This window comes from Ipomoea nil, unplaced genomic scaffold, assembly GCF_001879475.1.
Source record: "Ipomoea nil cultivar Tokyo-kokei standard unplaced genomic scaffold, Asagao_1.1 scaffold1043, whole genome shotgun sequence".
NCBI lineage: Eukaryota > Viridiplantae > Streptophyta > Magnoliopsida > Solanales > Convolvulaceae > Ipomoea > Ipomoea nil.
Genome location: NW_017617471.1, coordinates 11,494,894 through 11,566,982, shown reverse-complemented (window position 1 = coordinate 11,566,982; position 72,089 = coordinate 11,494,894). Strand labels below are relative to the sequence as shown.

Sequence of the window (72,089 nt, the reverse complement as noted above, 5' to 3'; positions counted from 1 at the left end):
TATTTATAAAAATTTCTATAACTTCGTGTAACTTTTTATTATTTTTTATATCTAAACTACTAAGCTTATTTTTAAAAATTAACAATTTAGTTATTATATTTAAACATTTCTATTATTTTATGTTTTAGTATAACTAATGAATTTTATTATTTTATTATGTGTAAGTAATTTAAATATTATTTTTTAAAAAAATAATAAGATGATAAGTGGTGGGTATCTGTAGTGGCACCCGCACCCAGTGGAGTGGGGGTGAGTTTTGAAAAAGTCCACCCGATATGGGGGTGGGTGGAGAAAATATAAGGTGAATCAGGTGATGGATGTAGCCCTCTTTGACCCATTGCCATCCATATTCACATTAATCAATTTATGAAGAATCCTTTTCTAAAAAAAAACTAATAACATGGCAATATGGCACATAGGAATTTAGTAAACTTTTCTCGGCTCATCAAGTATTATTTATTTAAAGAGTTGTTTAGATGAAAAAAAAAAGTGTACCAATTTCATAGTGTATTATCAAAAATGGCATTTCAAATAAGTAAATAGAAGAGGGTTTATTGGGTTTTGGGAATTGAAGGGTGGAGGCAGCTAAGATAATGGCAATTTACTAATTGAATATTCATTCTACTACGTTGTTAAAGCCCTCTAGGATTTGTGGTTTGGTTGGTAGCATTTTGTGTAAGAGTGAAGGGAAGGAGTTAAAGTTTAGGTTGTAAACCCAAAAAAATGCGTTCCACAATATCACCATTCACTACTACTTAAAAAGCGTGGAGTTGTGTTGAGTTGAGGAAAACAAAAAAGATGAGAGAGAAGCAAGCAAGCAGAGAAGGGATTATCATCTCTATCATCATCAATACAAGTGTACTTGAAGAAGGTATTCTAAAAAATACAAAAAAGATTTCAGAGATAAAAAGGATATTATATTCAATCTTCTTCATTCAGTTCTGATCTGAACCCCAAATAATTGGCCAGCCGGAAAGCGCAATCTCTGGAGCCAACCAACCATCAAAAGGCAAGGCAACACAGTTTTAGAGGGGACGGTAAGATGGGTAGCCCAGTACGTTTGTCAAATTGGTCACAACTTCATGGCACTTTGTGAGAAGGCTTATCATCTGTTGGGAAATATCAATATTGGTGGTACTAGCCAGTGGAGGAGGAGGAGGAGGAGCAGATGAAGAAGCATGATGGGGATGGGTGTTAAAATTATGCATATTTCTGTGAGGCATCACCACTTCTGGCAAGTGCACATTAGTAGTTGGTGGGTTTTGAAATTGAGCAGTCAACTGAGGAGAGGGCGATGGAGGAGGAATAACCTTTGAGAAATTTTTGATATTAGTAGTAGAATCAGAAGATGATGAAGCAGCACTACCAGTTTTGGTGTTCTTACTATCATTTGACATCGACATCAACAGCTCCCCTCTACTACTATCTTCTCCACCCAAATCAAATTTTACACGAGGAGTAGTACCTCTATTGTTACCATTCCCTGCTGCTGCTTCCTCGCCTCCTCCTGGGGGCCGTTTCAGACATGACTTCAGCTGCACTGGCTGCTGCTGCTGCTGCTGCAACTGCCTACTTGCCGGGGGCAGCCTATCACTCATCAAATCTTTTGACTGTGAACCTCCAAGAGCATAACTGTCTTCCCTCGACGACACCTTGGAAATACTAGTCTCGGCTGCCTCAGCTTCGCGCAGGGAGCACTTCACATCTGTGTTGCCGAACAGATTCGTGCTACTCTCCGCAAATTTAAGTGCAGACTCAGCATGATGCTTGTACCGATACACAAGACGGCAAGTTGAGGACTTCCAGAAAATCCGTGTACCAGAATGGTCAAGAGGCCCGAAGCGGGCAAACTTTGCTTTGAGCTCGGGAATAGATGGAAGAGCCCCATTTGGAGGGAACTTCATGATCAGCATGGTTGGCTCAGGCACCCTTGGTGAATGCTCTATCCTCTTGCTGACATCAGGCTTGGACAGTTTAGTTGGAATTGAAGATGGCATTTTGGTGACCATTTCACTCTTTGGCACTTCAGAAGCTCTCTGGGGACCCTTCTTTTCTGCAGCCAATAGCTTCAAATCATTCATTTTTTTCTTCTTTTTGGCAGAAAGTTCCTCCTGCCTATCTGATGGGCTGCGCTTACGACCACCCCTTGTAGGGTCATCAGGCCTCGCAGAAGGTTTTGGCGGCATCTTCACAGGAGCTGCTTCTCTAATTCGCTCAGCAGGTGCACCGTCGGAAGCAGGTAATTTACTGGAAGGAACTTGATTTGATTCATTTTCAGCTGGTGATGATGCCAAGCTCTTCTGAAATACAAGAGAACGAAAACGCAAAAAGACACTACGTGTACTTGTAGGACAACTTCTTTCCATTCCATGGAAGGGATTAAGAGCAAGAGTTTGCAAATCACATAGTACTTGAGGGAGTTCAAGTTCAACACTTTTAATCCCTATTGCTTGCTGAGGAACTGCCTGCTCATTCGAGGAGATGCTTGCTCCATCACCCTTTTGCTGATTGTCCATCTGAATATCTTCCCTAGTACCTGAAGGTACTGGCACTGAATCTCCTTCAGATTTCTGATTCACAATTCTTTCTACAGCACCACCTACTTGCTTCTCCACCAAATTAGAGCCCTCATTCATGCTTAAAATTTTCTTCTTCTTTTTCTTCTTCTTCTCCAACAATTGATTGGTTTCAGAACCACTTGCAGGACGTTTACGATTCTTTACCTTTTGTGCCCCACCATGAGAACGCACTCTAAATCCTTCACCCTGAGGTTTTGCTTCAGTAGGAGCTGAAATATGCATTTCACCAACACAATCTTGAACTTGTCCACTTCTATGTAATTCCCCTACAGCAGCATCTTGCTTCGGAGGTTGCTTTAGTTCTTCAATAGAAGTGGCCCCAGAAGTGGATTTTGTATTATCATTTACACTAGCAGAAGAACCTTTCCCCAAAAAAACAGAGCTGTCTACATGAATAGGCTGGCTAGAGGAACCTGCTTGCACCTCAGCAACTTTGCGGCTTTTCAGGTTCTCAGGTTCATCTCTGCGCTTAAACAAGTATCTGTCTTTCTCAGTCTGACCTGTAGCCTTGTTATGTCTCACTGAAGTTTTTCCCTTACCCATGGCTTCCATAGAAATTAGTCTGCCACTCAGAGAAGCTGTAAAATACATGAATGAAAAAGAAATAAGTGGACAAAGACAATGGAAATACAAGTTCAAAATATACATCTTTCCCTATAATTGACAGAATAAAAACAACCAATCAATTAATGCCAACACTAAGGTCAAAGACACAAGAGGTTATGAGACAAAGATGAACCATCATTGCCTATAACTAGGGCAGAAACATTAAGCAATTCCACTATACAATGAAAAAATTACTGATAGGAAAAGCTAATTGTTTTAACAGATGGCCTGTATAATATATAAAAAAAAATGAAGAGATATGTGGTAACCAAATAACCTAATAATATAGAGGTCCACATCCTTGATTTTGCATTGAGAAGATGTGTGTGATGAGGTTGGGTGTATTCACTTTTAGTTTTATCATCTATAAAAAGCAAAATTAACCTTATGAGTTATGACTGATGCCCTCATACATTTAGCTCTAGAGCCAACTAACATGACAATCAGTATCCCATGAAAATGACCTTTTAGGCTTAAACAAAGCACGAGATACAAAAGAAGTCAACAAATCTAAAATTTACAACATTTGAATTTGACAGAAAAACAAAGTTGCCACTGGATTTTAGCTCAACAGTTTTATAATTTAAGTTCAAATTGTCTCATTGACATACTGGGGAAATACAAATCATATGAACACTTGTTAAGGTGACAGACAACTATCACAGCATTTGATTCATTCATCCTATTCAAGCAATTAAAACCAATTATTATTATATTTTTTCAAGTTAAAAGAAAAATCACTTATTTTCCTGATTTCCGGCATGGGAAGCAGGTAAAATAGTGAAGTTTTCTAAACTTCGATTAACTTTTTGTTTATAATAATATCATTGGATATTTTCACATCTAACATCTTTGCAAGCCAGAAATGAACTTTCATGTACACTGTAGAACCAAGTTGATTCTTACCCTTAATGGGCACAGACATGTTAAATTCAATCCCCAATCATTGATCAGCAGATAATAACTCCAAGGTTCAATTTTCAAGATCATATGTGACTTCATTGCATTAGCAGGGAATGACTTTTTGAAGTAATTAAAAATAACTTAAGAATTGAATCAGACGAAGTTCACACATTGAGAGATAGCTGAAGAAAAGAGCCTGTGAATAGTAGTAACATTCTATGTCCATAGATCGAAAATTCAGATATAATACCTATATTTTATTTATTTATTTTTTTATTATACTTTAGATTAGAAGTTGAATTTACTTATAAGGTAAAAACTTAAAATATACAAGAACATTTTGCATATACAACTTCTATTAGCTTTAGACTAGAATAAATCATGAAAACATGATAGCTAGAGCACCTTAAAATTCAATGTCAATTGAATAGGTCAAGGGTTACAGTGTTACACCCTTTTGACATTTCATATAGAAGATACATGGGAGCTATTTCATGTAAGAGATATCAATTGCAATTGAATGTATGGAAACATTTGTTGAACAGGAAACAAATATCTGGCCAAATTCTTTGATCAATACATCCAGGAATGACTTTTAGAAAGATAGTTTCAATCTCAAAAGACTGGTCCTCTAGAGCAAACAATATAATTGCTACAAGACTGGAATGAAGTCCCTTTGGAATCATCAATTTAAGATGCATGAGTTTCACAACACTCCATCAAATAAGGCTTCAAAATAATATGCACAATGGTGAGATGATAATTGTTACCTCTTTGTGGCTCCTTTGATGGTTTTGACTGTGATTGTTGCAAGTGTTTAGGTACATGAGCACCAAAAGCTTCTGCATATGTAGGGTCATGAGGTGCAAAGACTGCCTTTCTATAAGCTAAAGCAGTAGCCCTGTTTTTTATAAAGTTGATATTCCCATAGTCACCACTCATAGGTGTGAGAGCTAATTTCTTGGCAAAAGTAAGAGTCTCTCTGGGGTGAAAACTTTCCCTGGCTTTTTTAATCTGGCTGGCAGTATAAACAAAATTGGTATCAGTGTCACTCAAATCGACTTTGAAAAAACCTTCATCATCGGGGAGAGGTCGAAAACTGTCCACCTGCCTGCTGCACCTACAAAGCAAACCCAGAGCACACCTCCTGCTCAATTCTTCAACAGCTTCTTCGACAGCCTTGGCGAAAGACCTCGAATTGGTTTGCTGAGATTTCTCATGAAAATTAGAGTCAAAGGGTACAAGGTCGGCTGGTTCGAACCACCCGTAGCTGCTATCACCAAAGAAAGCAACTAATATATGATCATCCTTCCTACTTCTTTGAACTGAAGTGGTTGCAAATGCCTCATTGAAAATGTGGCCTGGCCACCATGGGTGAGACTTCACCTTTCCCCAAACCATGTCCCCCATTTCAAAACCCAAACCAACAGTCCATCGCCTCCCATTGGCTGCAAAATCGTCAAACTTGGAAAGCATTAGGTCATATTCGGAAACAACAGAGTTCCCCTCGGTTCCGTTACTCCTTTCATCATCGATTATACTATTTCCAAACCCGTGAATCAGTTCTGTTCCACCCTTGTCCTCCAAATTAACTACCTCAGAACCCAATTCCTTCCCCTCCTCCGCATTTAATTTTCTATCTTCATTTCTAATTGCACTATCATCACTAACTAAACTAACACCCCTATCCAAATCCATACCGCCACCATTCTCGACGTCCTCAGAAGCCTTGGCGTCTCCCGAGTGAGTCGAAACCGAGCTCACCTCTCCATTTACAGCAGCGGAGCTGGAGGCAGTGGACGCCCTAAGATCCGGAACAGCGACGGCGTCGTTTCTGCGATCTGAATCGAACCCTTTGTTGCTCATCACTGATAACATCTCCCGAGTATTCAACGAGCTGTAACCAATTGGGAGCAAAAGACCTAATCAAAGGACGAGTTTTCTTATCTACAAACGGAGCGAGAAACGGGAGAAAAGTGGTGAGATTTTCTGGGAAATGAGAGAGAATGCCGGGAATCGATGAGAAAATGCTGGGAACTGAATTGAGCACAACTACTATTGGGAAACCCTAAGAGAGAGAGAGAGAGAGAGAGAGAGAGAGAGAGAATGGAGAAAGAGAGAGGCGCTACACATGAGAGCTTTGTGGGCTTTGAGAGGCTAAAAAGAGAAGGCCCGCCCGGTTCACGTTTTGGAGCAGTTGTCGAAGCAAGATGGTGAAGTGCCACGTCATTCGTGATTAGGGGTACAGTTGTAAATTAAGTGCATCTCATATATTTCTTTTTTTTTTTTTTTTGAAAAATCATGAATATATTTCTATATATGACGGAGTATGTATATAGTAAGTAGGGATATCAATCCGAGCCAGCCAGCTTGATTTCGGATTAATTTTGTCGGATTTATCGGTCAGGAATAATAGAATTGTTTTATTTTTTTATTTTTTATTTTTTATTTTTTATTTTTGGTCGGGTTGGTTCTACATTCTAACTTTAAATTTTGGGGCTGTTGGCGGGTTGGCTAAACTGTTGAACTAAAATTGAAAAGTAAGAGTAAATGTCCACATTTTAGGGGGTATTTGATTGGATGAAAAATATTTTTAATGGAAAAGAATTTTTTAAAAGTAGAGAAAAATATTAATTTATGTTGTTTAATTCATGGAATTCAATTTCTTTTGGAAAGGAAATTCTTAAAAGCGAAGGAAAACAAATTATTTGCACAAGGGTAGTATTTTGTTTTCCACCAGATTTGGAAAGAAAATATAACATGGTTGGACTATTATATCTTCATGAAATTTTCTTAATTACATAGGTATAATTTTTTTTTTTTTTAATGCTACTGACTCTATTACATTATAGTATCTGTTCAAAGGTATAATTTATTATCATTGGCTTTCAAAAAGAAATTTATTATCATTATTATCGTTAGGGGCATATTGGTATTTATATTCATATTCATAATTCCTTACCATTTCAAACTCAACCAAACAATGAAATCTATATTCCTAATAATTTCTTTTCCACCAACCAAACAATGGAACTCATCTTAATAGTAATTTATTTTCCATGAAATTTTAATTCCATTCCCCTCAAATATTTTCTGTAAACCTAACGGGCCGTTTAGAGTCATCAAAATGGGTAGCCTGGTTTTTAGGCAGATTGGATTGTAAGTTTTTTCGACCCAGCCCAGTCCATTTAGCCCGTAAGGGATACCCGGATTATACATAACTCACAGGTCATCCCGTATCACCCGTCACCCTACTCCTACTCCAGTTTATTTAAATATTTTTAAATTTAAATATGATTTGTATTAGAATTTAAAAGTAATTGTTGAACTTTTTATATACCTATATATTTGTTTAAATCATTCACAAAGATTATATAGTTCATTCCTTGGAACAATGTTTCGGAGAATAAAAAGCACTATCAAACAACGAAATAAGCATGTTCTTGGGAATGTCATTTCATTCCATGCATATTTCGTGAACCAAACATTCTATTAGAGTTTATTATTTGACATGCACAAATAATATGCATAATTGTTGAATATCTTTTATTTTAGAGTATAGTTGAATTTATTCACCACACACATCCCCTCTACTTAGATATCTAGAATTGTCATCAATATTAATCGGAGATCTTGCATCAATTGAAAAAAAAAAAAAAAAAAAAAAAAAAACATGAATCGAATTATACAAGTACCAAATCAAGACAACAACAAATTAATCATTACAATACAAATATTTTCATTATTTCAACTCTAAATATTCATTATCTGAATAACAAATTAAAATGTTCATGATGACCAAAATGACTTCCAATATGATCATTATGTAAACATTAGTATGTACACTAAATTACTAGAGCTAAATGAACACAATCTTAAAAATGATGAAATAATTTTTTTTTTTAAAAAAAAGATATATGTTCATTATTTCAATAATAAAAAAGTCATTATCACTTTAGTTCCTAAAATAACAGTGCCAATAATTAATATGGGTGACTTGAGGCCGATTGCCTTATGTAATGTGACATACAAAATTCTTGTTAAGATGGTGGTTAACCAGCTTAAGGTGGTTCTTGGAGATGTGCTTTCAGACTCCCAAAGTGCTTTCATCCCTGGGCGGCAGCGTTCTTATAGCTTCGGAGGTGATGCACTTCTTGAACCGCAAGAGAGATGGAAAAACGGGTTAGAGTGTCTTTAAATTAGACATGACGAAAGTTTATGACAAAATGAAATGGAATTATGTCAGGTGTGTCTAAGTGAATGTTGTTCTCTTAAAAGACATTTTGAATGAGTATCTTTTCAGTTCGTCCGTAGATCAGCGAATAAGCTGGCTCATGCTTTTGACTAGAGTCACTAGTTCTCAGTCTGGTCCAATTATTTAGTTGTCTATTGTCCTTTCTTATATTGGACATTTGATTAATGAAGTTTAGTATTTTCTCTTAAAAAAAAAGTCATTATTATTAAATGACATGAAATAGGATCATTATATGAACACTAAATTTACTGCAGATAAACAACCAGAACCCTAAAGCAATTACCAAACCAAAACATCTAAAATCAAAGAATCTATATAAACCTGTAATAAAATACCTCTCATCAACTTCAATACAAAAATACAAGTTAAAGCATAAAATCGAATTATACAATTATATCAAATCAAAAAATCTATAAAAATCAGTAATACAAGATTTCTCATCAACTTCAATTGGACAACTTTGATAAACAACAATAATATAACTCCTAACTAAAGTATCAATTGTCCGATCTATAATCAAAGCAACTAAAATGAGAGAAGTAATTTCTGCTATGAATCCCTATGATCGCAACAAAGAAGAAGAAGCTACGAAGAAAATTCTCAAAGCAAAGGTAAATATGAAAATTTTGATAGTTAACGAGAATTAAAACTATGTTTAATAAAAATAAACAAAATAACGTCATTTTAATACTTGGTCCATATTAAAATTTACCAAATTGATTTGAGTGGAGAATATATTTTTTCTCTAAAAAAATAATGCAATTATATTAACCATACAAAATTTATTTATTTTTTATTTTTAAATGTAATTCACTTAATTAGACAATCCGAACGGCACCAAATAAAAAAAAAAAAAATCCAACTGTATTATTACATATTATATTTTTCACTGTTTTTAATTTATTAATCAAATTCATAACAATATACTCTTCTTTTTTTTTTTTTTTTTTTTTTCATACATCGCATGGGTATAACACTAATTTTATACTAATATAAGTAATCTTCTCATCTTTTTAGGGTTGGAAAATATTTATTTTACAAAGACCTGTATCCTTTAGTAGTTTTTTTTTCCCTTAATTAATGTTAAATAAAATAATAGAAATATAACAAATTTATTTTCTAGTAGAATGATTAAAATTTTTAGTTCAGTAATAAGTGAAATGAATGAGAAGAAACAATGACGAATGACAATAGTCAATAAATCCCTATATTTCACTCACAAGTCACAAAGTTCTTGAAATTTAGATCTCGTCTCCGGACGGCTAACACAAAATTATGTAGCACTGGGAGTTACTCACAAGTCACAATTACGCAACTACATCCCCACACTTCCATACAAAAATTCACTATGTTTCCTCAGCTGCTTTCCTGTGAAGTTCAAATTATATTTCTTATTCTATTTCTGGAAAGAATCCAGCTTAAACAAACAAACAAAATAATTAGAAACAAAAATTATAATTTTAAAATACAAAAAAAAAAAAAAAAAATCTGGTAATTTCTATGTATCTGAGTTGTCTATCAATCATCGTCGGATTTCTGATCAGGAGGCGTTCCGGCAAGCCAGCCCCAAACACCACCAGAGCTTTGCCTTTGCTTGGCACTTAAGGCAGCTTGCTCCGAAGCAGCCTTTTGTCGCTGGAGGAGTTCAAGTTCTTTTTGTAAGGTTTCCATTGTGTGTAGCTTCTGTCGTAACTCCGCAACATCAACCTGTTATTAACTCAAATGCTCTATCATTCTCATCATGTGCCAATACAAACTAGCAGAGGTCAATAAATCCACAGTGTAATACAATTATACAATTACTGTTGGAATCGAGGGATTGAGAGGCTTGGTGGGTGGCGAATAGCTACCACCCACAAGCTAGGCAGAAGCAAAATATGTGAGAAACCAAAGGAGAGAATAGATGATGAGTGTATTAATAGTAATAGACAACAATAGACTGTATCTTTGCGTTTCTATATATTCAACTATATAGAGATCCTATATTTATAGGAACATTATTCTCCGCTAAAGGAAAGGATACATATAGTTGTGCAGCAAATGGCAATCAAATATTAACAAGGAACAAGTTCTTCTAGTGTATCCTAGGTTCATCTATTTCCATTGGAAGTACAAAAGAGAACTAATGCTTGCAGTAATATATACCAAAGACAAGGTGTAATAAAGTTGTCAAAATTTTTCTCCCCAGGTAAAAATATTAACAATCAAACTTATAATCATAAGAGGGATATACCTCAAGTTTAAAACATCTCGACTGTTCAGCCGCAAGCTGACCCCGTACAGATTGTAGTTCCTGTAAATGCAATTAATGCATTACAAGTCAGAACCATCAACCACAACATTTATTTCCAGTAGCATTAGCTTTATAACAACATGATAGTTCTGACCTTGAACTAACAGGAAAGAGAAAATAATTAAAAAATTCTTGGATAACAAAAAATCTAGCTTCTGCTGATATGGGAGGCAATAAACACCCAATCTGCGCTTTCACAAAATAATAGAACCTGCTGGTTCATTCTGGCAGACTCTAGTCAAGAATGGGAATTGTGGGCAGATAATGCAATGAGGAACCATATTCAGTTCAAATTGTGGCAGGCCAGCAGTAGTTACCTTGTACAGGTCGGTGTTGCGAGTCTCGGCATCTGCTAACTCTTGCTTCAACTCAAGCATTTGCAATTTTTCTTTGTTGAGGGATGACTCTAGTTCTTCCTTCTCTGCCTTGAGGGCTGATAAAAGATGTTCACTTGTTTCCTCAACCTTTTTCACCTGCATAGCACAGTCAGCTCAAATCCTAAGGGGATAAGCAAAGGAAAAAAATAGAGGTTTAAATACATTATGCAGTTGCAAAAAAAAAAAAAAAAAAAAAAAAAAAAGAGTAAAGGAATGAAATAGAGATGAAAAAAAATCAAATGACAGAGACATCAATCAAATGATAGCAACATCAAACAGAAATCAACATACTTCTATATATGGAGAATACTCACAACAAAAGCAGACTACATGTTTAAAGAAATATATGGACATGTGTGAGAATTGGATTGTAATAGAAACTCTACAATGAACATTAATAACAAAAGCCCTATTAGAACTGATATGGATTATACTTTCCTTAAGCAAAGGTGATAGCGGAGATTGTCAAGCAAAAAATTTAATATGAAACTCATTTTCAGCAAAAGACATGATATTAAGTATTTCAACATAAAAAAAATACCAGTGGCTGTGAATCATTGTCCATCACAATTTCCCTAATTTTTCCTTCTTGGCCTGTTTCAAGTTCTGATTCCATATCTCTGGTCGCATTTGTAGCATTATGAACAGCAGAAACACTATCTGGAACTGGAGTCTCAACCATCTTTGATTGCAAGGTTGATTTGTGGCTTGGTTTGAGTACATTGACCTAGAATAGTAAAGAAAGCCAAGTTGAGAAAGGCAAACAGAGAGAAGCTGTGGAGAACAATTTAAAAGTAATTTACCCCACCTCATTACTATACCGGCCATTGTATCCACCAAAAGAAACAAGAACATCTTCACCATTACAGGAGCTCAGAGTCAGACTTGATCCCTGCATGAGATAAAAAGAGAGAGGCTTCATTCTTTAGCATGTGCATCATAACCTGTGATATCTTATCAAAAAAAATATGCAGTATTGGACTATTGGTTATATATTAGATAAAATTTATAAAAATGCACATGCAGTCCATATACATGGTGGCATAGTATACATAAAACACAGCAAAGAAACACGCAAATCTTGACTGGGATATCATTCATTCCAGGAGAACACAACATATTATCAATTACACAAGCAGGCAATTGACACTAGAAATGGTCCAAATCTCATTGAAGAATAAAATAACAAATGAGTACATTTACTAATGGCTAGAACTTTCGGTTGATGTGAAATCTGTAATAGAGGCAAAAGGTCCTGGGTCCAGAGCTTACATTCTACCTGTTATCAAAATGTTTCAAATTTGTTCTTCCCGCATGTGATGTTGTGTGTTGAGGATTATAAAACAATAATAATAATAATAATAATAATAATAATAATAATAATAATAATAATAATAATAATAATAATAATAATAAATTTATCTCATATTTTTAGTTGAGGTGGAACACAAACTTAAACAAGTCTTATTAACTACTCCCTTATCACAGTTAACATGTCTTACTTTCCTTTATAATAATCCATCTGAAAAAGTTGTGATGTTGCTAAATTAAACACTGTAATTCCATAAACACTATTAATTTATTATTTATGAATTCTTTATCACCCAAACACCCACTTTTACCTATAACAATTTGAATTGTTATTATTTTTTTAAACTTTAAACCCTACTTTAGACCTCATTTATCTTTAACCAAAACCATAAATATTAACCTCTATTTTTAATCTCCACATCCAAATGGAGTGAGACAGCCAAAAAAGATGGAGGGAGGTTGACTTCACAATTCAAAAAATAATATTTAAAGGTTACGCTGCTACTTCAGATACTTTAAAATAAAAAGTTTTGTGATAACTTGTAACACCCCTGTAAAAAGCAATACCTCGCTAGCAAGGGGAACACGTCCTTGAACAGTAGTTACAACAGACCAAACCAGTGCAGACATGTTGAGAACAACTGTTTCAGATACCCCTGCAATAAAACACAACATACCTTTATCACATGACTATGTGAGGGCATACTGTCAACAAAAAAACATTTCAGGATAATAAGTATTCATAGAAATCTCAGTAATTTTGCTGCAATCACTTCTTCAATGAGTGCAAGGTGATATAAGTAGACATCTGGATTAGCAAAGCAAATTAAATTGATTATAAATTAGTTGCTTCAAAGTTCCTGATGGCAAACAAATAAGGAGCACGGATAACCAGGCATACAAACTACTAAGATAATCATAGAATGGTACATCCAAACAAATCAATACCACTTTTGTTGTTGCCACCACCGACAATAAACCAATTCTCTCCAACAGTTGCACCAGCATGGCCAGCTCGGGGACTTGGTATTTCACCTTGTTGAGTGGGTCTTGACCACTCCATCTACAAAATTAAAATGGATGGTATTTAAACAAAAATCTAGGGAAACATTTTCCATTTAACTGTTGAAATCAAATTCAATATCTCACCGTTTGCAAATCAAGCACGTGCAGATCATTGAAGCAAGTTGCATGTGAGCCCCCTCCAAAAATAAGAAGGTAACGCTCAGCATGTACTGCAGCAGCATGATCAGATCTTGGAGAAGGAGAGACACCTCTGCTCAAATGAAAACAGTGAAGCAAATAAGTATTTAGTTTCCTTATTTTGTTATGCATATGAGACAAGGATTTCAACCACAGATAAGACACTGCCAGGACCTAAAAATCAAAGGATATTTAAAACACGTTAGATTTCAGCACCAAATAAATACATTCATACATCTATATATGAATATAGATGGGATAAGCACTATACTGCAACTAAACAGTGAAAGTGTTTGTTCATGATTAAAGCATTCAAGCACATAGACACCAAGAGTGACGCTATACTGTGAAATGTGTACTCCTAGCAGCAATAACATAGACACCAAGCACGGTTCTGTACCATAACCTCTTACATCCACAATGCTCTTCGAACATGTCAAATCATGACCACTTACATTCACAATGCTCTTCAAACATGTCAAAGATGAAGAAAAGAATCTGAGAAGGGAAACAATCAAGCTTCTGAGATTTTAAATGCTTACAGGGCACCCATTTCATCCCAGGTCATGGTTTGTAAGTCCAAAATATGCACTATAATGTGAAACATGTACTCCTAAGAGCAATAACATAGACACCAAGCACAGTTCCATACCATGACCTCTTACATTCACAAAGCTCTTCAAGCATGCCAAAGATGAGGAAAAGAAAATCTGAGAAGGGAAACAACCAAACTTCTGAAAATTTTCAAGTGCTTACAGTGTATCTATTTCATCCCAGGTCATGGTTTCTAAGTCCAAAATATGCAGGTCATTCAAAAGAGATCTATTTGCATCTTGTCCTCCAAATATAACTAATGTTGTCCCTGCAAGAGTGACTGAATGACCTCCACGAGATACCTGAAAGATCACGTAAAACATTTATTGACATCCAGACTTCTGTTGGTCTGTCACCTTACCCAATGGTGTGATGATCAAAATTTTCATCTTGAAATAAATGAAGCAGAAAATGACAAGTACTAGGTCAAAATTTCAAGTATTCTAATTTCAGTAATTCAGTTACATAAAAACAAAAATAAACGGCACAACTGTGAGTTATAATTAAATCTCCCACAATAAATCAACTCAGCTTTTCAAATACTTGGAGTACTCTTCAATTTACAAGGCTTTTGGTTTTTAGAAATGAGAGAAATTTTGAAAGAAACATGAGAGAAGAAAAAAAGTTTCATATAATAAATAAGTATATACCGGAGGCTTTCCATATGTCTTCAAGGTCGACCATGTATGTGATTGCAAATCAAACACCTTCACTGGCATTGGGAAAAAAGGCATTAGGTAAAACAAAGTTAAAGTAAAACAAGTAATTTCAGAGCAAGTTTTTCAAAAACTGTGAACAATTACTTCCCCTGAAAATCCATAGCCACAGGGAAACCAGTAGAAGTATTTTAAAAAGGTACATCTAAAGGAATTCTAATGTCAAGCATATCAGCATATGAGTGCATTTAGATCTGTGACCAGTATCTAAAGGATCCAGGATCATTCAGGATTTAGGAAAGGAAGATAAATGAACCCTTATTTTTATTCTTCAGAAAGGCTGTTTACTAGACATTGAGACATGTCATTTACATTAGGTCAATACCTAACTAGTAGAAAAAATCCAACCTTTCTATCTAATCTGCATAATTCTCTGGAGTTGCAAGACTCCAGTTACTTTCCTGAGGCAACCCCTACCAACATAGTCCCTCCACCCAGAATGGTTCCTCAAGATCACCAACCAACTAATAACTATACTTCTTTTCTTAGCTGAGGGGGTAGAAAAGAGGAATTTCAACATCAGAAACCTCAACAAAGGGGAATAGAACTATGAAAGAACAGAAAAGAAGACAAAAAGAACCAAAGGAAATTTTCCACATGAAGCAAAGATGAAAACATGTAGAGAATAGAGAAAATAAAGGTTTGGGTTTTTTTTTGGAGTTGGGATATACACATGTTGGACGAGGACTCAGATGAGGGTGGTCTGTTGCTAGGGATAGAAGCAAAGTATAGGGTGGCAAATGGGTGGATCTAGAAGTTTTTGACCAGTTAAAAAAAGGGTTGAGATTTTAAAAAATGGCAATTTTCAACCTGCTTAGTGGTTAGCGGATTGCAAATAGCGAAGCAATTTTGACCAACGGATTGCATTAGCGGTTTGTAAAGAGATGTTTGGTAAAATTAGTTGTTTACTATTAGTGGTTAACATGTAAAAAGACCTATAAGAAGTTAAGAACATCCATATTATTATTATTATTATTATTATTTGTGTAATAATAAAATAATAATAATAATAATAATAATATAATAATAATAATAATAATAATAATAATAATACAGAACAAAACCATTAAAAAAAAAAAAAAAAGACAAAGGGTTGTAAATGATGTGATCATTTTGATCCCACATCGGAAACTCAGGGAAGAGGACCTCTTGAGCTCCTCTATATAAGACTATAAGAGGAACAACTTCCATTACTTACTGCTCATTTGTCGATGGGCAAGCATTGAGGAGCCAAAAGGCTCCTTTATTTAAGGAGCCATAAAGGTTCCTCATTTACAATGTTTTTTCTTTTTCCTTTTTTAATCATAAAGATTTAGGGTGTTTTTGGGAAAGAAAAACATTTCCCATGCCAAGTGTAAATGCTGCTAAATGCAGCGTTTACATTTTCGGCGGTTTGGGGCAAACCGCAGAGTTACCAAACAAGGCCTATGTCATGTAGATTTAAAAAATGGGTTTAAGTATGGATTTTTGGGTGGGTCAATTCGTTTTTCCTTGCTATAGAATAACTTTTTATTTTCCTATCAAAACTTAGAATATTGCAAAGCAAATATAGGAAAAGGGTCAAATTAGCCTAAGCCAAACAGATAGTGCAAGAGTCCCCTAAGTAAAAAAAAAGCTCCATTCAAATACCCTAAACCGACTAAAATGTTCAATTGAGTCCTAAATTAACCTGTTCAGCGGGTTGGTGCTTCTCACTTTGACACTGTCTTGTTTTTAAATTTTTGTTTTTTAATAGTTTTAAAAAAAAAATTTGTTTTTACATTTTTTTTTTGATTTTTTTTTTTTTTAAATTAATACAACCACCTAGCGAATGGTGAAGATAGCCGATGTCACGAATCCTCATCACCACCATGGACTGCAACTCCTCCGTCAGCACGATTGTGTAAATGAGACTTGAGAGGTTCAACACCGATCTGAATCACGGCAAGTAGCCAAGTACAATGGCTTCGCCGGCGATATATGGAGCCTAGGGATAAACATCCTGGAATTCTACCTGGGATGGTTCCCCTTTAACGGCAGACAAGGCGATTGGGCTATACCCTCATGTACACCATTTGTATGTCGGACCCACCCAAGGCGCCCCCCCGCCCACCGCTTCAAGGGACTTCAGAAACTTCATCACTTGCTACTTGCAAAGGGATCCTGCGCGGCGATGGACGGTGGTGCAACTGCTTCGCCACCCTTTCATCCAGCAGCACTGCTCCGGCAGCTGCAATCTCGCCATCCTCAGCCATCATACCAATTGCTTCCTCCTCCATGCCGCATTTTCTTCTTGATCTCTAGGATTTCAAAATTTTCCACTGTCTTCTCAATATTTCTGGTTTATTTCTGTATTATATAAATTTTATGGAATTGATTATTAATAGTCTGCTCATCCTTGCTTTTCCTAGCAAGAAAAAAGCAATCTTTGAAGAACTGGGGATTCGTAGGTTCATGTTTAGACTGAAACCCCATCCCCCAATCCCCCAATCAACCATTTTACATTGTCATCAAGAAAGAAGGAAAATGGAAAATCTGTCTCAATCTTTCACCACAATCTGCTTAAACTTCTGTTGTTTTGCCACCAAATTTTAGCATGGCTGTCACTGGACAGCCGTGAAGACAGCCACCGGCAGTCATCGATAGCCGGTGGCTGTATTAATTAATATATATATATAAAAAATTCAAAAAAATTAAAATTTAAAAAAAGTATTAAAAAAACTGTTAAAAAATAAAATTTAAAAAAAAAAAAGAAAAAAAAGAGACACGTGTCAACGCGAGAATCACCAACCTGCTAAACAGGTAATTTAGGACTCAATTGAACATTTTAGCAAGTTTAGGGGGTTTGAATGGAGCTTTTTTTTACTTAGGAGACTCAATTGCACTATCCGTTTGACTTAGGGGGCCAATTTGACCCTTTTTCCTAATATATGACATTTTGAATATAAAAAAAAAAAGTTAATATTGACTGTTAAGTTTCATTAATCCATAAGGCAGATAAAATTTAACTAACCTAATTGGCCCATATATTGTAGTATAAAAAGGTCCTGCCCAATAAGTTGAAAGATAAATGCTTTTAATTGTAAACTGCTCAAATTGCCACCTCTAAAGAAAAGGCTTGCTTGGAGAAAGAATATAGAGGAATAGAGGAAATTAGGAAAGGGGAAGGGTCTATCATGGGGTCACACATTGTATCAATGTGCTTTTTCCATTTTAGAAGTTTAAAGAATCAGCATAAGATGCCAACTTCACATGTCTAAAATAGCTAGAGAGTAGGTAAAATGTCTAAGTTTAGGGAACTTGTCAAGTAAAGCCTCTTAAGTGGAGCCAAAAAGTACAATTCATTCAAATTTTATGTTTGACAAGGGTTCACTGTAGGTTAGTTGGTCTCATCAGAATGGTAGTTGATTCTGAAGTGTTCATAGAACATTTGTATATGTGAGCCTTAAGAGCTGGAACTTTGATAAGTAAGATGTCTTAAGTTAGGGCACATAGTCACAAAACCCTCTTAGGTGGGGGCCCAAGAATATAATTAATTCAACTATTGTGTTTCGGAGGGCTTTGCTATAGTTCAGTTGACTTCTTCAGGATGGTAGTTCATTTTGTGGAGTGTTCTAGGCACATTTGTAAATAAAAACCTTAAGATTTGAAACTTTCAACAATTTATCTGTCTGACAAAAAACAAAATACATATTGTATCTTATAGAGGCACATCCGTACCTTGCAGAGTTTCAGAAGGATTTTTGGTATGTCCACCAACCGAAAGAAGCTTATTTCCCTCCCAAGGTATCTACAAATGAAAAAGTGTTGAACAACATGCAAAATGTTGAAGACGTGAAGGAAAAATATCTAGAACATTAATTGATCCTCATGTGAATTACTGCATTTATTGGATCCCACAACCTACTATACAAAACATCTATACTAACCAGGGAGTGGCCAGCACAAGGACCTATTGGAGAAGAAGCCTCACTAGCTTCTTTAACCTCAACCCTTGACCATGTCCAACTTTTCAAATCCAAAGCCTGCACCGAAAGATGAATGTGGTCTTTCTTAAAAACTGTGTCTGTGTGTGGAAAGGGGAATGGGGTTGGTAATCTGCAAACATTTTCTTGATAAGAGAACTAATAAAAGGTATCGTGGGGGTGCTACCCAAAGATACAGCAGCAAAATAAGAGAGGCACCAAAGGCCAAAGTTTGAATCTATAAAAACAATTGAGAAAAGAGTGTGATTAGGGTAATCCCCATGTAACCAAAAGAAAAGCGTATACTATGCACAAAATAAATTTTTGAGTTTATCAAAGGTCAGTTGAACTCCTTCAAAATGATAACTAGAAAGGGGGAAACCGAATGGAAATATCTGAAGCACTGAAAAAACACAGTTGTCCAGGATAAGACAGAGGGAAGAAAAAAGAGGCTTGGCTTTTCACTGTTCATGAGGGAAAAAATTGAAGAATAAAAGAAGATGAAACATAAATCAAGTAGAGACTGACTAAGAAAGCAGAAATGAGAGGAGCGGATCATTGAAGTCTGGGAGAAGCAATAAAGAGAATCACTGCAGTTGTGAGGCTAACAGGTGGTGCAAAAGAAATTCAAAAAGCATGCTTCATATGTGCATTGTGCTTCCCACTTTATGAGTCAAAGTGGGCATATCACTGAAGGTGTTGCACTTTCAGACCATTGTAAGTGTAATTGGTGCACTTAAACAATGTACCGGACAGAGTATTTTGGATGAATATCAAAAAGTCGGATACTGAATATAGTAGATTATGACATATAGACAGTGCCATTTATGAGATTCTACAAATATTTAAGATTACATCCACATGTAACTGTCATACCTGGAGATCACTGAGGTAACGTCCATTATGGTTACCACCAAATATATACATCTTATCATCAATGACAGCTGCTCCATGCTGTGACAATACAGCAAAGCCTTGTTTAGAACATGATGGGGGTGGGAGATATTAACAAAGAGTCAAAGAGATTCATCAATGACATAGTATGAGAAGCAACGTGAATACCTCATATCTAGGTTTTGGACGTGGACCAGATACCAGAGGTGCAACCCATTGATCATACACACTAACTGCACTGGAGCCTTCTGACACAACATCTTTATCCTGAGTCTCTGACATGTTTCCATTTTCAGCAGGAACAGTTTTTGTCTCCGGGAAAGTATTTCCATTTCCATTTCCATTTCCAACAACTGGTTCAAATTTTGGATTGTGCTACAACAAAGGAATAAAATGGGCATGGAAAAGAAGATACATTTAAATACAAGGAATAGATGTTGCCAAGAGAATTTTTAGAACCTTGTGCGAAGGCACATTCTAGGCTCATCTTTAGAGGGTTCAAATAGATCAACCTGATTGAAATAAAGCCAAGCATTTGCATAAAACAATGAAATCTTAATTATGAAATTGCTCATATGTATTGATGTAAATAATAAAAAAGAGAACTCAATAGGAACACGTCAAACACTGTTAAATTACACTGTATAAACATCACGTCAAAAGAGTTCAATTCAGTGTAAGTGTGTAACCAAAAGCTACTTACAGCAGGAGAAACATTAACAAATGAAACAGAATGGAAGAATATGAAGATAGTTCTAACACACTCACATTCATTTCTACATCTTCAACAGGCTCTTTAACAAAATTTGATGCCCTTGAGTACCACCCTGGGTCTTCTTCCTATTCATATAAAGAAACTAAAGCTGTTGAACAATTCCCAAAACACAAAAATAAATAAATAAAACAAAACAAAACAAAAAAATTTAAAAATAATAATAAAATGATAACATCAGGAGAGAGAAACCCACTGCATACTGACCTCCAGTATTTTCACAAACAGACGCATCGCTTCTGCAGAAGCCATATTCCCAAGCCCATTCCAGCTTCAAAAGTATGAAAACCTTTTGGTATAGGAAAGTGGTACTGTACTTCAAATATTTATAACTCATAATGTAATAAGTATTGGAATTGGCCGTACCCTTAGGGGGCATTTCGTTCCGGTAATATAAGATTACCTAGGTAATGTGTGTCTGGTAATGTTATATTACCTTGTTTGGTTTAAGTTATGAGATCACATGGTAATGTTATATTACACCCAAAGCTGATGTTACAGTAATGTTTCAAAATAATGTGATTACCTCCATTTTCTTAGGTAATCTAAGATTACCTTGAAATTTTCCAACTTTGCCCTTTTAACTAATCCTTATATAATAATAATAAATAATAATGATAATAATAATACTCCCTCCGTCCCAAATTGGTTGTCTCGTTTGCTTTTTGCACGCGTTTTAAGGAATTAAAGTAAATGCTACGTATTTTCCAATTATGCCCTTCACTTTTTCACTTTTGAAAATAAAAGCAAAAGTCGTAAGGGTAATTTGGGAAAAAGTAGAATGATGGTGATGTTCAATTTTGGAAAGAGGACAACATTTTGGGACAAACTAAAAAGGAAAGTAAGACATACAAAATGGGACAGAGGGAGTAATAATAATAATAATAACAACATATAAAAAATAAATATATGTTTATGTAATAAAATATACATACATGTGTGTGTGTGTGTAGTCTACTACAGGATGCACATAGTCACATACACTAGATTGTGTACACTCATGTTGGGCAAATTGCACACACTCTAGTCTGTGTGCATTCCCCTGTAGTAGACTATACATTCATGTTGTGTCTCACAGTCTCACGGGAAGATGTTGTCTCATTTGATTATATATATATATATATATATATATATATATATATATATATGCGCATTAATATACATTCATTTATGTATAATTATACACACATTTATAGGTTATATACATATAAATAAATAAATAAATGTACACCACACACACACATGTATATATATTGAGGACATTATAGTAAATTGATCCAAATAATAAAAAATATCACCTTTAACCAAACAAGGTAATATTGTATTCCCACAATCCAAACCAAACATACAAGGTAATCTTACATTCCCAAAATCTAACATTACTTTTCAAGAGGTAATCATATTACCTAAGGTAGTCTCACATTCCGTGAACCAAACAACCCCTTAAGATACTGACTTTAAAAATTACTATAAGAAAACTACATAATAACCTCTAGGAAACAGTTTAAAGTCAAGTTCTGCTTGGCTATACTCCAAAGATGTTATTTCAAGTACTAGGAACCTAAAATTGTGTGATACATTTCTATGTACATATGGTAGGTGAGTAGAATTGCAAAAACGGACCATTTTCTAACATAAAATCTATATGTAAGTCTATTATTCAATGTAATTAAATGGCATGTAAGTTTTCTCTATACTTCCAAAATGATAAATGGAAAACCCCAAGTAAACCACTGGAAACAAATCTCAAGCACAGTATTTAATAAGGACTGCATCAAGAAGAAATACCTAAGACGTTGAACTGCGTAACAAATCATATCCAAAAAATAGTTAGTGACACCAACCTTGTCCATTTGCTTTGTTCCACTGGACTCCAAGCTCTAGGCTTAGGAATCTTACAAGGTCCAATGGTTGCCTGCAAACCAGTGAACATACAAAATTGAAATAAAAAGCATTAGCTCTAATCCAAATATCACTGACTAAATAAACAAAAACAAGAACCCTATAGTAAGCATTTCTCATGTTCTATGCTAAAAGAAACTCCTTCTTTTTAATAGCGCTCAGAAAGTGACTTGTTGGATGCATTATAGGAACATTACTTTGAGATTTCCCATTCTTAGGCCTATTTACAAATTGTGACTAAAGGTTAACCTACTCATTTACTGGATTTAAAGTGGACATCAAGAGATAATCATTGGACAAATATAAAAGCCTGATTTATCAAACAACTTCTAATAATGTAACCTGTTCCATTAGGCTCATTACTTCATTAGCATGGTTGAAGACCGTCAAATTATATATAACAACCCTGAGACTCATCCTATCCCATTTCTGAAAACCGGATCTATGAAGAACAGAGACTTCTATATAATGGAATATTAGTCTCAAACAAAGGTACTCATAGGATACCAGTGGAATACATTTCCTGCTGCATAAAACACATGGGAACTAGAAAAAACACATTCAACCATGTTTGGCAAGCAGTGATCCACAATCTAACCTTTCTAGCTTGGTAAGGGTGTTGCATTTCATTCAAATCCATACTCATTTGTTTTATGTTTACTTTGCATTTTGAACATTGGTATTGTTAATAGTAGAGCATTATGCAAAAATAATGTATTAAGGACCATATTTACGGATTCGCCCACTTTGACCCCAGAAATATTGCTAAAACATTAAATCTTAATTCTTTACCCAACCTACAATAAATCATAAATAGTTTAGTAAATGATTCACCTGAAAGTTCTGCCAAGTGCCAACAAATTCAACAGAATGTTTTGCAAAACTAGAATAATAAACTAGAACTAAACTGCACTAATTCAAGACTAAGTACCTAGAATATGTTTCCATTATATTTAGAAATCATAAACTACTTTAATGCAGTGTGGGGCTACAAGTCATTGTCATTATCTGCATTCTTTCTTTATCACAGACGTATAATATTTTGATGGAAGCACTGGCGGATCCAAAGTGGGGCAGTGGCCCCTTGTGGCCCATCACTCCATACAGCTTTAGCCCTTCAGCAAATTGCAACTGATTGTAGCAATTAATTTGTGAGATTTATTCCTAATACTACAAGATTGATTATGATATTTGCAACAATTAATTTGTGGGCTTCCTTCCTAATTATATAATTGTATTTGTGATTTGTGCCCTTGTGACCCAAAAGCTCACTAACTTGCTGCGCACATACAAGAGGCAGATCCTCCTTCCCTTGTAACCTTGAAATCGCATTGGCAACCACCACAAGTTGCTTGGTAAACTTAGTCTGTATTTTAATTTATAATATTTCGTATTCAATCCGTTTTGTCCCATTAATGTTGTTTCATATTTTTTTAATGAGTATTGTCTTTATAGTGTTTTGAATTGTTTTAAACTTTTGACCCCACTCAATGGTATTTCTGGGTCGATGGCTCCAACAGTGATGGAAGTCCTCGTTTTCAGTTACTATGATAAAGGATTTTTACCCTCTCCCTTTTTCTAGCACAGATGGGAAAAGAAAAGCAACTGTGAAACTAGATCTATGCAAATGACAGTAAAATTGAATGCACCAATCACACATCTCAATACAAATCTCTTAAATCAGTGTCGATTTGGTAAAATAAGCCGTAATTCACACAATGCAATGTTAGATCACGGTGTCAATCAACAAAACGACACTTAAATTCAATAACTCAGAAGCATAAAGAGGGAAAAAATGCATAATAGAAGCAAAAAAAAAAAAAAAAACGTGGAAGTAAGGGAAGCACCTGCTGATAGAGTGCGTAGAGCAAGAGAGCGGCGTCATTTGAGAACTTGGAGGTGACGGCTTTACCGGAATCGGCAGATCCATCGAAACCTACGTAAGCTGCCGCCGCATAGAACCGGTCCGGGTACGCGAGGCCAGAACTTACCCTCGCTATTGCTGCCATTGATCACTATCTTCTCTCTCTCTCTCTGCGCTTCAAGACAGTATAGTATGTCCGTGTTGGTGAGATCAGTGCTCGAAAATCTCAGGTAGAGGTGTTGATTTCTTTGAAGGACTGGAGCTATATATTGGAAACAAAAATGGTGCTGTACCATTTGCATTAGTAGTTATACCTTTCCTAATAACTGTTGAAAATTTTGGTTCTAAGAGTAACGTATTGCTAATTCGATCTTCTCGATCCTAATGTGATTTCCGAATTTACCCTGTAATTCTGGAATTTCCCATCAATTTTCTTTCGCAACTTTTGTTTCAACTTATGACAAATACTAGTAATATTGCACAATGCGTGATTAAAATTTGCTTAATAAAGTTCCTCATACACTTGCTTATGATATTTTTAAAGTGATACATAAATGTTTTATATCATATATATTTATATTGTTATATCTTTCACTTTAGAAGGAAAGTTTCTCACTTGATTTCTGATCATGCATGCTCCTATAATGCTAGTAATTTGCACTTCAAAAGGAAGTTATCTGTCCTGGTTGACAATTGGATCATTGGACCATTAAAAATTCAAAAATTGTGAGTTTATTATAGTTGACAATTTCTCTATTGTCTTGGTTGACAAGCTCCTCCACCTTGTTGTTTCTAACAAGATCTTCTTTTCTCCAGCATTTAATCCGGTATGATTTCTTCCATGCTAGCCTTCAGTACACTCTTTATTGTTCACCTACCTCTGGCTTGTGTTTAACCCGTTTTAATGACACCTTTTCGTGGAGTTCTCTCATTATTGCAAACCCACACTCACCAACAATCTCCCTCTTGCATACCACTGTAACGTGCGTACGTGTTGGTGTCCTCCTGTAATGGTGTCTAGTAGCCGGGGAAAGGAGTCCATTGAGGAAAAGTATGGGGCTCTGAACATCCACGATATGATGTTGATGAAGTTGGGGTTTCCCGAGGAGAAGAAGAGAGAAACGCTATTACGGACAAAGCTGCATTTAGCCTAGTGGGGACTCTCCTAACCGAGAAGAAGATAAAGTTTACCTTTATGAAGGAAACCATGGACACCATCTGGAGACCGGGGAGAGGAATTATGGTGAAGGAGGTAGCGACTAATCTTTACTAGTTCATTTTCTTCCATGAGAAAGATTTGTAGAGAATACTTGACGATGACCCATGGGCCTTTGAACAAAATCTCATGGTTCTTCACCGTCTAGGCCCCAATGAATCTCCTTTTGACGCACCCCTACAGAGGGCAGAGTTCTGGGTACAAGTCCACAAAATCCCACAATGCCTCACTATGAAGATTGTTGAGGCTAGGTTATAGGGAATCATTTAGGTTCTTATGTGAAAGCTGACATCTCAAAATTTGATGGATCATGGAATGCTTTTATCAGAGAGAGATCTTGTATGGAATATGGATGTTACTAAACCTCTACTGATCTCGAACCACTTTGCTACTGGAAATATTGGACGCGTCGAGTTGGGAACTCGACGTGTCGAATCCTCTGTTTCGACATCCTTCCATCCATTTTGACTCCAAACTTGTCCTAGAACTTCCCCTTGCCTTTGCAATTGACCTAGAATAGTTCCAAAACACTAACAAATACCGTAAAACATTCAAAACATGTATAAAACCATATCTTCGTGAGAAAACAAAGGAATATGCACTTAAAGTAACACTTTAATGAACTAAAGCCCCCAAATAGATTCAAACTAACAAGAGAAACATGTACAATTAAACTTACATCATCTATTACGTTGAACAATTAACTTAGTCGATCTTTTAAGTTTTCAAGTACAAAATTATTCTTATTTTTAAAAACCTTTAAAAAGTCTATTCACCTGTTCTAGACTTTTACTAACCTTTAACAAATCATCAAAATCCGGCCTATTTCTATATATATCTTTGTGTTCAGCTAGTTGTTGGTGGAAATAAAGCATACACATTTACATCATCGACCAAATGTTGAACTTGCAATTGTATACATAATCAAATTATTAAAAATATACATGGAAAAAATCCAAAGAAATTAGCCTTGCAACACACATCAAAACCCCCTTGCAGATTAAACTTCTCTAACATCCCACACAGCACTCAAACCTTGCATCCTCTGCTGACTAATAACTGCTTCATTTTCAAGTCCCATTTCTTGGTGTTGGAGCTCATGAAAGTTCCTACCTCCCACCCCCAAAAAGTCTACTGTTAAATTCTCATCCCTTCTCATCATCTCCTTATTCCCTGCCACCTTTTGTAAATCCAGACCTGAACTCAAATTCTGATTTTGATGATAGTAAAACCCACTAATAACGCCGGCTAGCTGAGACTTATCGGTTTGTACTTGAATTCCGTCGTTAATAAGCGATGGCTCCATGGAAGAACCAAAGCCTCTTTGTACCATTGGAGAGCACACAATGTTATTAGTACTTGTGGTCGCACCGATTTGAGCGGCTTTCTGTAACAAGGCTGTGGCAGACATGTTGGGTAGAAAAGAGGACGAAGCTGCTGGCATGATTTTCGGGGGAGAAAAGAGGGTGGTCGGAGAGCTGCCGGAAAACATGCTTGGAGCCATGTTTAAGGGCTTGGGCGGCGGCGGTGCCGGCAAAAAGTCGCGGGATGGGGTTTTCATCATGTCGGATTGGATGATTTCAGGTAAGTTGGTAGGAGATGATGGGTTGAGATCAGAGGCGTCTTGCAAGCCATGTGTGTTCAAGACTTTGGTGTTTTCTTCAGCTAAGGCGTCACAAAATGCTCTATGAGTCACGAAACTATCTCTTCTGCACAAAACACAACAATAAAATTTGTCAATTATCAAGCGCTTATCATTATACCCTGCACCACGGCGCGTGCAGCACTGTGCGTCCTGCGGCTCCCAAACCGACGTTTAGGATGCGCGGAAGGGAGTTGACGTGATTATGTGTATTTGTTTATATCATTATGTGTATTTGTTTATACAATTATGTGTATTTTTTTATACAGTTATATGTGTTTGTTTATACAATTATGTGTATTCTTTTATACAGTTACGTAAAACGACGCCGTTTTGCATCAGAGCGCACAATGCAATGCGCGCCCTGGTGCACGATATAAATTGCCTTATCACTATATCAAAAGCTATAGGGCTAGCAATGAAGGGCTCAATTTTATTTCTTTATACTGGGCTGTCACATTTTCGAGGGACGGTGAGAATTGCTCTCCTGACTTAGCCCTGATACTATGTACTTGTTAGATCAGGCCCTTACCACAATGGACAAATTTAATTTGTCTATGGACCATGAATACAAGATACATTTTTAATACACTAAAAGTATATTATTTGTGTACTGAAGCCTGAAGGTACATGATTTGAAATATACAAAATAATGTATTTTTTTCATGAATACAATGTACATTTTTAATATATTAAAAGTACATTATTTGTGTACTAAATGTACATTATTTGATAATATATAAAATAATATACTTTCAGTACTCAAATAATGTACTTTCTATGAATTCAATGTACATTTTTAATATACTAAAAGTATATTATGTGTACTGAATGTACATTATTTGATAATATACAAAATAATGTACTTTCAATATTCAAATAATATACTTTCAAATAATGTACTTTATGTACATAAATAATGTACTTTTTATTTGTGGTCCACATAGTTATATGAACCATGGTCCATAGAATAATGATCTTACCATTATGCCAAAAGTTATAGCTAATAATAATGATAATAAAAGACAACTTTGTTTCCTTATGCCGCACATTTTCAAGATACATGGTACTAGCTAGATTTGGAGGTCTATGCCCAACAATAATCTCCTATCTACCTGATGCTGGACTTGGCCTTACACCAGCCTCCACCCAACTGAATTGAAGATCCACATGAACGTACAACCAGTAATTAGTTCATGTATAATATAAGGGTATCCTCCCAAATGCTCTGTCGGGTCGGGGTGTGGGCGGTCTTAGGGTTGATTGGGGTTCAGCCTTTTGGACGAATGTATAATATAAGGGTATGTAATTGGTTGGTGTTAAGTGAGATGGGGCATATATAGCATGCACATATATAATTAATTGATTATTACCTGGAGAAGATGGTGCCACAGTCACATGTGTACTCCTTGGTACCACAAACCTTTGCATGCGCTTTCCAGTCAGATTGAACAGCATATTTCTTAGAGCACTTGTCACATTTCCATCTCTTCTCGCCATGTTTTCTGGAGTAGTGTTTCTTGATCCCTGTAAGATCTCCTAGAGCTCGGGCTGGGTTATGGTGGATGCATGAAGCCTCGGGGCAAATGTACACCTTCTTCTTCATCTCTGAGGAGCTCATTCTTTGCTTTAGCTTCCATGGAAGATTGTGGCCTCTTCTGTGGAGTTGGAGGTTTTGGTCTCTCTGGAAACCTTTGTTGCATATTTCACAAACGAATCGGTTCGTCGCCATTAATGTCTTTGGTGACAAGGCAATCACTTCAGCGCTTGGATCTGCATATATGCATTTTCACCAAATAAACAACAAAATCATTCAACAAAATAATGATTGCATTGGTTAAGACTTAAGAAATTATATTGTATAGATTTTGATGCTATTCAATCTTGTAAGATTAGGAATTTAGAGCCCCAAATCTTTGCAGTAATATGATTACTTATAAAGCTCAAAATAGGACTTTGATCATTGTTCAACAAAATCGTTCACTAACAGAAGTTATATGGCAAATATTACCTTATATAGTTCTATCATATGTTGACAAATTTTCTCACCAGACATGATTAGCAAAGCTATCCACGATATGATAAACCATTATCATTCATTAGTACAGTTAAGCTAAGGTCTTCCAGTATATGCGGCTTTATCATCTGATAGCACTTTGAATAAGAACTACCTTAGTAAGGGTACAACAAATCATCTCAAGGCAAAAAATTTCAAAATCTTCTGAGGATATATAGTACGGCTGACAAATAATGTCAGTACGAGGAATAAAAATTTGTGCTTTGTGAAAAAGAGTTGTTAGACACGTTATATTCTTAAGGACTCCTAACATTAAGATACATTCAAATAAGCTGCAGACCTACTTTTATGTACAAATATTTAAAACCAATCATTTCACTTAGAAGGTATTTTGGGAAGTCCAAAGGATAAAATCATGCAATGGAAAAAGAAGAGATGGTGTTGGGTGGTAGTTTGGAAGGCAAAGTCCAACATCTTGTCATCGAAACATGGCATTGATTGCTTTGCATTTATAATGAAATAAAGTTGTAAATTCGCTACTAGCTATAACTTTTGACATAGTGGTAAACGCTTGATCTTGGCAATTGGTATCAGAGTAGTTCACAAGTTTGAATCCCATTGAAAACATGTTGTACAATTGAGGCATTGAAACCATGTTAGTTGAGGCTTACATCTAGTGTTGCATGAGGATTATTGTTACGTGATGCACTACTGGGAATTCTGAAATTTCCGACCACCTGAAAATGATCTTAAATTAAGTTGATACCAAAAAGTCCAAAAAGTGGTCGGAAATAGCAATAAAGGTTTTTCCGGAGATCAAAAGTTGTCGGAACAAGACTTTTAACTTGATTTAAGATCACTTTCAGGTGGTCGGAAATTTCAGAATTTCCAGTAGTGATGCTACTACACAAGTATAAGAAAATAAAGTTACTCTTTTGCTACTAACTATAACTTTTAGCGTGATGATAAGCGCTTGATTCTAATAGATGGCAACGTTTAGTAACTTTTGGCGCCTACCGTCTCTGGGGGCACCAATAACATAATTCAAAGTTGTTTGAACTTTGGCCCCCTAGCCCTATAAATAGAGCTTATCCTGAAGTGATGGAGAAGTTGACTAATATGGAAAGTGTTGAGATATTTTGAGAGCTAACAATTTGAAAGTCATTCTAAGCTCTCCAAAGCTTCAAAGAATCATCTATAATGTGTCTAGTAGTCTTCAAAAGACAAACACAATTCTTCGTTGCAAAGGTCAAGTTAATTAAAGATTTACTCTCAAGGTGATTTGGTGGACGTTCTTTGACGTTGAAGATTATGCAGTGTAGAACACACAGTTTAGTGAAGAAAGTCATTTTAAGAATGATCATAAGGCTAGGGTTTTTTTTTTTATTTTTTATTTTTTTGGTTGCAAGTAACCTAGTTGGCTTAATTAGTTTACAACTACTGTGAAAGGCGAAACTTTCACTTTTATTCATATCATACTAGTGAAATCTCTTTGGGTTAAGGAGAAAAGTGGAGTAGGGAGTTCTCGAACCATTATAAAAAAAATATATTCTCAATTTCTCTATCTCTTACCATACTCTTTATTTTATGCTTGCTTGAGCTCAAACACACACGCTCTACTTTCTAACTCTTGCAAATGCTACAAATTAAATTTAAGCAAGCTTAACCCTTCCACTGCAAAAACTCTTGATAGTATTTTGCGATTTAAAAAGTTTTAGAAAGTCTATATATTAAACCTTCCCCCACCCCATCCCACCCCTCTTCTAGATTTGTTGCTTGCCTATGACCAACACTTCCTAGTGCAATTTACATTCCCTTTGCGATTTACATATTTTTATATAGAGCATTAATGTAACTTTCAAAAAAATATATATAGAACATTGTAAGTTTTTCTCCTCACAAAAAAAAAAAAAAAATACTTTATTTAGAAATGACCAACCGGGGATCATGATCGAATGGCAAGAGAAGAGAGAAGGATTAGAAAAGAGTCAAAGTACAATATATTATTATATATACAAACTTATATTCATTGTACACCTATATACATGATGTGTTAGATGATAGTAATATATGGACTCATATCACAAATGAATTTCTTATTCATTGATATTGTAATTATTTATTTATTCATTATCATTAAAAATTAATGAGATACAATTAGCTCGGAGTATCCCTCCCCTTTGATAAAAAAAAAAAAAAAAAAAAAAAAGAGATACAATTAAACGAATTTATTTAAAGATCCAGGCATGAGATTCCAAGCATGCAATAGGAATAGGAGATGTCTTGTCTTAAATAGTTAAAAATTTAAAGCAAATTAAAAAAAAAAAAAGAAAAAAAGAAAAAAAGAAAAATGATGTGATGAGGGCCTGCACGGCTCGCCTGCAATAGATCTCTCCAATTATTGATTGAACTCCCCCAACCAATAATTGAATGCTTCAACAACCCTCGTATTCTAATCCCTTTGGGTTGACTATTCATCTTTTTTATTTATTTATTTATTATCATTATTCTTAAACCTAATCAACATTAAATATACAACATCAATTAAACATAAGCAATTACATGCTGCATCGACTCTCTCCCATCTTATCATTATTTCCTAATTACTTATATGAATTGAATTTTTTTTACCATCTTCAAAAATAGAATTATTAGGAGCAATCCAAGTCAAATTGATTAAGTTGTTGATCACAAGGTTACAAATTTGATTCTTAGCAGAAGTTTGAACCGATAAGTTATAGACAATTTAGATTGGTCAATCATTTCTATCCCACTGCATCAAGTCCAATAAGATCACAAGAAAGTAATAAATTGAATCACTTTTTGACCATCTTCAAAAATAGAATTACTAGGGGCAATCCAACCCAAGCTGATTAATTAGATTGTTGATTTAATAATCACAATGTTACAAGTTTAATTCTTATCAAAAGCGGCTTGAGCCAATCAGCTATAGACAACTTAGACTGGTCAATCATTTCCATCCCACTGCATCAAGTCCAATGAGAGTACAAAGAAAGTATAAACTAACAACATTTAGACTAGATAGGAATTGAACCCTATACACGTATTTAAGATTTATTATTTCTTCTAAAATTTTCACTAAAAGTTATTGACATTTCAGTCTTTCTTATTATTGGCCTATTATAAACTCATGCAATTGGTAATCTAAAACTTCAAGAAAAGATCACTGAAGAGCTTATCTTCTGAAAAAACCCACATATTATATCATACAAACACTTCACATGTATATATATAAGCAGAAAAAGATTTTAAACAACTTATTACTAACATTAAAAGCATTATTAATCAATTATTATCACTCACTGATTGTAAATTAGAATATAGGTAGTGTAAAAGATAAAGAATTAATTACCAGGATTTCCAGGGAGTTTTCTTCTCTTCTTAGAAATGGAAGGTTCAAGTTGGTGTGGATCAGTGGATCCAAATTGGTCCAAAGTTTGCAAAGCAGCTTCTTCCTCGCCGTTATTCTCAGAAGAGAAGCTGGCAGCGCCGCCGCCATCTCCTTCTGAAATATTATTTGGCATTGAAAACACAAGGGGAAAAGGCTAAAACAACAGACCTCTACTGTTTTTTGGTTTTGAAACCCTTTTAAAGAGAGCCTCCTCTCACTTTTCTTGTTCTTGTGTGTGTATATATTCTTTGGTATTGTCTTTTTCACCACACGTAGAAACAAAACTTGGGATTTGGGATTTGCATAGGAAGGACAAGAACCAGAAAATTCTCCTAAATTTCTGGTGAGAGAGAGAGAGAAAAAGGAGAGATAGTATAAAGAGTTTTGCTTAATATAATTATATTAATTGTTGTCACAAGATGAATACAGGAGAAACCATTCTTATTTGCGGTTTGCTCTATTTTGCATACTTAATTAAAAAGTTAGTTAAAAATTAAAAATCAACTGCATTAAAAAAGTAATTGCAGTTCGAGTGACCACCTCTTTCGTAACCAAAAAATAGAGGAATTAATATCAAAATGATCATCAACTATAGTAATTTTTCTCAATTTTGTCCTAAGCAGTTTTGGTGACATAATATAATTTTCAACTTTTGTGTTTTTGCTCCATTTAATCATTTGTTTGTTATTTCGTCCATTTGGTGTTAAATAGAGAGACAATTTAGTAATTTCAATATTGACATCTCTTTCTTCTAAACCTGCGAAGTGCGAAATCTTTCTTTCTTTTATGAATTACTCCCAAACCTGTGAATATAAAATTTGATTTGCAAGTCGGGAAGTAATTCGTAAAAGAAAGAAGGATTACATACTTCGCAGGTCTAGAAGAAAGAGATGTCAATATTGAAATTATTAAATTGTCCATCTATTTTACACTAAAATGAATGGAAGAGTTTTTTGCACTTTTGATCCCACGACTATAGTGGCACTGGCAAAATTGACTCACGACTTTTGAACCTTGCAATTTTAGTCCACGACTATTGATTTTTTTGCAAAAATGGTCCTTCCGGCCACTTTTCTGTCAAAATTTCACCGGAAAAAAAATCTTTATTTTTAGCCGGGTTAAAATTGACATTTTACTTTTTCGATGTCTTCGGATGATCTGGCAGACGTGCTGGCTCCGCCTCCAATGCCTGGCTCCGCCTCCAATGCTGCTGCCGGATAACCCAACTAGCCCGGGGAACGCCACGGCCGCTCCGCCGCTTACTGACAGCCCTGCTTGCTCCAGGAACTCCGCCGCCTAGGGTAGTAGTATATAGCCCAGTAATATTGTATGTAGTCAAATATCAATTTTTTTCTTTTAATTTTTTGAGATAAGTAAAAATGTCAATTTTAACCCGGCTAAAAATAGAGAATTTTTTTTTTCGGTAAAATTTTGACGGAAAAATGGCCGGAAGGACCATTTTTGCAAAAAAATCAATAGTCGTAGACTAAAATTGCAAGGTTCAAAAGTCGTAGATTAATTCTGCCAGTGCCACTATAGTCGTGGGACCAAAAGTACAAAAAACTGATGAATGGAATAACAAACAGGGGACTAAATTGAGTAAAAACATAAAAGTCTGTGACTACATTATGTCATCAAAATCGTTTAGAACGAAAGTGAGAAAAATCACTATAATCGATGACATTTTAAGTATTAACGCAAAAATAAAGTAATTGGAGTCTGCTAATTAAAAAGGTATTCATTTAAGTAAACTAATGCTAAAACAATTAGACTAATATATTGTTTCAATTGTAAATATTTTACTTTGGGAGCAGTATGAATAGTGATTGGGTCACTCTAGTTTCCCTGCAATTGTATATACAAATAGACTCATCTATCACTCACAAGTGCTCAATTAACCCCTTGGTTTAAAATAATAGCCAATTTGATATATAAACTTTGTAAAATTCTTACATTTATCATTTTTCTAGGTTTCATCTTGTTTTGATGACCTGGCGTTCAGTTAAGCTGATGTCGCGGACAAAATGATTTTTTTTTTTTAATTACATGGTGCCTAACAAAATAATATTTTGCTTCAGTAAATTGAGAGAGTAATTATGAATAAATACTGCATTGTAATAGAGTCGATAGTACTAAAAAAGGACCACATCCATCTACAAAAATCGAAAGAGAGAATTAGATTTATAACTAAAAAACAATTAGGAGAGCAAAAGCATTATTTCTTATATATCATTATAATATTCAAAAGTTATATGCTTGTAATTGACTTATTATGTTCCTTCAGAGTTCAGTTACCAGTTTATATGCAATAAAACATATAATATGTTGCAATATATTATGTGTACGTCTCTAGTTAACATATTATATGCATGTAATTAATATGTTATATGTATTTAATTTATTAACAAGTACATAAACTGTTAACTATAAATATAAAATTTCAAATTAACTCAACTGCAAACACATAATTTAAAAATTATTTTGAACCAATATTCATGCCACCCCCAACTCTTCACCAACCGATGCCATTCATTTCACCGAGAAAAAAAAAAACAAAAACAAAAAACAAAAAAAACAAAGATTTGGGAGAAGAAAAAACAAAGAGATGACTATTCTATAAAAAAAAAAAAAAAAAAAAAAAAAAAAAAAAAAAAAAAAAAAAAGAAGAAGAAGAAGAAGAAGAAGAAGAAGAAGAAGAAGAAGAAAGAAGATGACTTCTCATTTCTCAATAACAATCATCAAACAACTAGAAGAGCTGAAGAGGACGATTCTAAAAAACAATCAACAGAGTGGAAGAGTATAAATTTTTGTCCTTGAATGGATAGCTACTGTTTCTGCATTTCTTCATTGTACTTATCTCTACAAGATAGGCGCATTTAATAACAAGAAAATGACACTACTTTTTATCTATTAGATTAGATTTAACTATGGTGTAAAATTAATTGTTATTCATGTTTTTGATTTAATTTTTATGTTCTACTTTTTTTTTAAAACTTTGTGGTCTCAACTTCGTAGAACTAATCATTCTTCCAAAGGAAGAACCCCAACCCCTCGACAGAGCATTTGGGGGATGTAAATCATGGTAACTCCAAAGGAAGAACCCCAACCCCCCGACAGAGCATTTGGGGGGATGTAAAGCATGGTAACTCAACTGAACATGAACCACAGAGGCTAGACTTGTGCTCACTGCGCACAAGAAACCCCCCTCACTTTGAGAGGTCCCCCCGACAGAGCATTTGGGGGATGTAAATCATGGTAACTCAACTGAACATGAACCACAGAGGCTAGACTTGTGCTTACTGCGCACAAGAAACCCCCCTCACTTTGAGAGGTCCCCCCAACAGAGCATTTGGGGGGATGTAAATCATGGTAACTCAACTGAACATGAACCACAGAGGCTAGATTTGTGCTCACTGCGCACAAGAAACCCCCCTCACTTTGAGAGGTTGCTCCCACACTGATGTAACCCCCAACCTGTGCTCACTGTGCACAAGGAACCCCCCTCACTTTGAGAGGTTGCTCCCACACTGCCGCTGATGAGACTCGATTCTTGGTCATTTTTCCAAAGTTCGTCGAACTAATCATTCTTCCACAAGACCCTGCCCCTAGCTAGAACCACGAAGGTAATTAAAACCTAACATTAATGTTAAAATCCACTATTTAAATAATAAAGCTAAATTGTCATCCCACACCATGAACCATATATATATGATTATTCATGCCACATAATGTGTACACCCCGACCTTTCATAACGTATATTCATGGGTAACCTCATTTATTCCTGTCTCCATAGGAAATTCCGCCACACACAAAGCTATGACCAAGGTGCGCAAATTATATCGTGCACCACGGTGCATAATCGATTATGCACCGCGCATCAAAACGACGTCGTTTTGTTAAATGAAAAGAAACGGCATTTGTTTTCCGCTGTTTCGCACCCTTCCGCAAAAAAGTGACTTTGTTATTCAGTTTCATTTTGTATACACTGCAATTTCAGTTCAACACAATTATAGTTTCATTTTGATATAACTACAATTTCATTCGATATTTATAGACTCAAATATGTTAAAATGTTGTTTAATTTTATTTTATATACACTATAGTTTTATTAAAACACAACTATATGATCATTTTGATATAATTAAAGCTTCATTGCACAATATACACTCAAATATGTGAAATATTATTCAGTTTCATTTTATATACACTGCAGTTTCATTTCATCACAACTACAGTATCATTTTGATATAACTGCAGTTTCATTTGTCGTGAGGTAGTGTCGGTTTAGATATACTGTAGTGTCAGTTGGTGTTTAATACACCAAACATGCGGATTCCGTTACCGATAACGGGGTCCGTTTCTTTACTTAAAGAAACGGCGCCATTTTTTACCGCGGTGCATGTGCACCGCGGTCTACGATATAACGACTGATCAAGGTGCTAGAAGTAAAAAGAAAAAAAAAAAAAAGAGAAAAGAAAAAAAAAATCCATGTCAGCATTTTATTATGTAACTTGTAGGTAATTTATAAAAAAAAATTAGGCGAAGAAAAATTAATGGTTGATGGTTCGAAATATATATACGTTATGAAAGATCATGGTGCGACATGTATAATCAGATATGGTTCATGGTGCGGGATGACACTTTAGCTAAATAATAATTTAAGGATTAAGCAAATGCAATGCATATATATATATATATATATATATATATATATATATATATATATATATATATATATATATATATATATATATATATATATATATATATATATATATATATATATATACACTAATAAGAGTCCAAGAGAGTTAGGCCTATAATGGGTAGAAAAAATGGCGGTCACAGATTTTAATCAAATGAATGGCTCATATTGATTAAAAGATTGATCAGATTTAAATTTTACACTAAAATTTTCTAAAATACCCACACACCGTTACTAATTCCGTTAAAATTTTAAGAATTGCCGTTAGTTCATCGTTAACTTACTCATTGATTTTAATAAAAAAAGTCTTAGGTTCGAACCTCATCCCAATCAAAGTTGGCATAATTAGTACTCTATTTTACTCTTATTAAATTATATATAAATAATAATTTAGTATTTACAACAAAAAATAATACATATGCATTTCTTTAATTTAGAATTATGTGTCCATAATGCCTTTATTCAAAAAAAAAATTATTCATTATCAATAAATTAAATAAGAGAAATAATTTTATTAGTTATATTGTCTTTATTTTTCTTCAATATAAAAATTCTTTATATTCAAATTTATTAATTGATTATATTCGCTACATTGTCCTTACAATGTCTTTATTCAGTGCAAAAAAAATATTAATTATCAATAAATTAATTAAAAGAAATATTTTCATTAGTTATATTGTCTTAATTTTTTTCAAATGTAAAAATTTTTACATTCAAATTCATCAATTGATTATATTCACTACATTATCTATTATCTTTTTTGTGCACTATTTTTCTAATTAAATATCAAAGTTATAATACAAAATAATGCTATATATTTATTTACCAAGTATTTTATTAATATCATGAAAAAATTTAAAAAATATAATTAATAAAGCCAACCATATTAACTACTTTGAGAGATTTTGTGACAATCAAAGAGAGTATTCAAATCACACAACAAATTGAAGTGAGAACTACCTCGCAATGTCCTTGTTTAACAATCAACAGTTAGCGGTTAGCGTTAGCGAATTTGACCAGCGAATTTATTTAATTATTAACATTGGGTATAAAAAATGATCGCCGAATTATTAAATCAAATGAATGGTTCATATTGTTCAGGTTTTAATTTTTTTCTTTTAAGATTTTCTAATTTATCCTTAATTATATGATTATCCATTTAACTTTTCCGTTAATTCACCGTTAGTCTAATTCTAATATTAAAGTCTAATATAGAATTATAACTACACCGTTAATCTAATTCTAATATTAAAGTCTTAATAGAACTTAACCACAAATCCTAATGTCGGAATCTCCTCAAACAATATTAGTATATATTTAATATTTTATGCCCTAATTTTTGTTCTCACTTATGTCCCGTATTTGGTTTCAACTATACCTATACAATTATTTTATTGACAATTATAATCAATCTTGACTATATTATCTTGCATTTGCAAACTTAGAATTACCTATTTAACTCGCACGGGCTTAGCTCAATGGTTTAGTGGGTAGTATTTGGGAGAAGAGACCAAGGTTTGAACCTCGGCGGCGGCAGTGCGGGAATTATGTCCAAAGTGGGCAGATTCCTTGTGCGTATCAGCATTTGGCCCTGTCTGCTGAACCATTGAGTCACCGTGATTTACAACTTCCCACAATGCTCTGTCGGGTCGGAGTGTGGGGGGCCCTTTGAATTGGGGACTCAACCTTTGGAGAAGAATTACCTATTTAAATACGCAAATTCAACCTTCAATTATCTATGCATGAACAATTGCAATATAATCCTGCCTTAATATACTTTAAAGTACTTATTTAACAAAAAAGCATTGGGCATTATCCCAATCGCGCAATGCGCGTAAAAAACTAGTATAGTATAATAAGATACTCCGTATTAGTTTTTTACTAAATTACTAAAACTTTTTTCAATTTGTCATAGTTTTATAAAATATTTTTCAGCTTAATTAAGGTGCATAAGTTCGAAACTTAATGTGCATCAGTTCGGCATGCAGCTTAATTACACTGTACTCATTCATACTAATTCCAAAAATATGAACTTCAAAATGAATAGGTACAAAATGGATGTGGAAACTATTAATGAAACTAGACATATTGCGGCATTACTATTCGGAATACTTGCAAATTCATTGTTGTTACTATCAAGTAAACACGTTACGAAACTAGAACAAAAGGTACTACTCATTAACCTTCTAAAAATATAATAAATATTAATATTTTGTTCAATACTTTCACATGAGAATGTATGACACACATCTCATAACACAAGAAACATGTAGGGGAAAAAACTACCACTGCCAAATATCAATAGACACTTGCAAGATCAAGAGTTCATAGTACAACTAAGATTCCAGTCATATACACAAAGACAACGAGGCAAATCCACAGCTTCCTACACTATAATCTCATTGCATGACGCTGTCCTCTATATTACCACTAGTAACCCAATTGCACATAACACATTACCAATAAATAATAATAATAATAATAATAATAATAATAATAATAATAATAATAATAACAACAAGTATTGAAGAAGAAGACAATGACAATACCACACAAAAGAGAATTAAAAAGACTTAGAAAAATTCAAATAAAAAATAATATTTATTTAGACTATCATTTTTAGACTAAGTATTTAGACTAGCCTTTTTACAAAATTACAAACGTTTATTTTAGTGACAATTAATAATCAATCTCTCATATATTACCGATTTAAATAAACAAATTCAACATTTAATTGCATATGTATGAACATATCCTATATAATTTTGCATTGATATACTTTGAAGTACTTATTTAAAAATAAACATTAAGCATTATCTCATTCGCGCAATGCACGTGAAAAACTAGTATGAGAATAAAAAGTAAAATTATACTACAGATTTTAAATAAAAAGTAATTGTCAACTTAAAATTATACTACACATTTAACCAACTTATATAAAAATCACTAAGTATATTAGTATGTATTTACTCCGTAATAATCATATAACACATTTATAAAAGTTAGGGAAAATGGCACTTTTTCCCCCTAAGTTATATACTTATAGCACTTTTTCCCCCTCAATTATTTATGTAAGCACATTAACCCTCTCAATTATTTTAAAAGTGGTAGTTTTTTCCCCTAATATATTAAATTGACATTTCTACCCTTAAAGTAAACATTTTATTTATTTTACTTCTCCAACAAATTATTGCGTATATGTAGCGATTACCACGGTTCGATTCGAATTGAACAGACACTATAGCAATCGAATTAAAAGTTTTCAGTTATGATTCAGATTTAGAACTCAATATTTGAATTTCAATTTATTAAATTTAAGAATAAAAAAAATTGGATCATGAACCGTGAACCGGCGGTTCCGGATCCAGTTCGCGATTTTGAACCGTCTTTATTTTAAAATTTTATTTTTTATTTTAAAATAGTCTAAATTCAACAATAAATGTATTTTATTTTTTCAGTTCAAAACATGAACCGGACATTCCAGTTCGCGATTTTAATAAACTCTAAATATCGCGTTTTGATTATAAATTGTAATTGGAATATTTTTGTTTGGTTGCTATAGTATCTGTTTGGTTTGAACAAAATTATAGTAATAATTTGTTGGAGAATAAAAATAAATGAAATATTTATTTTAAGGGTAAATATGTCCATTTAACATTTCAGGGGGAAAAAGAGCCACTTAAATAATTCAGGGGGAAAAAGTGCTATAAGTATATAACTTAGGGGAAAAAAGTGTCATTTTCCCTAAAAGTTATTAATCCACCGTGACATTTGATTCGTGGAATACATTGAAAATGAAATGTCATTTCGTAGAATATATCTATTCCTCTATTTGATTCGATTTTTACAGCAAGAAATAGAATTTCATGAAATGAGCTATTGCATTTGCAATGAGAATATCCATTCTCAAGCAAATGTTATATCATGGACTGGAATAATCCACTTTATATTGTGTACTTTTGTCCAAAACAACATTCGGATAATGTATTTACAGTTAACATATTTAGTTAATAAATTAGGTACAAAAATATTTCCTCTAAAAAAAAATTAGCAAATTAAAATAAGTACAATTTCAGCAAAATATAAATTTTATACAATCATACTTATTATTCATATATATGACTATTTAAAAATATCATATAATATCTCTATAATAATCTATATCGTTATTAAACGCTAATTAACTTTTTTTTTAATAGAAAAATTACTATATCATACAACAATATATAAAGTGAATTTAAAAATATTAAACAGCTCGTTTGGTTGGCTGAAAAATATTTGAAGGGAAATAGAATTGAAATTCCATGAAAAATAAATTTCAAGAAAATAGATTTCATTGTTTGGTTGGTGGGAAAGAAATTACTGGGAATATGAATTCCATTGTTTGGTTGAGTTTTGAATGGTAAGGAATAATGAGTATAATGACAAATATAACCTTACACTATAATAATATAATAATAATAATAAGAGTAATTAATAAAAAATGATGAAGGTAAAATTGTTATATTAGTTTTCCATGGAAAACAAAATACCTAGGATGAACTAGGAATTTGTTTTCCTCATTCTCATGGAAAACTTTTTCCAACAAAAAATGTTTTTTATCCAACCAAACAACATAAAACATCATTTCCTTCACTTTTAGGAAAACATTTTCCATGAAAAATGTTTTCCATCCAACCAAACACCCCCTAAAAGAAAAACTCCAAGGTATCACTTGGGCAGAACTCTAGTTTAGGATTAAATTGTACTCTTCCAATTTTTTTCCCTTTTCCGCCAAAGAAAATATTTTACCGAGTATACTCATCTTTTAGTTATTTTAAAGTGTTTCATTTTTAGATTGGTTTGAAAATCCAAAAAAGACTATCCTTAAAAGACAAAAGTGCAAAAAGACAAAAATGTGAGAATGCAAAAATAAAAACACTTTATTAGGATCTTATTGCCCTTAGATCTTCTTATTGTACTAGTTGAAATAACTTAGATCTTATCTTCTCTAACCGACCGACATAACATGTGGGGAGAATGTAAATCACGAATTCACGGTGATTTAAAGATTTCCACTTTGAACATAATTCCACACTGTTGCCGACGAGATTTGAATCTTGGTCTCTTCTCCCAAATATTGCCCACTAACTTAGATCTTATCTTATTGTACTAGTATCTACTAAATTTGAAGATTTTTTGATGTAACTTAATAGTTATTATCTCTTAAAAGTTGTAAAAAGTTTGTAATCTTTCTACGATGTTTTCTATATAAAGAGCCTCTAGGATTAAATTGTACCCCATATAAGATATAGCATATATGGGAACTGGGAAGTGATAAGTTGTGATCTTCTTGGGTGAATGATACATTGATACAATCAGAGAAGCGAAATATCTTTATAATGAGTTACAGAGGGGGCTGTGTGGAAGCTAAATCTGAGTATAACAAACAAGATGAGAGTAAAAGAAAGAATTAATGATCATAAAGATCTAGGAGGTTTCTCCAGCAATGCAGACAAGTAAACTTCATCCTTGGACTTTGGTGCAATTGCCCACTTATGTTTCTTGTACCTAAACTGCAGAAACATGTACATATACTCATCCACTTCCTTCCTGTTACAGAAGAATTTATCAATCCACAGCAATCCCCCGGGTCTGAGCACTCGATCCCAGTCGAAAAGGATGAAATCCAGCAGCTGCAGATCGATCCAACCGTCCAAGAATCCCCCTGTGTGGATCAAATCCATGGTGTTATCAAAGAAAGGAAGCCTTTGGTTGAGTGTCAGATAGAGAGGAACTAAACCCCTTAGAGCTATCATCTCATTAAAGGGTGCTCCCAGGTTGAGAGCAGTGGTCACAATTGTCACATTCTGCTCTCTCATTCTTGCTGCAAAACTCCCTGTCCCAACCCCAAAGTCAATCCCAATTCTTATCTCCCCTGGTTTAGTCCCCAGAACATCTCTGATCAAGAAATCGATACCCGGTGATGATGAAGAATTGGCCACCCACTTGAGCTTCTCCTTCTCCATTTCGAAGCACCCCGTGCACTTTGTGTACCCCCGTCTCGGGTTCTTGCTCGACAGGCACTCGAAGCTCCTGCACTGGTAATTGCTCCACCTCACGTTTCTCCCATCGGGGACCCTCCAGAGGGACTCGTTGATCGGGAATGGCTTCTGAAAGAGCTTGGAGGCTCGAGTGAGACATCTCCGTCGGGGCAATGGGTCACACCCATGGATCATGAGCTTCTGAGCCAGGTTCCAATCATCTTTACAGTAAGAACCAATGTCATAATCCATGTACTCTTCCAGTTCCTTCTTCATTGCCACACACCCGTGGCCTATCGTGTTGTGAACCTTTTCGGCCCCGTAAATGTTCATCTTCCCATGCCTGTTGTCTTTTGGGGTTATGTACTTCCTGATCTCCTCAACCACAAAGCTGTTGATCAAAGGGTACTCCCGAATCCTCGTCCCGTTCTCTTCTATTCCTTCATTTCTTGGCAACCTAATCTGCCTGAGACCAATGTGGGCAGCATAGAGAGGTCTGATCACTTCTTCTTCCAAGAACCTTTTATGTTCAAATCTTGAAATATTGCCATTGTTCAACTCATCTCTGTTCTTCTCCATTTCTTGAACTGTTGATTCCAGCTTGGCCTGAAGGCTTTCCATCTTGTCAAGAACTTCTTCAACCCTGGCTCTCAGTGCCTTTATATCAAACCCCTCCACAACATATTCATCCTTAAACCCATAAAACTGGCGACAAATATCCTCATTATGCAGCAAAAACCCAGCAGAGTAGAACCTAAATAAGCTTGAAATGCTCACAATTATCACAAGCCCTCCCAGCATAACCTGTAACCATCCCATTATTCTTCCTAATCTACACTTGGGAAAGCACAACTTTCTCATCCTTAAATCCTAATTGACAACAGAAACAGAAAGAAAAAAGAAAAAACAATTAAAATCCCACCATAAAACTCCAAGATTCTGAATTTGGATCCTTAATAAGTCAAATTACAAAGGATAGATGATTGAAAACTAACCCCCAATAGCCAATGGGCTTTAATGGTGAGCTCCCAGATTGATATAAAGCTACCTTGAAAATTCAAAGAAACCGATAATGGTAGCTTTAAAATGTTGAAAAAGTGAAGTATAAGGCTGCAGCCTGCAGGGAAATCGTCAACTGTACGGCTGATATATTAAAACTAAAACTGGAAAATCTGAGATCTTGAAGGGAACTTTAAAGGACACGAAAATCAAACGTAAAAAGGAGTATTATTATATATGCATGTCTCTCAAACTGTATACACAAGTGGATTGTTTATGCATTATATTAGTGTATGATACAGCGGGGAGGTACGTAAAATATACGCTACGACGGCGTTGACTACTACGAGTTTTGGGGTGGTGGGTTAGGTTGCCATGACCAGAAGATGGGTCATCAGGTAAGGTGTGAATGGGTGTTGGACCGTTAAAGTTCCATTTCTTCCTATTACCGGTCGCTATCTTGCTATTTAGTTAGGATTTTAGGATGATCTTAAAATTAATATATCTTTTATTTCGTTTAATATCTAGTCAATAACGTCCCATTAAGACACGAACCTTTGAACTTTATATGAGAGAGTCACTTCGTGCTACTAGACCAGAAGGTCATTGACAGATATTAACTCTTTAATTTATTGTAATTCCTTTTTTTTTTTCCTTTTATTCAAATTTTAATTTATTTCAAATGATATGATCAAAAACTTTATATTCATTAATGATAACTAAATGTACACCTTGATTTATGTCCTTTTTTGTATGCTAATAAAGGTGTACATTTTTCATTAAATGTTGTACACTTCAATTATAATGGACAAAATTGTTCATACTACATTCTTGTTAGACAAAAGTACACTTACGTCGTTATAACACCGGTACTATTTAATTCTAACTTTCATAACTATATCATTATTATCATACACATATATCTATGATATCTTTTTCCTATTCTTTAATTATCATTTTATTAAAATCATTATATAATTACTTTAATTGTTGATTATATTTTAATTAAATTTTTATGAATGGTAAATAATATGTGTGTGTGTATATATATATATATATATATATATATATATATATATATAGAGAGAGAGAGAGAGAGAGAGAGGGGCACGCACACGCACCAATATATGTGACCAGGTACTAGATTAGTATTATAGATATTTTATTTATTTATTGTAAAAACAAAATATAAATTATATCAAAATTGTTTACATTATTAATAAACAAAATATAAATTTTGTTCAGCTTTATAGTCTTTATAGTTTTCAAATACGGTGATTAAAATTTACCACTTTAAAAAATTGTCAAATATAATTTAAACTATAACTTGTAATTATTTACATTTATCAATTTTTTAATGTTGGACATAAATTTTCACACATCGCGTACCCACATTCGGTGAAGTCGGTGATTTGGCGAAGAAAATATAATTCAATTACCATTGAATAAGATAGGAAAAAAATTACAATTACATCCAACCAAACACCCTATAAGAGTAGGTTCGAGATATAGTCATGTAGTCATTCTTGACACACTTCAAACCATTACTATCCCTATTGAGGAATACAAATTTATTGTGGACCAGAGTTCACCTTGTATTGTGGGTCTTGGTCCAAAATGATGTCATCTTATTTAAATTAGTGTTTTTTTTTTATTTGGTCGATATTCACCTTTGTAGTATGCATATAATTTGTTAATTGTAAATATATAAAATTATATCTGTAAGTATATAATATGTTAATGTACCATAATATCGTAATTCTAACCTTGTTATATGTTTATAATATGTGAAATGTAGGTAAACAAACTTAATGTTAGATGTTCATAAATTGAGTGTTTATCATGATTATGATATAGTTTTAAGAGATATTAGTTGAAAATTAACAACTTTTTATTATGCACATATGGTATTGATTTTATAAATCTATAGTTAACATATTATTTATTTACAATTAACAAATTATATACATGTAGCACAAATGTTGTTTTTAATTGCGCCAAAAAAAAAAAAAAAAAAAAAAAAAAAAAGAAAAAAAAAACTACTAAAGCCATTGTTTGTGAAAGTAATGAAACATAGTCATTTTTGGGTCAAGACCTATCTTACAAAGTGGATCATAATATATGATATAACTATTGATTGAGGATTCAAGAAGGCAAATTATTGTGTGGACCATGGTCCATACAGTAGTGTATGGACCATAAAAAAAATATATTTTTAATATACTAAATGTACATTATTTTTGTATTGAATGACATTATATAATGTAATATGCACTCAGTACACAAATAATGTACATCCCCTAAATACAATGTACATTACTTTTGTACTGAATGTATATTATTTTTGTACTGAATGTACATTATTTTATAATATACAAAATATGATCCATACAACTTTGTGTGGACCATGATCTATAGAATAATGATTGATTCAGGAATAGGCCATTCAGTTGGAGGTGTTTGTATATGGATCTTTCTTGATATGTACGGAGTATATTTGTAGAGGAATTAGATACAGACTTAAGCCCAATGGGCTCATCAATACAAAGAGAGCTCAGTATAATTAAAAATGAGCTAAGGCCTAGGCCATTGTAGTTCATGAATAATTAGGCCCTCTTTTCTGAAGATTGCATTTGATGCCAATCATTCTTCCAAAAAGCTGAATTCCACCCTAAGGGCACTCCACACTCCGATCCGACAGAGTATTTAGGAGGATGTAAATCATGGTAATTCAATTAAACATGAACCACATAAATTAGACTTTTGCTTATTGCGCACAAGGAGCCCCCCTCACTTTGAGAGGTAGCTCCCACACTGTCGCTGGTGAGACTCGATCCCTGGTCATTCTTCCAACTTTTTACATCTATGACCAGTTGAATTGCCCATGCGGGTCATTTGATGCCAATCATTATTCCATGGATTATGGTCCACACATTTGTGTGAATCATAAATAAAAAGTATATTTTTAATATACTAAAAGTACATTATTTGCATACATAAAGTACATTATTTGAAAGTACATAATTTTTTTATATATATTATCAAATAATGTACTTTTAGTACATTAAAAATGTATATTGCATTCATGGTCTATACAACTATGTGGACCATAGTGCACACAATAATTTGCCATCTGATGCAGACACGGGCTTTACAATATGATATGATTACGGAAGATTTATCAAATTATTAATTGATTTAAAATTGATTAGAATATGCTTAATGCTTAAAATTGAGTAGTAGAAGTTTGACTTGGAGAATTACTTGACACTTTGGTTTTGTTATTGAGTTCTTTGAATTGTTGGTTACTTGTCCCACTTTAAACTTTAGGTGCTTCGTGCGTGATGTACCGTCTCTATCTTTTCATTTTATTTTTATTTCTTGCTTTAATTTCCGTTTTCTTACATTTGGTACTTTTTGTTTTAAATGCTTTCCATTTAAAGTTTGGTTACATTTTGTTTCTTTTTCTCATTTGCATTTGAGTCGGGATAAAGATGTTAAACGCGGAGCTCTTGGGAGGCACCTCAAAGATTTCTAAAAAAAAAAAAAAAATTGTACATATAGGGGTTAATTGATTTTACTTCTTTGCATTTTTTTTCATTTTGTTGAACATATGCTACACTAACTTGATTGATTGTGGATTTTTGAAAGCTTGTTAGCATTGGTTGGGGCAAAGTTGTTGATGCTTGCATTGATTGGGGGGATATGCACACCAAAGGAGTTCATCATCTCTATCCCTCATATTTCACTAGCTCCCATTTTTTATTCTAAAGTGTGGAAATATGAGCTCCTGCACACACACATTCATGTTGCTTTCATTCCTTCATTACATCAATATTCACAAAGGTGAACACCCCAAGTCCCATGCCCACTTCTAAAGTGTGAAAAGGGACATACATATTCATGACCCATCATCCATTTCACCCGTATTCATGATGAACATCGAGGACGATGTTCGTACTAAAGTGTGGAAAGGATGCACTTTGTGCTTAATTGGTAAATCTTGACTTTAGAATTATGTTTGATTGATGTTTTGCATGGGGGGGGGGGGAGGGGCAAATCAAATCCAAAAGTGAGCCAGAAAAGGCTTGACTCGTGTACGCGGGGACAAATGTCGTCCGAAAAAGTGGCTGGCCTTGCGGGCTAAGTTATGCCAATTTTCCGGGCTACTGAAGAGTTATTGTCCGAAGTCTTCTTCCGGAATGAAAGCAACTTCCGCTTCCGAAGTCGTCTTCTCTTCCGAAATGGTAGGCATCTTCATCTTTTGGATAGGTTGCCTGTACCGTTTGGAGGATTAATTCATATGTTAGGGTGGGGTTTTATATCAGTTTTTCATGCCATGTTGAATGCTATTGAATTCTTCAACTTCTATATAAGTTGTTGTTGAGAAGCAGATTTTACACAACACGAAAATTATATTTTCTTTATTGAAACTTTGCTTCTTCTCCTTTCTTATCATCCAGTGTTCATCCCACGCTCTAGTTCGTCGGGTTCCATTGTTTGAGTGCTCAAACTTGGAATCGTATAGTAGTACGTTTTATCCTGGGAAGCTTAAGCCGTAACGCTCCTAGCACCTTTGGGAGACGACAAATAAGGTTTTAATGAAAAAGTGTTTCGCTCGACTCGTACTAACCACTTACCCAGAAATTCCTTTTGTTCTTGTGCTTGTTATTTTTCCTAGAAATATTATTTTCGTAGTCATATTTCATAACACACTTTACTTTACATGTTGGGTCTTTGGGGCCGTTTGTGATTGTTTGGTTGTCTTGTGCACATCGTTCCCACTAGTGGTATCGGCTTGAAGGCCTTTGAAAAATAAGAGGTGAACCAAAACTTTGGAATTGCATGCTTGATCAATGTGTTGAGAGGAGTGTCCCTTTTGAGCTTACTTTTGACCAATTGAAAGGGTTTTTGTTTCCTTAAATATTCCTTGAATTGAAAGGTGTCGCATATGGTTTGCCACGTTTGTTTGATAATATGAGGGATGCCGTCCATTTGATTATTGTGCACTACTTGCTTGATTGACCATTTGATTGTTGAGGATCTTTGAGTTATCTTTTGGCACTTATGGTCTTGATTTGATTATTGACTTATTTGAGGACAATCAAGGTTAAAGTGTGGAAACTTTTGATATGTGTCAAAAATGCTTCTTTATAAGGGTCAATTTGGGATTGTTCTATGCGGAATTGGAATTCTTTGTGCTTGATTTATGAGGAAAATGCTATAAAGTGTTGTTATTGTGTTGCAAGGCCCTATGATGTGTGTACTTTAGTGTTTTGAAGGATTTTTGGAAAAAAGGAGTGGCATATGGACTTGAATTGGAGCAATCTTGGAAGAGTGTAGCGGAGGAAACAACTTATCACCCACCACGAGCGTGACGGGGGTGGTGGTAAAAATCCAGCCCCGACCACGTCCCCGATCAGGATCGTGGTTAGGCACTTGGGCGCGATAAGTGACCCTACCCACGATCGTGAGGCGGGCGTAGCAGGGGACACACAAGAGTTTGAAAGCCCGGGAAAATCCACTTTAAAATGAGAATAATTCAGTTGAAAGAGGATGACTTTTGGAGACTTTGATCATTTTAGATATTTTTCATCTTTGAGATATTTTTAGTCATCTCAAAACACTCTCAATTTCTAGGGACAGAATGTGTTCTAGGTTTAAAAGTATTGACAACACTACTTGATCTTGGAGCAATTTCTCTTCACTTGTTGATTGGATTCTACATTTGGATTGAAGTTTGGTAATTTCTTCATCTTATATCTTTCAATTTCATCTTCATCTCAATGCTTTACTTCAATTCATTGTGTTTTCAATCTAGAATCATGAGTGGCTAAATCTCTAAGGATTGGATTGTGATTTCATTGCAATGTGCTAGTGTGATTATTAATTGATGAAATGAAATCGTGTTTATGAATATTGCTTGATTTCATGTTGGAAGTGGAAAGATTGATTTGTATCTTTGGGGTTATGGCCCAATTCCTTAGATAATCTAGGATCATCATTCTTGACAAGAGATTGCTAATTTGATAAAGCTTCAATTCCACTTGTATTTCCCACCTTAGATCTGAGAGGACATAGTTAGAAATGAGGTGTAGACAAGGTGTTCAATGAAATAACTCATAGGTGTAATGTTGACGCTCAGGTGCTTCATTGCCCTATGATAGGCTATAAGGACCTAAAATGGCTATGACATTGGTAGAAACCTCACTTGGAATCCAATAATCACAACTACACAAGTCTTACCTTAGACACTAGAAGCACATTGCAATGGAAGATCAACCCATACCTTGTTCTCTCCAACTTGATTTATTTGTTTACTTGTTTTGCTCTCTTGCACTCTTTACTCTCGAGTTCTTTACACAATGATAATTGCACTCTTTGAATCTTGTAAGTGACAAGCTCTAGTTTATCCTTCAACTCGCATAAACACCTCAACGCTTCCAAATTTGCCATCATTGAGATCAGCATCAGGGAATCTTCATTCCCTACCCTACTTTCCATCCACCGATATATTCACATAACATTTCCGATGCACAACATCGTGCGCACCGTAGATTATCACCATAATCGTTTGCACCCACTACACTCATACATTACATTGTACACACTCTAAAATTGCAATGTGCACACGCTCATATTGAAATGCACACAAAAACATCATACACCAATACAAGATAATGCACACACATATGTGCTATAGTGCACACACACATCACATGAACACAAAGTGCGCACTAGGTCATGACGAGGTGCACAGATATGACGAAAATCCAGCAACGAGGAATGATAGTGTAAATGCACACCTAGGGAGGCCATAGTGCACACTAGTACATTACCCGCGAAAACTACACATAGGTCATTCACAAATATATACAATATTATACTCAAACGATAGACAATTAAAAAACGCAAAGATGAACTTGAGTCCATAATCCATAATTGAATAAAAGAAACTAGAAGAAGAAAAATCCAATGTAGGATAGAGAAAGAACTCCACACGAAGAATGGGAGTACATGAATAAGGAAATCAAAACCTACCATAAATTCCTTCCCTAAAATCATGCATAATAGTCATATAAAATACTATACATTTTTAAAACAAGTGTAAATAACACAAATTACCTTATGAAAATTACTGAAATTATAAAATCATCGCCGCACACATCCTCTAAATGTAGAGTTCAGATTTGTCCATAGTTTTTATGTGGGAGGATTTCTCGCTCATGATCCCATGAGAACACACCCCCCTAAGAAAAAACTAAGAATTAATTTACATCTATAAAAATTAGATGGATCATATCATATTTTTTTAAAAATACGGTGGCATTTTCATAATTATCGTCAACTTCATTTTGCAAACTTGAACACTTAAATATGCAATATGTAACAACTAAATATGCAAACCTAGATAAATTTTAAAAAATCAATGAAAATAGTAAATTTTAAATCTAAACCATAAATGCTAGATCCTAAGGAGTAAAAAGTGAACCACTAAACCAAAAACTCAGTCATAAACTCTAAAATTGAAACCCTAAGTGCAATGCACTTTCGCATTTTTGCAAGTGAAATCTTTTAATACTAAATGTGCAAAATGTTAATATTAAATGTGCAATATGTGAATACTAAATGTGCAAATCTGAAAAATTCTTAGAAGTGCAGATTTTAGTGTTCAAGTTTGCATAGTAAAGTTGGTAATCATTACAAAAACGCTACCGTATTTTTTTAAAAAAATCTGATCTGCTCTGTCTGATTTTTGTAGATGTATGACTAAGATCAATTTTTAGTTTTCTTCTAAAGACATGTTCTCATAAAACTAGACTTCTCACTCTCGTGAGAAGTGTGGATTAATTTTAGTTGTCTATCTAAGATGATCAATGATTTAAAAATAAAACTAAAAATTGGGCATGGTCAATTTAATAAATATACAAAACAGAATTTGTATACTTATGAAATTGAACCCATCCTTTATTTTTTTTCCCCCTTTTTTCAACCTTTAAATCTACTAAATAACATGTGCCCACACTTATCACAAGGAGAGAGAGAGTAAGGGAGGAGAGCTATCCCCATTTCCCCCCTCCCCCTTTCCCTCTATCCTTGTGTATAGAATATGTCACATTAAATACAGTTTTTACTTAAGAGTATATTTTTATACATGTAAAGTAAATATTGAATAACGCTAAGCCAAAGATAGAGCATATATAAAATCTCTAATGGAGATGTCAAGCCTAATGTAATCTTACCAAATGCGCATAATATATTTCATGATACATATATTGAGAAATTCAATCTTATTTTATATTAAATTAAAGGATTGCATTAATATAATACAGTATATAACCTTACATCTAATTCCATTACCATTAGCCAGATCGAATAATAATTTTATATCTGCCAAGATGGTTGGAAAGAGCATCTCCCTTCCATGCAACAACAACTAATTAACAATAATTTAAAATTATTGACTTTAATAATCATCTGATTCCAAGTTTCCAACTTGTGTAGTATAGGGAAGGAATCTAGAGAATCTAGTCTTTTTTTAGTTAGGCCAATTGAGATTCTTAAAAGCTTTCCAAGCATAGATGTTTAGGGTTCTTTTTTGAATTTTAAAGAAAATGAAAAGAAAAAATCATTTTTATATCACCAACAGGCAGGTGTCAAGCCCTATAAAGTTGCTAAATTATTTGAGCTCTTGATGTGTGGATATGATCGAGAAGCTCTTTATATTATGGCTTTAAAAATACTCAATATAATTGTACTTTCTCTTATTTTAAAATATGAAAAAATTACACTTTTTAATCATTTAGTTATAAGATAAGTGTAATTTTTATCCATATATAATTAATATAGAGATGTAATGTTTTCAAAAAAATATAGAGATGTAATAGAATCCATAATTAGTCACCAAGATGACATATTTGTCATTCTTCTAATAAAAAATGTTCTTTTTCACCGAAACTTAAAAATTACTAATATAAAAAAGATAAAATCGTATTTTTAATATTATTTTCTTCCTTATTGCTTATAACTCAAATGACAGACTGTCATTTTAGCTATTCAGTATTCTCTTAATTGATCTAGGAACTACCATTCCTCATTTTATTTACATTTTTTTTTATTTGCAATAACAATGAAGCACTGCACTTAATTAGAATATAATAAAAGGACCGAATATTTTTACTAAATAAAAACTAAAATTAATCCAATAAAATTTAACTTTAATGGGACAAACTCAAACTTTAACAGGGCGTTTGGTTGGAGGGATTTTAAATTCCCTTCTCATTTAATTCCTACCTAATTCCAAAGACCATTAAATTCCGTAGTTTGGTTGGAGGAAATTGCAATTCCATGGAATTGCAATTTTCCATTTTCATGGAATTAAAATCCCATGTCCCCCCCTGGTATTTTAATTCTTGGGAAAAAAAGATAGTGATGAGTCAAAATTACCCCTTCCTTTTTTAACCTCAAATTAATGTCTAACAACAACAATGGACATTTTTGACTTTATACTACTTATTCCCTTTCAATTCCCATGTATACCAAACATTTGAATTGAAATTCCCAGTAATTCTATTCCTGTCAACCAAACACTGGAATTTAAATTTCCACTTTATTCCCAGTAATTCAACTCCCATGGAATTACAATTCCTTTCCCACATAATTCCCCCCTTCCAACCAAACGTCCTGTAAAATCTTGACCTTAGATCTTTTGGTACTGGACTAATGTACGAAGGTTGCTATATTTGTAATATAACTAAGTATATAGAATCTATCTATTTGTGTATCATATAAAATAATCATGTTCATTTGCTACTACCAAGATTTCTTTTCCTTCTAACTTTGGTTAAAATGGCTAACCTTGTACATGTGTTAAAATAGTTATCTTCAACATTAATAATTACTTTAATTTCAAACCAAGTATTGCCATAACAGCAACAATTGTTATACCATGCACCAAATTCTACCTTACATTGTAGGCTCTAGTCTAAAAATTATGTATTTGCAGTTAACATATTATGTGTCTTCAATTAATAAATTATGTGTCTGTAAATAAATTGAATACACGTAATACGTTAACTACAAGCACATAATATGTAACTGCATATTATGTGTATGTCATTAACATAGTATGTGTCTGTAGTTAATATATAATGTACTTTCAATTTATTTACATGCACATAATCTATTAATTATAGCCACATTATATCATAATTTAAATGCATTTTTGGACAAGGATCCACAATGCAAGGTGGACCCTGGTCTATGGTATAATTTGCTCGATAACAAATATCCTCACCAAAAGTGGGCCTAAACACCTAATATCAAATAAGAGTTAATTCCACCAGAGGTCCCTTGTCTTTGGTGACAATTTCAAATTTAGTCCCAGACTATCATTTTTGCCATTTTAATCCCAGACTATCATTTTTTGGACACTTTTAGTCCTTCTTATGACTTTTTTTTATTTTTAATAAAGACATTTTTGTCTCTTCATATTTTTCTTTTGTTATTTGTGTAAGGCCGGAAAGAATAAAAACCTAAGTAAATGAGGTAATTAACTTACACTAGGGTTTCTTAGTAAACCCTGCTTTCTTGCCTCTTGTCTTCTTGGTTACTGAATTGGATCCATTTGAATAGCAAGTGAGCGTGGCAAAGTTTTGTCCATTCATTTCTAACTGTAGTTGCAATATTATAAGCCAAACTTTAATTTAATTAGTAGTTTAGTACTCATTAGTTGCATTAAAAGTTAAACCTATGGTACTTATTATAAAAGAATGGGCCAGATATATTGGGTAATGGGGGACCAGTGATGCAAAAGTTTAAAATTGTTTTTTTTTTCGAGTATATATAATAATACAACTATAATTTCATGAATTGATAAATAATAATAATAATAATAATAATAATAATAATAATTACATTATTATTATTATTATTATTATTATTATTATTATTTTGCATCATTGGTAACAAAATTATCTAGTTTAAACAATTACTTAATCAACAAAATCAGACAACCAAATATATATATATATATATATATATATATATATATATATATATATATATATATATATATATGTATATATAATTTAATTATCAATTTAAATTTTAAATTGAAATTAAACACTCCTTTGAAATTTAGAATTAAAATGGATAACTCGTAAAAACAATATGTTCACGTGTTGTGTGTTTATAAACTTTTAATAAGAGTACGTGCCTCCGTTCAGTCAAAAAGCTAGATAGAGCTCATTTACTCAAATTTTCTAGTTCTAATATGTCAAAATGCTTGCCCTTATTATTTTCTCTAAACTATTGTAAATTCCCAACTTAGTGGATCGGATCGGATTAGAGTCTCCACAATTATATATCTATTTAAGTAGAAATCTCTATTTTTTGGGTCATGATTTTGACTAAAACCTACCTAGAATTTCTTTTGTTGTATGTCGCTTTCAAATGTCAATTATGACCTATATATACCTAATTAATAATCTAGGCACTTGATCAAGAAAGTTTCAATTCTCAATTTCTCATAGTTAGTCCGGCAAGTTAAAGTTTAATTTAGAGGGGTTAAGACTAAGAAATTTTTTAGATTTTAAAATTTATACACTTAGTACACAACAAAAACCTTTATTTATATATTTTAAGAAAATAAATTTGTAAATTTTACGTTTAAATTCACTGTGTGTATGTTTGTGAAATATGGATTGAGAGATAGATAAGTAAATATACAGAGAGAGAAATTTTTATAGTGATTTCATGGGTGCAGGTGTAATCCTCATACTTCACTCTTCTCATCCACACTAAGGAGGTGTTCACAATGTAACTTTTATATATACAAAAATTACAAGTGTTAAGTCTTTCAGAAAGCTTGATTGCGAAGTTTCTTTACTACTTACTCCTAATTTGACAATCCTTCAAACAAGGATCTTTTACAAAGTTGTCTTGATCTTCACTATCTTGGCCTCTGAGTTCTGAGCTCTATTTTCACCAAACTTAAAGGTTTGGTTGTTGTTTAAGGCTAGATGAAGTTTGGACACTTGAATTTAGATTGTTCAATGAAGCTTACAATTTTTGAAGTGTTCTTGAAAACATGATTTCTCTCTCTAAGTATTCTTATATTTCAGCCAAGTTCTCAAAAGTTATCTTCTAAACTTTAGGGTTGCTAGCTCATTTATACTTGTAGAGTTTGAGTGTCGTTGCTTGATTTGAAAGATTTTCAAATTTGACTACTTGCGCTTCTTGTAGGTATGCAAGTATGTCCAAAAGCTCCTACCTTAAAACCCACTAGATGACTATGATAGAAAACGTAAGGGAATTAAAGAGGTTCTTGACAATAGGAACAAGAGGCCGAGGTAGAAATAATAAAGAGGATATGCTATTCTACCTAAAGGAGAGAATCATTGGCATTCTAGATATATTCAAAGTCCTAATCTCCAACTTGGATAATTCAGATTCAAATTAAAGTATCTAGCACCAAACTTCTACCTCATTCATTCATGAATTGTTGGGGACTCAACCCTCAAGGGGACTTGTTTGGAGATCCTTGCATTGTAGTCATACAATCAGATAACAAAGGGCAGTTGCTTGGTGATACAATGAACGACAATCATCAGAGTTAAAGCAAGTAGCAAGGAGATTTTGTTATTGATCCTTGTGAAAGGCTCTTTGCTTGTATTCATAACAATACATAGTGAATGTCTTGTTGGAGTATAGGAGAAGAGTGGAGTAGGAGATTTCTCGAATCACTATAATTCTATAAATGTCTCAATTTCCCTCTCTTTATCTTTAGATTAATTTTATTGTCAATAGTAATCCGTATTCACACACACAAGCACTTACACGTTTAAACAAAAACAAGCAAAAAACCTTTTAGCAAATTGTTTGTAAGTTCAAGACTTCTGTCGCGGACAATTTATCTACGTTTTCAAAAATCTAAAAGTTTTTTAAAAGTCTATTCACCCCCTTCTTTCCAAAGACTTTTACTTGCCACCAGGCCAACAATAGTTTACAACGTTATATTTAAGCACTCAAATTAATTGTCCAATGAACTTGAACACAAGGAGAATACTTGTAGGAATTAAACATTTTTTTGGGTATTTTTTCATAGAGAGCATGGTAGTTTTTTTTGTTTTTTTTTTTGGAGAAATAAAAAATAAATAAATAAAAGGGTGCAATTTTTTTTCTCTATTCATCTATGCCTCGTATATATAGGTGAGCTATGAAAATATTTGGCATTCGACATGGCATTAATATGATATTTTAAATCATATCATAACCCCTTATTTGGTATTTAATCTAGAAATAAAATTTGAAGTTAATAATTCATACATATATAAATTCTCATATCAATTATTGGAGCTAATCAACATTAACTCCTTAGTTCTTAAAGCTAACATAAATTGATTCACATATTTCTAGATCGAATACATTATCAACTAGAAGAGAGATATTGTTCAGAAGAGTTTTGATATCATAACACAAATATGCGAAAATTTCAATTTTGGTCCACTGAGTATTGGAGCTGTGTTAATTGCAACACTTGACTTTCAAAAATGTTAATTTAGTACATTGACTATGCAATTTCTATCAATTTTGGTCACGCCGGCTAAATTACTAGCCAAATGTGACTGGAAAATCTTAAGTTTAACCTTTGAACTGAATTGAAAAGGGTAAAATCGTCTTTTCTTGTTCATTCCAATTTGGGGAAAACGATTTGTTGACCAAGATAATCACCCGTCAATCTCCGGCCACCTGACACAAGCAGTCGCCAACGGTTCTCATGGGAGGATTACCACAGGGTGTATATGTATGTAATTGTACCTTACTCCTGGAGGAAGGAGAGATCTGAGCTGTTGAAAGCTTTCGTTGAGCTTTTCTCGCATTCTTCTCTCGAAAATGACATGATGGACTTGTGTGGTAGAAGGAGGGGCGGCGGAGGTGCCGCCGGTGCCGGTGCCATAGATTAACCCCCGCCTGCTTAGCAAGTCTAAGTTTCTGAAAAAAGCGACGCATTTTCTGAACATGTTGCCTTGTAGTCTTCTGATAATGGCGGCGGCGGCGACAGTGCTGCTGGGACATTATTCCGGGATAAATTTTCAAACGACAACGACGAGGATCTTCTTCTATAGCTTTTGAAAGCACTGGGGTTCTGGAAATTTGCAGCAAAGCTGTCGCGAGCTTGTGAAGAAGAAGAAGAAGAGATTACAGCCAGATAAGCCCTAGCCATTGCGTCGTCTTCTTCGATTTGCCGCATGGATAAGAACGGGAACTGATTTCCCGTCCTAATTAGGCTCAACGCCGAATCAACACCGTCGACGGCTGCTTGTGTTAGGTGGCCGGAGATTGACGGGTGATTATTTTGGTCAACAAATCGTTTTCCCCAAATTGGAATGAACAAGAAAAGACGATTTTACCCCTTTCAATTCAGTTCAAAGTTTGACTTAAGATTTTCCGGTCACATTTTGCCGGTAATTTGGCCGGTGTGACCAAAATTGATAGAAATTACATAGTCAAGGTACTAAATTAACATTTTTGAACGTCAAGAGTTGCAATTAACACAACTCAAATAGTCAATGGACTAAAATTAAAACTTTCTCCAAATATGATCAGAAAATTAATTTCACAAAATTAGAAGAGTTCACTACTAGAGTACAAGGAGTCAATATCGCCTCTACTGAGACTCATATGGAAGAGCAACTTCGTGTCACTAAACTATAAGGTCATTGACAAAACTAATTTAGAAGAGACCGTATTTATTTGACAAAACTTTAGTTAGTTTGGACTACTAATTTCAAACAAACATTCGATGCATCTATTTATATCCTACACCACGGCGCGCTTTGCATTGTGCGCCCAGATGAAAAATGACGTCGTTTTAATTTTTTTTTTTTTTTTTGAAATTTCGCGTACCCAGTGTTTGGTAGTTAATTTTCCTTTAAAAAAACATCTCATGTTTAAAAATGTACATAATGTTATATTAGAATACACATAATTGTATACATGAATGTACATAATTGTATAACAAAATACATATACTTTTTTTTTTAAAGATAATACATATAATCTAACATAATACATAATATACATAAACTTTTAACATAATAAACATCAACTCTTAACATAATATATATAAATTTCCTGTTTCGGATGTACATAATTGTATAAAAAAGATATACATGATTGTATAAAAAATATACATAATTGTATAAACAAATACACATAATCGCGTTAACTCCTTACCTAACATACCAAAACAACGTTGTTTTGGGAGGCGCGGAACGCACAGTGCTATGTGCGCCGCGGTGCATGGTATAACGATTGACGATATGCATATACATAAGTCAAGCTTGTGAAACTCATTTTGGCCCTCGATTTGTGCGATTAGCGTACGTGTGCAAAAGACAATCTTCATATAATACATATTTTTAGGGATGGCAATGGGTCGGGTGTGGGTCGGGGAGGGCTACATCCATCACCCGACCCACCTTATATTTTCTCCACCCACCCCCACCTCCAACCCGCATCGGGTGGACTTTTTCAGAACCCACCCCCACCCCCACCGGGTGCGGGTGCCCACTACGGGTACCCACCACTTATCATCTTATTATGTTTTTCAAAAAATAATATTTAAATTATTTACACATAATAAAAAAATAAAATTCAGAGTTAATACCCAAAATCGTCCTCGACTATAGTGGTTTTTCTCAATTTCGTCCTAAACGACTTTGGTGACCTAATATCGTCCTAGACTTTTGTGTTTCACTCAATTTAGTCTCAGACTTTTGTGTTTTTGCTCAATTTAGTCTCTCATTTGTTATTCTGTCCATTTGGTGTTAAATAAATAGACAATTCCGTAATTTTAATATTGACATCTCTTTACTCATAGACATGTGAACTGCGAAATCCTTTTTTTTTTACGAATTACTCCCAGAATTACTCCTTAAACTGTGAATATAAAATTTGATTTGCAGGTCCGGGAGTAATTCTGGGTGTAATTCATACAAGTAAGATGAATTTCGCACTTCACAAGTTGAAAGTAAGGAGAGATCAATATTACATTACTGAATTGTCCCTTTATTTAACACCAATTTGACGGAATAACAAATGGAGGACTAAATTGAGCGAAACACAAAAGTCTGGGACAATATTAGGTCACCAAAGTCGTTTAGGACGAAATTGAGAAAAACCACTATAGTCGAGGACGATTTTGGGTATTAACTCATAAAATTCATTAGTGATACTAAAACATAAATAATGGAAATATTTAAATATAATAACTAAATTGTTAATTTTTAAAAATAAACTTAGTAGTTTTGATATAAAAAATAGTAAAAAGATACACGGAGTTATATAAACTATTATAAATAACTACATACTAGTATTTATTTTACTATTATATATATACACACACACATGGTGGGTCGGGTGGGGCTCTAGGCGGGTCTTGTACATAGAACCCGAATCCAACCCGACCCACCGCGGGTTTTCTTTTTTAAGATCCACCCCCGACCCACCACCCACCATCACCCAAAAAAACCCGATCCATGCGGGGTGGATTCGGGTGGATATCCTTGGGTCGGATTGAAATTGCCATCCCTACATATTTTGCACTTTTTAAAGATAAAAAATTTAATTTGTCATTCACACATTATCTTTTTAAGTATTAGTTACTTTTGTAACCTGTTGAAACACTGTCTCCACTAAGATTCGATCTTATAACCTCCCATATAGGAGAGTAACTACATGCTATCTAAACACAAGTTGTTTGGCTATTCACACATTATATATATATATATATATATATATATATATATATATATATATATATATATATATATATATATATATTTATTTATTTATTTATTTATAATCGCACTCACGTGCGAATGCTTCGCCCAGGCGCGAAATAGGAATGGATTCTGTCCGTTCACGTGTCCAAATCTAATGGATGAAAAACACTGATTTAAAAAAAAAATCGGCGGCATTTTCGTAAATAATTAAACATCAAAGTGCAAGTAAAATGTATTACAAGTGCATGTAAAATGTATTATAGGTGCAAGTAAAAATTTACACTAAGCATCAATACTAAGTGCACCTATAGTTAAAAGTAGTTGCACCTATAGTTCTAAGTACTTGCAAATATAGTTATAAGTAATTGCACCTAGGTGCATGAATGTTTGCGGGTGGCTTTCAGGGGTATTACTACCCGCTGAACTCAGATCAATGAATGTTAACAAGGCAAAATTATATGCACTTATAGGTGAAAGTAGGTGCACGAATAGTTATAAGTATTTGCACCTATAGTTATAAATAGTTGCACCTATAGTTATAAGTAGGTGCACCCAGGTGCATGAATGTTTGCGGAAGTGAATGTTAACAAGGCAAAATTACATGCACTTATAGGTGAAAGTAGGTAGGGGTGTGCAAACTTCGGATAATTTTCGGTTAACCGACCAAACCGACAAAGTTCGGTTAACCGTTTTCGAATCGAATTTTTTCAGTTCGGTTAATGGTTAAAGGAATTTTAAAAATTCATTTAACGGTTAATTCGGTTCGAAAGGTTGGTTAACCGAATTAACCGAACGGTTAACCGAAATTTTTAATATATATAAAAATAATAATATAAATATAAATATTAATTTGAAGTTATGGATGTTTGGAGTTTATAATTCATGTTTTTTTATATTTTGTTATGAATTTATTATGATATATATTTTATTTTAATTGAATTTATTATTTTAGGTGTTATATTTAGAATTTTAAATTTTAGCTTTAAAAAGTTCGGTTAATCGGTTAACCGACCGATTAACCGAAAATTTTTTTGGTTCGGTGAATTCGGTAGAGAAAACTTGGTTAACGGTTAAAGGAAAAAAACTTCGGTTAATTCGGTTCGGTTAACCGATTGAACACCCCTAAAAGTAGGTGCACTTGTAAGTGATTTTACTTGTACTTCGATGTTCAATTATTTATGAAAATGCCACCGCATTTTTTTTTAATCTATTAGATTATATATATATATATATATATATATATATATATATATATATATATAGTGATGTTCCAATTATAACCACTCCTCCGTACGAACATAAAAATTAATCTGGTGCATTAAAACATCTATGGATGAAATTAATTGGGGAAAATAAAAATGCATGTATGCATATAGAGTCTTATGATGTGTACATATTAATCATGTGTTGAGTGCAACATAGGATATGCACACACAACACATGCTTAATATACACACATATTTAACATGCACACAACATAACGCTCCTGATGTAGTAAATACAGGGATTCCTACAAAGTGTTAAGTACGGAGGTCGGATCATACTGGGATCTTGTGCTAGTTTGCTTGTTGGTTTAAGTGCTTAAGTTCGGGTTACGTGACAGTGAATCAGAGGTTCCCGGGCTTAAATTAAAGGTCTAGAAATTGCGAAAAGTCCCACATCCTTGCATTTGATGCAATGCAGTATTTATAGGAGTTGCAAGTGGCACATGTCGGTCTCTTGGCATGTGTGACACGTGGAACTCATGCACATGGCAAGGTCGGGGGCCTGACTGATCTCTCCATGTGTCTAGAGATTCCTGACTTTACCGGACCCACCGCTACTGAACTGGGCTGAGAGGACTGTGTTCAAGTCGTTCTCAAAGTACCACAGGTCGGATGCTCGTCCCGATCTAATATGGTCGGGGCGGCGTAACGAGTACTGGCTCCCCTTACCAGTGAAAATGACACACGGTCGGGGATTTAGGTTGGGCAAAAGCGCGGCCTAGTCGGTCATGTTCGAGTCCGGGTCTACCAGGTACCGACCAGGTATACGCTACGGGTACGGTGGGGGATAATCCCTATCAGCTCCATATGCACACTGGCGTTTTTAATTCTATCTATCTTTTCTAATGCACCAGATTAATTCTCATGTTTTTTTTTTGAAGGGGGGGGGGGGGGGGGAGTGGTTCTCATATGATCACTATATATATATATATATATATATATATATATATATATATATATATATATATATATATATATATATATACAATGGATCAGGTGCGAAGCTTCTCCCATATGAAATGTGCGGATTAATCACGACCTTTAATTTTGTCAAAATCAACAGCTCAGAATAAAGAACAATTTTAAAAAAACGCGGTGGCATTATGGTCATTTTGCGCAAGGTCACAACTTATGGTGCGTAAATTTAATATTTAAGGTGTGTAAGTTCAAATTTGTGTGTATGTTTATAGCTTAAGATGCGTAAGTTTATAACTTAAGGTGTGTAAATTTATAGCTTAAGGTATGTATGTTTAAAGCTTAAGGTGTGTCACTTTCTAATTTCAGGTGTATCAGTTTAACTCTTAAGTGCATTATTTTCCAGCTTAAGATGTATAAGTTCGAAGTGAGTTCGAGACACCTGATCATTTCCATCCATGTTGCCAAACAAGTACATTTTTTTTTTTTTTAATTTTCCTTCATTTTGAATAGTTGATCTAGATTAGCAACGGTTCAGATCTCACCCCATTTTTCACCAGGGAAAAGTTTCACACATGATCCATCCCTTATATATATATATATATATATATATATATATATATATATATATGATGTATTGGCATACAAAGTACAAAGGTCTAAACATACATAAATACATACATACATACAGATTTAATTTATATAAATAGGGGAGAGTGCAACGTGTCGACACAGTATGATCTGTACATAGTTTGCAGGGTAGGGAAGGGTAAGAACTAAGATGGGCGATGAGCATGAAAAGTTGCTGCCAATAGCTAACGTGGGGAGGATAATGAAGCAGATCTTACCAGCAAAGGCCAAAATCTCTAAAGAGGCCAAAGAGAGAATTCAAGAGAGCGCTTCAGAGTTCATTCGCTTCGTCACCTGTGAAGCCTCCGACAAGTGCCACAAGGAGAACCGGAAGACGGTGAACGGGGACGACATCGTTTGGGCTCTCAGCTCTCTAGGGTTGGATGACTATGCGGAGGCCATGACAAGGTACCTCCACAAGTTCAGAGAGTATGAGATGCTGAGAGCAAGCCAAACCAGAGGCCCACCCGCCGGGGAAGACGACGAAGAAACGGATCGCTACTGAAACCTCAGTTCGCCGCCGGCGTAAGACTACTGTAGCTAGCACTGCTGGATTCCAGGGTTTTTTTTTTTTTTTTTTCTCTCTCTCTTTATTTTGACAAGATAACCAATAACATTTGAGTGGATTTAGTATTAATATGCATTAATACTTGTTCTAATTTCTGCACTTCGGAGTTTAGATGTTGTATAATGTTGAAATTCTGTGCTTGCAAATGCAATTTAATGATGATTTTATTAAGTAATCATTAACTATAATTACATTCAACCAGTAACTTTTCTTCTCCCATTCAACCAGTAACTTTGATCTAGTGGGTGTTAGACTTGGTTATTTACTAGTGACAACTGGTATTCTATTGTATCTAGAAAGGATAATTAAGGGCTAAATAATAATAATAATAATAATAATAATAATAATAATAATAATAATAGGCATCAAAGTCAGCAAAACATAATAAGCTGGCATAAATGTCTTTACAAGCAATAACATGTCAAAATATATATAGGATAATTACAATTTCTTTTCAAGTTCAACCATCTAATTGTAGTTTTTCAAGTTTGAGACTTTAATTTCAGTTTTTTGAATAGTTCTAAAGTTTATTTGGCCTTTATTCTTACTTTAAAATACATTTTTATTTTATATATCATATACACTTTATATATATATATATATATATATATATAAAGTGTATATGATATATAAAATAAAAATGTATATATTTAAGTAAAATGTATATATACATATATATATATATATATATATATATATATATATATATATATATATATATATATATATATAGAATTAGGTTCTGGTGCGGTTAGGGTGCCCAGGTGTGGTTGTGCGGTTTAATCTGGACCATTCATCTCGCTTAAATCAACGTCCAGAATTGTCAAAATTTAAAAAAAAAAAACGCAGTGACAATTTTGTAATTTTTGCATGTAGGTCAAAATTAAGGTGAGCGGATCTGTGATTAATGTGCGTGGGGTTTGTGTTTAATGTGCGTGAGGTTGTGCTTAATGTGTGTGGGTTTGTACTTAATGTGCGTGAGGTTGTGCTTAATGTCAATAGTTGTTGAAACTTAAAATCTGTGAGTTAATATATTAAAGTACGTGGGGTTTGTGTTTAATGTGCGTGAGGTTGTGGGCAAATTATGCTGTGCATCCGTATGCACCATGCATGGTGCATATGGACGCCAAAACGACGTCGTTTTAATAAAACGTGCGTCTCCCCTTTAAAAAAAAAATCAGGTTCGATTCCCAACAACAACATAAGAACTAAAATTCATAATCGATGAACTATAATTCCATAATCTAATCTATGAACTAAAAATTTCAGAATGAATGAACTAAAATTCCATAATCTATAAACTAAAATTTCAGAATCGATGAACTACAATTCCATAATCGATGAACTATAATTCCATAATCAATGAACTATAATTCCATAATCTATGAACTAAAATTCCAGAATGAATGAACAATATAATGTTGTTGTTGGGAATCGAACCTGAATTTTTTTTAAAGGGGAGACACGCGTTTTTTAATAAAACGACGTCATTTTGGCATCCGTATGCACCATGCATGGTGCATACGGATGCACAGCATAACGATTGGAGGTTGTGCTTAATGTGTGTGGGGTTTGTACTTAATGTGCGTGAGGTTGTGCTTAATGTCAATAGTTGTTGAAACTTAAAATCTATGAGTTAATATTTAAAGTGCGTGGGGTTTGTGCTTAATGTGCGTGAGGCTGTGCTTAATGTGTGTGGGGTTTGTACTTAATGTGCGTGAGGTTATGCAGACGCTATCATTTGTGTAGACGCTACTCATTTGTGTAGACGCTAACATTTGTGTAGACGCTATCATTTGTGTAGACGCTGTGTAGGCGCTATCTTCTTCCCGACACACATTTTTTTTTAATTTTTATTAATTTGAGCCGTTGATCTAAATTTGATCAACAGCTCAGATCTAACCGCACGGGAAGCTATACCCGCACCTGAACCCTTTCCTATATATATATATATATATATATATATATATATATATATATATATATATATCGACACACACAGATAGAGAGACAGAGATTGAGAGAGAGGGGAAATAGATCAAATGAGAATTGACGCGCAAGAGAGAGCTAGAAACCAATCACATTCATCCATTTGGAAGGATCAAATGAAATTTTTAAAAAATGTAGTGGTATTTTTATAAATAACTCAAACTTTGAAGTGCAAGCAAAATGCGTTGCAAGTAAAAGATTCATAGAGGGGCAACAACAGTGCAAGTGAAATGTATAAAAAGTGCAAGTAACAGCTTAATATAGTGCAACAATATAATGTACACATAGTAACAATATTAAGTGTTCTTAACATTATCATTAGTTTCACCAATGTGAAAAATAAATTACTTGCACTATAAAGTGTAAATGGTTGCACTTGCACTTCAAACTTTGAGTTATTTAAAAAAAATGCCACTGCATTTTTTAAAATTATATATGATCTGTTGATCGATCTTTTCATATGGACGACTCGAATTAGTTCCTATTTCTCTCCTAGACAACAATTCTCACATGAGTGCGCATAAATATAAATATAAATATAAATAAATAAATATACAAATTTATATTTTCTAGTCTACTTTTTATGAATCATTTAATTAATATAGTATACAAGTTTATATTATACTTCATTATATTCGAATTAATTTAGGAAAACTTTGATCTAACTAAAAGAAATTAAAATAAAAAGTATTTAGGAATATACTGTTATTCAAATTATTTTATCTAATTGATTATGTTTCACATTTTGTCATAAATATGTTTTACATTTTAACCCCACTCAAGTATATTTTTGACTCCGACCCTAACTATCATGTAATCTATCAAAAACTTCTATTGTAATTTTACTAATTTATAATGTATTTTTTATTTTAACCTTATTATGATTGTTTGATATTTTGTCATTGACATTTCTAACGTCATTTAAACTTCGTCCCCACTCAGATGATTTTCTGGATCCATTTTAATTTATGTTTAAACCACTGTTAATGCCATTTTTTAATGCTATTTATTCTCCATCGATCTCCTATAAATGCCTTGTTGTTGGCAGACTGTTTTGGCTACTATTTTGAGAACTTCAAATTTTTGTTTTGTTTTCTCCCCACCACTCTCAACTCTTTGCTCAGAAATTTCTGTCAACGTAACACTTCCGCTAGAAGAACGAAGTGTTCTCCTATTGTTCTAATTCACCGGTTTTATTTGTTTGAATGTTCAAACATTAAATTATAATCCGTTTTATCCTGAGAGACTAACGCTACAACACTCTTAGCACCATCGGGAGATAGCGAATCGATTTTAAAGAAAGTTTGTTTTACACACGACTCAAATTTCTTCTCCTTTCTTTTTTCTTGTTAATTGGTTGGGATTATTTTCGAAAGATTATAAATCTCTTTTGACTGGGTTTATATTTAAAAATTATAAAACCCTTTTTCGTTATATATATATATTTCACATATATATATTATTTTTGGTTTCGTACTAAAATTTGGTTGGAATTAATTTTTTAAAATTAAATTCCAACTTTTTGTTGGTATATATATATATATATATATATATATATATATATATATAGAGAGAGAGAGAGAGAGAGAGAGAGAGAGAAAGAGAGAGAGAATAATGCTCATATGTGGTCATGTTGTTAGGTGTGGTCGTGTTGCGGAATTTCAGAATACACCAACAATGTTAACAACATGCACCAACAGTGTAAGGGGAACAAGTTATAATGAAATGCGCAAAAATACCAAAAAATACACCATATAACTCACCAACTCTAATGGTATATTTTCGAACACTGTATGGTGTTTTCACTCAAACCTAATGCATGGTGTGTTGTTGGTGATGCGTACCTAATTTGTGTGCGTTTTTTGTTGTTCATTTCCTGACGTTGATGATGTATATCTTACTTAACTATTGGTGTATTATGAAAATCGTCATATGACCACACCGGAAGGGATTGTCACACCTGAGTGCGACCCTCTATATATATATATATATATATATATATATATATATATATATATATATATATATATATATACTATGATCTCATTCACACACTATATTAAGAAAAAAATTAAAAATAAAATAAAGCAGAAGTACTGTTAGGGTTAGTTTCAGCAAATTAAAATAATATATATATATATTTCCCCAAAATAAAGCGAGTGGGGTCCACTCCGCTGCGAAACCCTACTAGTTTGTGCTTAGTGTGGTGGCCGATGGGATACATGGGAGGAAAAAGGTAAGAAATATGCATCGGAAAAAAGGGAAATTTATTCCAATTATAGAACATAATGAAAAACATAAGCTGTCAGACAATTAAACTATATACATTTAGTACAATTAAGATGCAAAGTGGTAGTCAAACATACCCGGTGCTAACGAAGATTAGTATGAGTATGGTACAAGCTTAAAGATGCCTCATACAGTTAGGGTTTACTCAAGACAATTAAAGTGTTATTGCAAAATTACATATATAATTAATTAATATTTTAAACCTTATATATAATATTTTATAGCATAAATGTAACAATTTATAGTAAAACTGTAACAGACAATTTGTAAGAAATAATATTACAAACACATATATACCATAATACCAAATTCTCATGGCCTAAACCGTCTTACGGATTGAAATCCGTGTCTAAATAGAAAAAATTTTCATACAAAATATGAAACACATCAACTGTACAAACTATTGGAACATTAATAATCTCAACAATTATAATTTTTTTAATGAAAGTGTAGTGAATGATGTCATAGGTGACGTATATACACAATATTAAAGAGATAAACAGATGTACGAACTATTAGGAACATTACCATTACGTAAAATTAATTGATTAAAAAATAAAAAGTTGCAATCTGTATTAGCTGAACAAGTTGTTACCATGTGGTGAAGTACTATATGGGATCTCATGGTTTTGTTGAAAAATATATTATTAATGCTCACATACACTTACCATTCTTTATTGGAATAAGGGTCAAATAGGCCATCGAACTACACAAGAAAATGCAATTAGGCCACTGAACTTTAAAAAAATATAATTGGGCCACTGAACAGCGCAAAATGTTGCAATTCGACCAAAAATGACCTGTTTACTTGTTAACTTGCTGATGTGGAGGTTATCACTTTAAAATAATAATTCTTTTATTTTATTATAATAATTAAAAATAACAAAAACTAAAAAAAAAAAAAAAAAATTAGGTTTGCCGCCGGAGACGAAGAACCAATCTTCGTCTCCGGTAGCTTGGTCTTCGTCTCCGACCGGGGACGAAGAGGTTCGTCTCCGGCATGGAGACGAAGAACCTTCTTCGTCTCCGGCCAGGGACGAAGAGATCTTCGTCCCCGGTCGGAGACGAAGAAGGTTCTTCGTCTCCAGGCTGCCGGAGACGAAGACTGGTTCTTCGTCTCCGGCAGCGGAGACGAAACTGAAAATCCGTTTTTTTTTTTAATTTTTTAATTTAGTTTTGTTATTTTAAATTATTAAAATAAAATTAAAAAATATTATTTTAATATGGTAACCTACTCATTAGGTAAACAAGTCATTTTTAGCTTAATTGCAACATTTTGTGTTGTTGAGCGACCCAATTGCACTTTTTTTGAGTTCAATGGCCTGATTGCATTTTCGTGTGTAGTTCGATGACCTATTTGATCATTATTCCTTCTTTATTATTCTTTTTTTACTATTAACTAATATATATCCATACAACTTTCTCAACCTACATAGTGCAACACAAAGAGTCAATGCTCCCATTGAAGTTTAAACTTATGATCTCCACTTAGGAGAGCCATAATTATGCCGATTAACCTGCCATAATGTCTTTGACACACTTACCGTTATTAGTAGCATTGAGACAGACAGATCGAGAAGTACGTGTACTATATATGTATGTATGTATAAGATCTTCATGCACGCCTGTTCTTGATTACTTTAATTTAGGGTAATAATAATAATAATAATAATCTAAAAACTAATAAGTGTGAAGGAAGTTTATACCCTTTAATTATGTCTGTTTTGTCATTATATTTTTTAAATACATTATGTTATAAGAGTTGTATTATACAATATTTTAGACAAATATACCTCTATTGTTGTAACTTCCGTTATCTTTTCCACTATTATTACCATGCATGCAAATGCATCCACCATATATTTTCTTATCTTCTTCAATAATAATAATATATACACATCATATTGGAGTTATATGTTAGTTATTGCCTAAAATATAAATATCAAATTTATAAAAAAAAATGTTTACTTTATTATTATTATTATTATTATTATTATTATTATTATTATTATTATTATTATTATTATTATTATTATTATTATTATTTACAATAATATGAATATCTAAAATCTAAATAAATCTAAGATTTTAATATAAATTATTAATATTGGACACATATTTTTACGCATCATGCATAGAAAATACTAGTAATAATAATAATAATAATAATAATAATAATAATAATAATAATAATAATAATAATAATAATGCAACCTGCAATAATAATAATAATAATGCTACCTGCTTTGACAAGAGTGCATGGCGATTAATTAGCAGTGTTGCAAAAATCACGCCTAGGCGCTAGGTGCCGCCCGGCCGCGGCGAGGAAGGCAGAAATCGGCTTCCTCTGCGGCTGCCTAGCGGGCCGAACCGGCAAATTTTTTTTTTTTATTCGATTGTTCGTTTTGGACAATTTTTTTTTCAAATCGCTTATTTTTTTGAGATCTACCCACTGCAAACTGCTCAAGGCGGTTTGCCCCACCAATTTCTCAAAAAATGCATCTTTTGCTCTTAATTTTAGTTTTATATATATTTAGATGGTTTCAACAATATTTTAAACAATTTTATAGCCACTTAAATAAGTTTGTAAGAAAAAATGATGAGAACCTTATGTTTTATTAGTGAATTTTGATAATTGTTAATTTTTAATTTATTTTGTTTACATTAAAATAATTTTTAAAAATAAAAATAAAAATCGGCGCCTAGTGGGCGCCTAACGTGTTTTGCAACCTTGTTAATTAGTTTATGGCCAATTTGGTGCTTCATCCCATTTTTCACAAGAAAATACTCATCAAAATATATAGTAAGATTTCTAATAAACTTTCTATGGGACTATATAGCAAAGTATATATCTCCTTTCTTTTGGTATTCTAACCACAATACGATAATTTTGATTATGCAAACTTTTCACAAAATTCTTTAACATGCTGTACAATTTGTAAGGTTCAATTCGAACTTTTGCCCTTAGCTTGCAGTTAGTTTATGAATTACTAGGTTTTAAACTATTCGATTTTTTATTTGGATCAAGCTAGAAGGACCATAATCTTTCACCACCTCTAATATGTAATATCTAATTGTTTGTTTTCTTATTTGATTAATGAGTAGAGTCCTATTTTTTTTTTTTTTTTTATGCAGGTGGCCGGGATCAACCAATAACCAATGAATAAAAAAAGATAATTTTATTGTTATATCAGACAATAAAGGATTTTGAAAAATAATTGATCCATATAATTTTGTTTTTTTATTTTTAATAAATTGAAAATGTAAATTTTATTTGTAAAGAGAATACTCATAATAGATACACATTTGACATCTAATGAATTGAGTATAAAATGATGAAAACTAATTTCTCAAGTCATCTAATCCGTTTATCTTAATTTTCATATATCTCGTTCGAATAACGAGATTTAGAATA

At 33.6% G+C, this 72,089-nt stretch overlaps 5 protein-coding genes across 6 annotated transcripts; 1 reads left to right on the top strand and 4 right to left on the bottom strand.

Annotated features, from left to right (window-relative positions):
* Nucleotides 1–801: 801 nt before the first annotated feature.
* On the bottom strand, nucleotides 802–6,249 carry LOC109182070. Its single transcript, XM_019332106.1, has 2 exons — nucleotides 4,859–6,249; nucleotides 802–3,157 (listed from the first exon to the last, which is right to left on the bottom strand). The coding sequence occupies exons 1-2, from the start codon at nucleotides 5,964–5,966 to the stop codon at nucleotides 1,026–1,028; spliced, it is 3,240 nt and encodes a 1,079-aa protein (XP_019187651.1). The 5' UTR covers nucleotides 5,967–6,249; the 3' UTR covers nucleotides 802–1,025.
* Nucleotides 6,250–9,528: 3,279 nt separating this feature from the next.
* LOC109182182 (acyl-CoA-binding domain-containing protein 4-like) lies at nucleotides 9,529–24,492 on the bottom strand. Of its 2 annotated transcripts, XM_019332275.1 has the most exons (18): nucleotides 24,197–24,492; nucleotides 22,292–22,362; nucleotides 20,655–20,718; nucleotides 20,444–20,515; nucleotides 19,844–20,050; nucleotides 19,658–19,735; nucleotides 18,746–18,841; nucleotides 18,537–18,606; nucleotides 14,772–14,833; nucleotides 14,284–14,423; nucleotides 13,474–13,600; nucleotides 13,273–13,387; nucleotides 12,892–12,980; nucleotides 11,822–11,905; nucleotides 11,555–11,740; nucleotides 10,954–11,109; nucleotides 10,577–10,636; nucleotides 9,529–10,050 (listed from the first exon to the last, which is right to left on the bottom strand). In XM_019332275.1, the coding sequence occupies exons 1-18, from the start codon at nucleotides 24,356–24,358 to the stop codon at nucleotides 9,862–9,864; spliced, it is 2,028 nt and encodes a 675-aa protein (XP_019187820.1). In that variant the 5' UTR covers nucleotides 24,359–24,492; the 3' UTR covers nucleotides 9,529–9,861. The 2 variants fall into 2 exon arrangements, with proteins under 2 accessions (XP_019187820.1, XP_019187821.1); XM_019332276.1 differs by lacking the exon at nucleotides 24,197–24,492 and having other exon boundaries at nucleotides 9,535–10,050; nucleotides 20,655–20,736; nucleotides 22,292–22,356.
* A 1,794-nt stretch (nucleotides 24,493–26,286) lies between these two features.
* On the bottom strand, nucleotides 26,287–32,879 carry LOC109180868 (protein indeterminate-domain 2-like). The gene is made up of 3 exons (XM_019330566.1): nucleotides 32,462–32,879; nucleotides 28,445–28,844; nucleotides 26,287–27,138 (listed from the first exon to the last, which is right to left on the bottom strand). Exons 1-3 carry the CDS (start codon nucleotides 32,631–32,633, stop codon nucleotides 26,430–26,432), a joined length of 1,281 nt encoding a protein of 426 aa, XP_019186111.1. The 5' UTR covers nucleotides 32,634–32,879; the 3' UTR covers nucleotides 26,287–26,429.
* A 9,726-nt stretch (nucleotides 32,880–42,605) lies between these two features.
* On the bottom strand, nucleotides 42,606–44,358 carry LOC109180867. The gene has a single exon (XM_019330565.1). It carries the CDS (start codon nucleotides 44,088–44,090, stop codon nucleotides 42,666–42,668), a length of 1,425 nt encoding a protein of 474 aa, XP_019186110.1. The 5' UTR covers nucleotides 44,091–44,358; the 3' UTR covers nucleotides 42,606–42,665.
* A 19,549-nt stretch (nucleotides 44,359–63,907) lies between these two features.
* LOC109181357 (nuclear transcription factor Y subunit B-4-like) lies at nucleotides 63,908–64,567 on the top strand. The gene has a single exon (XM_019331107.1). The coding sequence runs from the start codon at nucleotides 63,980–63,982 to the stop codon at nucleotides 64,331–64,333; it is 354 nt and encodes a 117-aa protein (XP_019186652.1). The 5' UTR covers nucleotides 63,908–63,979; the 3' UTR covers nucleotides 64,334–64,567.
* The last annotated feature ends 7,522 nt before the right edge of the window (nucleotides 64,568–72,089 follow it).

Bases quoted from the DNA above. Each gene is read 5' to 3' on its own strand.
- LOC109182070 (XM_019332106.1), bottom strand. From the start codon at position 5,966: ATGTTATCAGTGATGAGCAACAAAGGGTTCGATTCAGATCGCAGAAAC. The intron at 3,158-4,858 runs GTAACAATTATC...TGTATTTTACAG, and splicing joins ATCAAAGGAGCCACAAAGAG to CTTCTCTGAGTGGCAGACTA.
- LOC109182182 (XM_019332275.1), bottom strand. From the start codon at position 24,358: ATGGCAGCAATAGCGAGGGTAAGTTCTGGCCTCGCGTACCCGGACCGG. The intron at 20,051-20,443 runs GTGAGTGTGTTA...CCTTTGTTGTAG, and splicing joins TTGAAGATGTAGAAATGAAT to CACAATCCAAAATTTGAACC. The intron at 12,981-13,272 runs GTATTGATTTGT...GTTTTATTGCAG, and splicing joins TGGTGGCAACAACAAAAGTG to GGGTATCTGAAACAGTTGTT.
- LOC109180868 (XM_019330566.1), bottom strand. From the start codon at position 32,633: ATGCCAAATAATATTTCAGAAGGAGATGGCGGCGGCGCTGCCAGCTTC. The intron at 28,845-32,461 runs GTAATTAATTCT...GCATATATGCAG, and splicing joins AAAACTCCCTGGAAATCCTG to ATCCAAGCGCTGAAGTGATT. The intron at 27,139-28,444 runs GTAATAATCAAT...TGTTTTGTGCAG, and splicing joins TGTGGCACCATCTTCTCCAG to AAGAGATAGTTTCGTGACTC.
- LOC109180867 (XM_019330565.1), bottom strand. From the start codon at position 44,090: ATGAGAAAGTTGTGCTTTCCCAAGTGTAGATTAGGAAGAATAATGGGA.
- LOC109181357 (XM_019331107.1), top strand. From the start codon at position 63,980: ATGGGCGATGAGCATGAAAAGTTGCTGCCAATAGCTAACGTGGGGAGG.